Here is a 70,824-nt window from a genome sequence, read left to right on the forward strand (position 1 = left end):
GATAAGAGCAGTGTTCACCCAAGAACTCGAACCTGAGTTCTGGATCCCAGCACATACATTAGAAGCGGGGTGCGGCTGTGCACACGCCTGTAACCCCAGCACTGTTGGGAATCACTGGGGCTTGCTGGTCGCCAGCAGCCAGCCTAGCTCCAGGTTCAGTGGGAAACCATGTGAACAGAGCAAAGAGCAACAGAGCAGAACAGCTGCCATCCTGCTCTGACCTCGTACCTGCCTACGTGCACACACCATACGCACATACACCACCCAAGAGCCTATGTCAGTAAAGCGCAAGCCTTACACGTGTGAGGACATAAGCGTGATCCTTAGAATCCATGTTTAAAAAAAATATAGGTGTGAAGGTGCATCCCTGAAATCCTTAGCACTAGGCATGAACATGTGTATGTGCGCACACACACACACGAGAAATTAAAATGCACAAAAGAATGAAAGAGTTGTGCAAAGAGCAACCATACTACCTCCTGGTTCCCCGAGTGACATTTCCGTGTATCTGCTTTATCACATATCTGTGTAGCACTCATGCCTCCGGCCAGCTGCCGGCACATCTCTCTCTGAGTTCAACGGCATGCTTCGTACATCTTTCCTCAAAGCAAACACTCTCCCACAGTGATGGTGTCTTAGGCCGCCTCTTCCAATGCTCTGACTGAACGTGGCGTCTCTGGAACACCTGCAAGGAGAGCCTGCCTCACTGTAAGTCTCTAAGGAGAATATTCCAGTCGGGGTGTGCGATGGAGGCAGCGAGCGCTCAACACCATTACTGGAAAGCTGAGTTCTAAACCAACAAGAAGACAAGACATCGGTAGGTGGGGACCAAATTGCGCCTGCATGGCTGAAAAAGCTGCCAGTGCAGAACGGAGGTTCTGCCTGCAGGCAAATGGGCTTGTTAATTTCCCAGCGTGAGAAAGACGAGGCCAGTAAGCTGTTCCCTCATCAAGGGCATGGTTTGCACCTGAAGGAGCAGAACAGAATCTGTCCTTTCATTCTTTTGTGTGTTTGAAGTTTTTCATAAAGTTTGGACTTTGTTGTGGTTTGAATACAACTCCTAAATTCATGTGTTAAAACCTTGTTTCCCACTGGGCACCAGCCTGTAATTTCAGCCTTCAGGGAGGCAGAGGCAGGTGGAGCTCTGTGAGTTCGAGGCCAGCATGGTCTACAGCCAGGACAGCCAAGGCTACATGGAGAAACCCTGTCTTGAAAAACCAACCAGCCACACAAACCAAAACCTTCATTCCCACTGTAGTCTTGTTACAGCTAATGAAAAATGGTTGGGTCATGAGGGAGGAGCCTTTCAGGAATTATCCTCCTTATGTCGGGAATGAGTTAGTTATGGGAGAGTGGGCTGCTTGTAAGAGCAATATACAGCTCAGTAGTTAAGAGCTTGGACTGTTCTTGAAGAGGATCGGAAGCTGCTTTCTAGCAGTCCAGTCCAGTGGCTCACAGACACTGGTAATTCCAGCTCCAAAGTAGTCAATGTTGTCTTCAGTTTCCAAGAACACTGCATTCATGTTCATGTGGGAGAGCCTCCCATGCACACATTAAAAAATTGAATAAAATGAACAAGATCAAATCCAAGCCAAGTGTGGTGGTATATACCTGTAATCCCTCCACAGTCAGTCTGTGGCAAGGAGACTCGGAGTCCCAGCACTCAGGAGACAAAGGCGGGCAGATCTCTGTGAGTTTGAGACCAGTCTAGTCTACATGAGCAAGTTCCAGGACAATTGGGGCTACATAGAGAAAACCTGTCTTGAAAAAAACAAAACAAGGGCTGGAGAGATGGCTCAACAGTTAAGAGCACTGGCTGCTCTTCCAGAGTTCCTGAGTTCAATTCCCAGCAACCACATGGTGGCTCACAACCATCTACAATGTGATATGATGCCTTCTTCTGACATGCAGGTGTACATGAAGATAGAGTCCCCTTATACATAAAATCAATCAATAAATCACTCAATCTTAAAAGAGAGAGAGAGAGAGAAAGCAGGGCATGGTGGCACACGCCTATAATCCCAGCACTTTGGGAGGCAGAGGCAGACAGATCTCTGTGAATTCAAGGCCAGCCTGGTCTATAGAGCGAATCCAAGACAGCCAAGGCTACACAGAGAAACCCTGTCTTGAAAAACCAAAAAAAGAAAGAAAGAAAAGAAAGAAAGATAGAAAGAAAGAAAACAAGTCAAATACACTCCCTGTATTCCCTTCTGCACGTGCGTGCCCCTTCACATTCTGGTGTGTTTTCAGGAATAATGACCTTACCAGGGGCTGACACTAACCTTTGGACTTCCCAAAACTGTGAGCTAACTAAATTTCCTTCTCCCCAAGCCCCACCCCCTTCTTGAGACGAGGTCTGATGACCTCAGGTAATGCAGGCTGGCTTCAGACTCACTGTGTTACTGAGGATGGCCCGAAGATTCCCCTGCCTCCGATTCCCAAGTGTGAGGTTACAGGATTGGGCCCCCCTGCCTGGTTTATAAGGCTAAAGATCAAACCCAGGGTTTTGTACATCCTACTCACCCTTCCAACTGAGCTTCGGAAAGTGCATGAGCTAGGGAGTCAGTTTAATGTTTCTTTATGAACTACCTCGTCTATGGGATTCTGTCTATGGGGGTGGCGCGTGCTCCTGGGTGCAGTTACACATGAAAACCAGAAGAAGGTGGTGCCAGGCTCTAGGTGGCTATAATCTGCCTAATGTCAGGCCTCTGCAAGCTCATTCCCACTCCTAATGGCTGAGCCATCTCTCCGGCCCCAGCCCTCGCCTTTCTTTCAGAGTCAATCAAGTATTTAACCAAGAGGGAATTTAAACAGAGTAATAGAGAGCCTGAGAGGCCAACCAGGAACAGAAATGAAACTCAGCAATTCGAAAGAATGAAGTCACATACTTTTCCGCCTTCCAGCCCCCAGTAGTGTCTCCGGTTGTCTGAACCCTGAAGGAAGTCATCTCTGAAGGGAACTGGGGAGACTGTCCTCAAGGGTAACCCTGCCTTTCAGAGAGAACTGAATAATGATTCTGAGAGCAGCTGTTGTTATTTTGTTGTTTATTTTCCTGAAGGTTTGGGCGGAGGGGAGAATAGGCTCTAGAATTCCAAGTTTCCAGACCTCAGCCTGCCAGCGAAACCTGAGGCCTTGTGAGTGCTTTATTGATTCTTTGCAATATTATATATACATACATCCTTGGCTTCTGGTCTCTGGAAGGTAATTGCTCAGGCCTTGGCAGGCATTCACCAAGCCCTGAAGTCAGCTGTGTCTCACCCACAATTCAGGGAAAGGGAAACAAAGCAGAAGAGATTTCTCAATGGACGAGGGTAGGTTGTCTCAGCACCTGTGAGGACTCCTCTGAGCATAAATGGGTAGTGCTGAGCAGTGATGTCATACAGCAAAAAGGAGGCTCCCAGGAAGCTCAGGAATAGACTCAGAGAAGCAAGGTTGTGAAACAGTTTGTGATAGGGTCTGGGTGGAGCATGCCCAGAAACGACTTCACCCAGTTTTAAGGCCACTTCCTGGAAGACTGGGAAACATCCTCTGGTCTTTGAGATACCCCGTAAATGGGCCCTGGGGGAGTAAAGCTCTAGGAATTTCACTACCAAAAATGGGAAGAAAGTATCTAAATATTTCTCCAAAGACCCAGAGTTTAACCTTGAACCAAGGTCAGATATGTTTATTTTCAGAGATTCTTGAGGAAAAGGATTGTGGAGGGGAATGGAGCTCATTTAGTTGTTAAAACGCTTGCTGTATACAAGGCCCTGGAAAAGCAAAACGGAAAAAGTCTTTAACATTTAGGAATTTTTTTCTCGTGTATAAAACATGTTCTCCATGTACATTCTAGAAAATGCTATTCAGTAACAGGTTGGCGACGAAGTTAGGCAATACATTTGCGAGTACGGAGCGAGGTGTACTGTGGTTTTACCTCTGTCCTTGCTGTGTGGCCTTGGACAGGAGACAGTACCTCTTACTCTTAAAAAATATAACCAGGACAGCCAGGACTATACAAAGAAACTCTGATTAAGAAAGAAACAATGAAAGAAAGAAAAGAGAAAGAAATACGAATCATATGAACCTGCCTCATAGAATTGTATGGTTTAGAATAAACCTGCACGTGAAAGTATGTGGCTGCAAATCTGGTATGCAAGTAATACGGAACTGTGGTCATTCATTTTCTTATGAGGTGCATGATTTGTGTGGCACTTTGCAAAAACACTTTCCCTCATATGAGTGCGCTGGCCCACTACTGCAGGAGGCTGGTGACGGAAACATTGATTTTGCTTCTCCTGTGCATTTAGCACCCTGCCAGATGCTAAGTTACTGTTTTGTTGGTTTCACTCATTCAATAAATATTTGAGTATTTGATGCCAGGCTTTTTATGCACTGGGGATCTAGCAGTGAATAAAGTAGATTAAAAATTCCTGCCTGGGGCTGGAGCAATGGCTCCTATAGGTAAAGTCATTGCTGCCCAAACACACGGATCTGAGATTGGATCCCTAACACCTATCTCAAAGTCAAGTGTGACAACTTGTGTCTATAACCTTAACAGATGGAAAGGCTGGCCAGTGTAGCTAAACTGGAACGCTCTGGGTTCAATGAGAAGCTCCATCTCATAAAAAAATGAAGCAGAAAGCCAAATCAGGAAGACACCTGACGTGAAACTCTGCAGTCACATGCAAAGGTGAGATCGAAGCAGGCTCCAGACTTCAACACAATTGACTCCATGATGGGAGAACCATTCAGGCCATAAAACTCAGCACATAGACAGCACCACCCGCCAAAACAAAAACAAAGATCGAATCCATCAAAGTCCACGGTTCAGGGAAAGTCTCTAGATGTACTAACTTTGCTTTTTGGCTTCTGCAGTTCTGCTTCTGGCTAACTCTTCTTGTCTTCTCAGGTGGACACCCCACAGCAAGAGCACATCTGCACAAACACATGCACATACGTGCATCCACACATACACGACATCCACACATACACTACATATATACGTTCATACATACACAAACACACACACAAATAAAAAACAATGAGCAAGATGTTCGTTAGCGGCTGGAAAGATTTGGTTACAAGCACAGGCTGTCTTCCACAGCACCCACAAGGCAGCTCACAACCATCTGTAACTCCAGTTTCAGGAATCTGAGCCTTCTCTGGCGTCCACGGCTACCAGGTGCCCATGTGCACAGACATACAGTTGGGGAAACACTAATAGCCATAACATCATTTAAACATCTTTAAAAGATGTTGACCAGCTCCTGTTCAGATTACCCAGCTGCAAGTCGATTAAATTGAGGGTTTTGTTATTTTGTTTTGTTTTGTTTTTTTAATCCCAGCACTTGAGAGGCAGAGGCAGGCAGGTCTCTATGAGTTCAGTGCCAGCCTGGTCTAAAGAGTGAGTTCCTGGACAGCCAGGGTTTCACAAAGAGAAACTCTGTATTTAACAAAATAAACAAACAAACAAACAAATAAATAAATAAAAGCATAACAAACTGGGCATGGTGGTGCATGCCTATAATCCCAGCACTCAGAGACGCAGAGGCAGATGGATCTCTGTGAGTTAGAGGCCAGCCTGGTCTACAAAGTGAGTCCAGTAAGGCTACACAGAGAAACCTGTCTCAAAAAACAAACAACAACAAAAAAGCATAGCAACAGTAAATCTCTTTCTCACAGGGAGTTCTATGTGGAGAATGACGACAAGCACAGAAAGTGTGACGTCATGCAAAGCTTTACAAACATCCTTTGTACAGATGACATTTGAGACACATAAACTAACATACTCAAGAGTCCTGTGGCTAAGTTGAGCCAAATTCAAGATTTAAAACTGGATAGCACGGTTCTGAGTTCTGGATCCCAATCATTATGGTGTGTTACCTCACCAGACAAAAAAACAAAGAAAAACAAAAATGTATTATTATTATTATATTTTTTTTTTACAGTGTCTCTCTTTATAGCTCTGGAACTCACTATATAGACCAAGTTGGCCTCAAACTCACAGACACCTGCTTGACTCTGAGTGCTGGGATTGAAGACATGTGCCACCAAACCCAGCTCAATAACAATGACAATAACATTATATAGGTAGCGATAAGTCAAGGTCCCGTAAATGCTCTGAAAAAGGCAGACCAGAGGCCAGCGGGGTGGCTCTGGGGAAAAGGCACTCGCCACCAACCCTGATGATATGTTCTCTCCTGAGACCCACACAGTGGAAGAAGAAACAATTCCTGCAGTTGGGCCTCTGATGGCCGCATCTGAGCCATAGCACAGGCCCCCACACAAGATGAGCAAATAAAAATGTAGTTTAAAAATTTGAAAAGGGAGCACTCAGGAGGCAATGCAGACGGACCTCTGGGAGTTCAAGATCAGTTTGGTCTACATAAAAAGACTACCCTTCCAGGCCGGGAAAGATTGCAAGGGCTATCTGGGAACAGCAGTCCTGGCTGAGGGGAGAGGCTGGGCAAAGGCAGGAAGAAGATCTCTCCCAGCGTTCTGGGGAACCACATGGAGGCCAGCGTGGAAGGTGCCATGAGCCAGAGGCTCAAGAATGGCTCAGCCCAAACTGCAGGCAGGATGCGGGTGTTTTTTTTGCTGAGGAAGATTGTGGGAGCAAGCTTGCATGGTACAGTGAGGAGTTGGGGTAATCTATCACCTGAGTGAGAGTTACCAGCTCCAGAGGGTTTAGAGGGGTTATCGGTCAACCCCTCTAAACCCTCTGGAGTTTATTCCAAGGCATAATTCAGCTCACATAGTTGAGCATGGTGGTACACACCTGTAATCCCAGTATTTGGGAGGCAGGGAGGGGCAGAAGGATCAGAGGTTCAGGGCCAGACAGAGTTATACAATCAATGTAGAAGTCAACCAAAGACCCTGCCTCAATAAAACCAAGACAGAGTGCTTGCCTAGCATGCAGGGGGCTCTGGGTTTGATCCTTAACGCAACATCAACTGGGAATAATGCACTCCTAGCATTTGGGAAACAGAAACAGAAGGACTAGAAGTTCTATATCATCCTCAACTATTAGTGAGTTCAAAGCCAGCCTGGGCTACATGAAACACTATAGAAAGGGGGTGGAGTTCTCGGAAGATGGGTCATTGGTAAAAGTGCTTTTCATACAAGCAAGAGAACCAGAGTTCAGCACTTGTCCACTACACACACTCTCATCTCAGACTGGGCGCGCGCGCGCGCACACACACACACACACACACACACACACACACACACAAAGGCACACAGCAATCTCCAGTCTGTGGACCTTACCTTTAATGTCACGTGCACTTTCCTGTGTGGGTGCTGTGGGGGAAGGCTGGAGTTGTTCCATTCTGGCAGGTTTAGCCTCTGTCCCTAAGGAGAGTTTAAGGTGGGAGGAAAGAGGGGGAAAGGTAGTAGAGAGTAGAACAACAGAGACACTTCTAGAAGGCAGTGACACCAAAGACTTCCACAGCACAGCAAATGGCAAAGTGTTTAAATACAAGATGCAATCAAGAAACACTGGGAATGAAAGAGTTTCAGCCCCATGTACCTGGAAGATGTCCAGCAGGCCATGCTCTGTTGGAAATAGTATTACACTCTGCAGCTTTGTCTCCCAGAAGGGGCTGGGGAAATAGCTCAGTGGTGCAGTACCTGGCACACACAATGCCCTGGGTTTTATCCCCAGAAACTGCCCCCGCCAAGGTCTCCAAGGTCCACTAATAGGAAATAATAGAGTATTTAAAAGCTGGGGCCTGGGCGCATAGGTGCAGTGGCACACTCCTTTAATCCCAACACTCAGGAGGAGGAGTCAGGCAAAGCTCTGAGTTCAAGGCTAGCCTGATGTACAAAGTGAGTTCCAGGACAACAAAAGTTATACAGTGAAATACTCTTTCAAAACACACACATACACACACACACACACACACACACACACCACACCACACCAAGGGCTTGGTGGGAAGTCTTCAGATCACTGGGAACACATTCTCTGTTGCAGGATATTTGACCCCTTTGTGAGCCCCAATATTGTGAACTGTAAAACACTGTTTCTTGTTTGGTGTGGTTGAGCCATATCACTCACCTTTAATCCAAAAATTTACTGTTTATTGTAAGCAGGTGATGGCGGCGTGCTTCACCAGCCCTAGCACACACCTTTAATCCAAGAGCTTTCTGTGAACAGGATTTCATAAAGCTAATCCTAGATCAAGAGGCGGAGCAAGAAACCCGCTGACAGGGATTAAAGAGTAGGTGAGACTGAGTTGAGGGGTATTTAAGACAGAGAGAAGAAAAAGGGCCTTTTTGAGCTTGTTTTGGGGGGCTTATTGCTCAAGTCTTCGGTTTTTTGGCTTTTTCCTTCTGGGCTGTCAGCTGGGTTGGTGAGCCTTTTGGGTTTTCTTTCCATCCAGTCCTGAGCTGAGAAGGAAGGGCCCCTGGGTACCTTCTCTGCCTCTCTGAGCTAGCAGGTTTTCACCCCAGCATCTGGCTCCTGAGTCTTTATTGGCAAAATAGGAACGGTTGGGATTTTCCTTCTTTAAAAACAACAGTTCCACATTTTGCTAGTTAATATTTGATTTGCTAATACTACAACTTTGAAAGCTGTTTAGATTCGTTTTCTGTGTAGGAGCATTTTGTCTGCATGCCCATTTCATTCATGCCTGGTTCTCGGAGAAGCCAGCGTGAGCTTCAACTTCCCTGGATCGCGAGTAAGCACTGTAAGCAGCCACGTGGGTGCTGGGAGCAAACCCAGTTAGAAATCTCTGCACAAAATCAGCGTGTGCCCCTCAACCCTGATCCATCTCTCCAGCCCCCAATGAATTCTGGTTTTTACATTTAAATTTTTATTTTAATTCGCATGTTTGTCTGCACGTGTGCATGTCCACCACTCGCGTTCCCGGTGCCTGAGGGGGCTAGAAGAGGGCACTGAATCCCCCGGAACTGGAGTTACAGGTGGTTGTGAGCCACCATGGGGGTGCTCAGAACGGAACCTGGGTCCTCTGCAAGGGCAACAGTGCCCTTAACTGCTGAGTCATCTCCCCGCCCCCTTGACCTTTGTTTCCTAATTTTTTTTTCCCTTCGGATGATCTTAGGCAACTATGCAGTGTGTTTTGATTACGTTTACCCCACCCCCACCCATTACCTTCTCTAGACTTCCGCTTCCTCCCACCCACTCCCTTCTTCCGGCCTAGTCCGCACGGTCTTCAGTGTGCCTGAGTGCAGGCGGTGGTGTTTGCACTAACTTGAGCGGCAGCTTATTTGCAGAAACCTCCCGGTGGCTACCCTACGGAAGAACAATGTCTCCCCATCCCATTAGAGACAGGTTCTGAAGCCCGAGGCCCCCTCCTCTCCCATTCTTCGTTTCCTTGCCAGGCAGGAAGCGGGGTTTGCATTACCTTTAACCCCTGCCAAGATAAGCTATGTCATGTCACAGGACCGAAACTCTGGGGTCTCTCAGCTGTGGACTGGAACCTCCCAAACTGAGAGCCTCAAACAAACCTTTCTCTAAGTCTTAGGTATTTTCTTATGGTGACAGAAAACTAACAGAGATGTGAAGGCTGCAGAGGCCCAGGGTCCGACCTCAGCAAGCCTTCCACTTGCAAGGTGCCCGGCTCCGGAGACAGAGAGCATCGCCCAACCGTTACACACTTCCTCTGAACTGGAGCGTACAACTGCAGCCTCCCCGGTCACAGCACGTCGGGCCTCTGAAACGTTCCCAAACCAAAGCTCTCTGTCTTTCTCCGGTCCAAGCTTGTTTTGCCCAAGATGGGATTCCCCCTGGTGACCAAATGGGAGAAGCAGGATGAGGAAGGGCCAGAGGGTGGTGTGAACCCAGACCCAGTCCCAGTGAGGGCAGCATCGGCCCGATCCACGCGAGAGCTCTAGGGTGCAGTTTGTCATCTGGAAGAAGGATGCTGGGCTGTCACCAGGTACTCAGTGGCTGCGGGTGGAGGAAGCAAATTCCGGGCATCCGCTTTGTTTTGCTTTTCGGGGGACCGGAGCTTGCTCGCTCTACAGCCCATGCTGACCTTGAACTCTTTGATCAGACTGTCGGGAAATGTAATCTGAAACTCAAGCCTGAGATTCCTTCAGTCAAACGAAGGAATTGATGAATGACGAGCTGCGGAGGCTGCGCAGAAAGCCGCGTCGTCGTGGTGCAGGCTCGCGGAAGAGCTGAGCACCGTTTGCTCCGCTCCGCTCCGCTCCGCTCGCGGCCCCCCGCCGGAATGCTGAGTGCCGGGGAAGGCGGCGGAAATGAGCGCGCTCCACAGCCCTCCAGCCGAGTGTTTACTTAATTAGGGCCTGTATCCCGGGGCTCGTTTGTGTTTAACTGTCCGCCTAATGGCTTCGGCTGGCTCCGGGCCGGCGATGGAGCGACTTCGGGGGGCCACCCTGTCCCCTCTGGGCCAGAGGCCTTGAGCACCTAGGACATGGCAAGCTTCCCCGGAAGGAGTGCTGGACCACTAGCTGCCTTGGGCTTTCCCTGCCACCTCCCACCACAGCTGCTGGGATCGCGCGGATCGCTGAAGACTTGAGAGACGGCAGATGCCGGCTACCCGCAGCCGTGAAATTGAAGGATTCCAACACTGCTCATTCTTTTAGTTGTGGAACCGAGAGTGCTAGCCAGTTCTCCGGTTGGCGAGGCAGAGAAAGCAAATGAGCTGCATCCAAGGGAGCCCTAATACGGACGACGCTGGGCCCCTGCTCCGTGCCAGCTCCTGAGTTCAGCGTTTTTAATACTTGATCTGTTTAATCCTCAAGTACACATATTCATTTAATTGTAACACAGCCGAGTACAGTGTGTATGTGTGTGTGTGTGTGTGTGTGAGAGAGAGAGTTGCATGTCCATGTATGAGTAAAGGCCACATGCATGGCCAGAGGACAATCTCTGAGACTGGGTCTTTGTTTTGACACTGTATAAGCTAGTTAGCCTGATAGGTTCCTTACAGTCTCCTGTCCTCCCACCTCTCCATAGGAGACCCTTTACAGATGGGCCACTGCTTTCCACATTACATGGGTCCTGAGGATTTGAACATGAGACTTTTACCAAAGCACATTAGCCACTGAGCCATTTCCTCTATTCTACCCACCTGTTTTGAAACAAAGGCTCACTATGTGGTGCAGGCTGTACCTGAACTTGCAGTAATCATCTTGCCTCTACAACCTTTGTTGGGATTAAAAGCACCCCCCCAACTCCTGGATCTAGTACAGTACCGTAGAGGGTAGGGGTCAAAATAGTGGCAGTGACAGATGGACAGGTAAGGGTTCTGTCCCAGTTAGGGTACCCAAGTCTAGGGCCCATCTAGTAGAATGAGTAGAGCCAGTGATGGCCTGATTACATCACAAGTTCCACTGCTCAGCCAGAGACGTGCTGTACAAAGGACAGGTAGGTTCAGGTTAATACTTGACGGACAACAAAACCTATAAATAAACCTTGCAAGCTGAGCTAGATGGAGGAGACAACAGGGGAAAGAAGAGGCATCATCCTGGGGTTCTCTGGGGAGCAATGGAAGATGGGGAGAGCTCAGAGAATAAGGACATCCGGGGCTGAGGCTGCAGCTCTGTGGTAGAGCCCTTGCCTGGCATGTGCAGAGAGAGGCAGGGCAGGGGTGGGGGGAGCTGCCTATATAGAGGAAAGGCAGGAAAGGCATGTGGAGTAGGGCAGTTAGAGCCTAGGCCTGCCAGGGACCTGTGTGACCCTGTGTGCCTCAGGGAGGACAGCCATCTTGTCCAATACAGTTGAAAGAGCAACACAGGGGGACAAGCACCGGTCCACCAGGAGAGCCATCTTCCGAGGGATAAGCATTACACAGCAGGTAGTTTTTAGATTATGTACAGTATCTCAGGACAATAAAATTTGGGACCGGGGCTGTAGCTCAGTTGATAGACCCGCTAGCATGCACGAAGCCAAGAGTTCAACTCCCATTAACCATCTAAAGCAGGATGGAGATACAAGCCTGTAATCTTGGTACTAGGAAAGGCTGAGGCAGGAGATTCAGAAATTCAAGGCCATCCCCAGCTGTATGTTGAGTTTAGAGCCAGCCTAAGATATACGTTAGATTTAAATAATAAAAATAAAATAAAAAAGCTAGTCATTTTGTATTAAGCTGGTCATGGTGGGTCATGCCTTTAATCCCAGCAGTTAGGAGACTGAGACAGAGGGTTTGTGATGAATTCAAGGCCAGCCTGAGACGACAGTGTGGGACCCTGCCTCAAAAAAAAAAAAAAAAAAAAAAATTGAGGAGCAAAAGTGGTGGGTTAGCAGGTTAAGCACGACCCTGACGACCCGAACTCAACCCCCAGAACGCACTTAAAATTGGAACAAGAGAAACAACCTCACAAACTTGACCTGCACACGTGTGCCATGGGCCCATACACACATACACACGTAATAAGATTAAAATCTCCTGTTGTTTACATTTAACTGATATTTGGGGGAAGAACGCATTTATATCGGGGGATTCTGGGAAATAAAGGGCCTAATAACTAATAATCAGTTCCCTACCTCAAGCTCTCTGAAGTTACTATGGCTTCCAAACTCTGGGGCTTTCTCTACAGGCTTCCTTCCATTTGTGCAGCTGCAGACGGAAGTAACTGTTCTCTCAAAGGTCTATCAGATCGTATGTGCCGCGGTCCTTTGAGACCACAATGCCAGTTTCAAAACCCCAGCTCTCCCAGCGAGCTCCCGTGGGAGGTGGAGAGAGGCGAAGAGGGCAGGCCCGGCTGTAGATGGTGTGAAGACACGCCCTGCCTCCATCACAGCTTTGAACACAGCGCCTCTGGCAGCATGAATGGGGAGCCTCTGTTTTCTGTCGGGTTTCAGATGCGTCTCCACTTTTTTTTTTCTTTCCGTTGTAGCTGCCAGCAATGGAATATTTGTCTTCCCGAGCTGCAGAGGCTGAGGTGGAGTGGATTGGCGGTTTTGTTTTGCTACATTATTTTTCCATCCAAGCCAGGACCTGCGAGGGCCACGGGGTATTATCCTTCAGGAGTAGTTCCAAAAGCGCAGAGAGGACGCGGGAGGGCACCCGGGAGGACCAGCGAGCGCCTTCCAGCGGGCTGCCCTCGGCCCCACCTGCGAGGGGGCGGGGCCTCGTGACGTCGGGCCAATCAGCAGCTACCTGAGCGCACCTGGCCTCCTCCCGCGGGCTCGGTCGAGTCGCGGTGCCCAGAGCTGCGCCGGGCGCCTCGCGGAGCGCGTGCCCACCGTCGCGGCGGCCTCTCCACCTACCTCCCTGCGGTCATGGGGCCCCTCGGCGGGCCTCTCGCCTCCGTGCTCCTCCTGCTCCAGGTACTGCGGTGCTCCTAACCGGGACTGCTCCCTGGAGGGCGGGCGTCGGAGGGAACCTTAGGGCTGTGCTCCCTGGAGAGAAGGTGGTCCCGGGGGCCCACTGAGGACTCCCAAGGATGGCTGTGCGGAACCAGGCACGCCTGTGACTCAGCTTCCCTCTTCCCCCTCCTGCCCTCGGACGCAGGTTTGCTGGCTACCGAGCGTGGCCTCCGAGCCCTACCCGGAGGCTGAAGTGACCTTGGAGGTGGGAGGAACTGCCTTGGAGGCCAGCCAAGCGCTGGGGAAAGGTAAGACCCTCCCGGGGCCAGCCTGCCTGGGCATCACGGTGTGTAAGACCACACGTGGTCCGCTTTACCGCGGCCCTTCCGAGGGCGTCCGGACCGGAGCTGGGGACGCCCGGAGCCGCCCCACCTCCCGAGGAGGCTCGGAAAGCGGCTCCTGGTCTGGGTTGCGCAGCGGTGCGCCCGCGGACGTCCACCATCCCCTTGGCCCCGCAGCTGCTGCTTGTCTTGACCTCTCAGTGCCTCGCGGCTGAGCCCCTCACCCAGCCCCGACGTGGAAAACTCTCCCGCCCGGCCACAGCCGAGGAATGCGCGGTGCACATTCCTCCCGCAACCCCCGCGCAGGTGTGGGGATGAACCGCGTCCCGGGCAGCCCCCTTCGCCCCTCTCGGGCCCCCTTTGTGAACCGTGCTTTTGTGTCTCCCGACAGACAGACCGGGTCTGTTTCTCTTCTCTGGGCTGCCCTCCCCGCCCCCCTTGTTCCCGGGCAGCTGGAATGCACTCTTAACCCTGCCCTTCCCGGAGGGCCTGCGCCCCTGCTGCCTGCCTGCGAATGGCCTGGCACACCTGGGCGGAGGCCATTATGCTCGTGGGGGGGGGGACACCTAGGTCCCGCACTTAAAGCATCTTGGTACTAGGATGTTAGATCACTTGAGTCTCGAGGGCGGGTGGGGGGGGGGGACGGCACACATCTGTGCCCCAAGCCGGCGAGTGAATGAGCGATCAAAGCACATTTTGATCTTTCTGTTTCGATTTTTCCCCACTCAAGTTCAAAAACTTGAAAGTGGAGGGTCATTTTGGTGCTGAGAACCAGTGTGCTGGGGCATCTGCCAGCTGGTGGGGGGCTCTTGACTGGAGAGGACAACGGGGTTTTCTCTGTAGCTTAAACCCAAGTTGTTCAAACCAGGAATAGAGTGGAGTGGATAGAGTGGAGTTCAAGAGAACTTTTGCATGCATTTTTCTGGGGAGGGGACCTGTAGTTTTGACGACTTTCAAAACATTCAAACATTCGCCACCCAGCACCTCCTAGGGCTTCCATCGAATACTTCTCACCCTAGTACACATGTCCACAGCTTAGATACGGGGGTGTCAAAGCTGAGGCAGAGTGACTCTCCTTTGTCTCTGCAAAAGAGAAGTGAGGCCCTCGAGTCTGTAGAAAGCCTTAAGAAAACAAACAAACAAAACTCTTCTGAACTAACTCAGCGGATTGACAAAACAATTAACACCCAGGCCGGGCCAGGTTCCTTAAAGGCTAGGCTGTAGGGAGCCTGAGCCCAGGCATTAAGAGGCCATGCCTCATAAACTTTAAATTCTTGCACATGGGTTTATTACTGGCTGGCTAACTGCAACTGAGCCAGCCTGTAAAAATGTTAACCTGGGCAGGGCCCCAAATCCAATTCCGGCTCCCTAAGGAAGCTCTCTGGCTAACCAGATCTCTGCCAAGCCCACCTCCCCGCCCCCGCCCCCATTGTCACATTTTCTGCTGTATTCTGAGAGCAGGTATGGCTTTGAGCTGTGAGTGTCTTATCTTCTTACTGAAGCAAACAATCTCAGATTAGCTGTCACTTCGCTTGGCTCGAGGCTGTATGGGGAAGTGCAGCTGGAGGTTTTGATTACATGGTAGAGTTGGCCAGTGCTTCCCTGGTGATGTCACGGATTTCTAACCTTTCTGAGGAAATTCTGCCTTCTCGGATGTCTGGTTTACGGTTGTGAGAATAGTAGGTTTGTGCCAAGAACACACCTGGTTTAAAAAGCTAAGAGTGGGCTAATGTGCCTGTCGGGGCCTGAGTTGGCCCTGCAAACTCTACTCTTGGGTGCATTTTTCCCTGGAAAGGGGAAGTCACTTAGGTAAAAGCCCAGGAGTCTGCCTCTTAACCCGTCGTGGTGGCACACGCCTTTAATCCTCGCACCTGGGAGGCAGAGGCAGGCGGATATCGGTGAGGCTGGTCTACGAAGACTATCCAGGACAGCCAGAGCTGTGACAAGGAGAAACCCTGTCTCGAAAAACCAAAAAGAGATAAGTAAATAAATAGAATACAATACATGGCTCAGTGGCAAAATGAGGCCTTGGGTTGATACTTAGCAATGTAAAACTAAATTTTAATTTTTTTAAATAAATGAAACTCCCCTGACAACAACAGAAATATGCAGGTCTCATTCCTCAGTATATTTCCTCAGTTGCTGCTAAATGTCTTACTTCCGACCCTAGCTCCCCATTCTTGAAACAAGGCCCTGGATGGGACAAGGTTGAAAGGGTTATCTTGCGGGTACATACAAAGCCTCAAGTTCGCCCGAACAACCAGCACTTTCCATGTTACAGTCCTCCCTCCTTGCCTCTGGTTATGAATATTACAAGCGGCTGTGATGTTGAGCTCAAAGACATGATCTGGTATAATTAATGCTTTGTTTGTGTGCGTGCCTTCCTCTTCAAAGCCCTTCTACAACTCTGAGCTTGCTCTGCCCTCCTAGCATTCCCTTGAAGCAGGTAAGGTGGATGTTAAACACTTTGGGGTTTTAATCTAGAGTTGGAACATAAGAAACCCGATAGCAACACCCTGCCCAAAGTTTTCGACATGGAGAAGCAGAGGCTCAGCTTCCTGGTTTTAATTTGCTCAGCAGCTCATAAGCATCTTCAAGGCACCCAGACAGAACAGAACTTTTACTTCCCCTGGCCTGCCCAAGGCCCTGTAAGCCCATTGGAAAAAAGCAAGGCTCCTTTGTGAGATTGGGTCTCATCCTGTGACCCTGGCTAGCCTGGAACTATCAGGCTGGCCTTAAACTCACAAGAAGTCTGCCTGCCTCTGCCTCTCATACCCAGCTGGTCAACCCATTTTACAAAAGAAACTCCAGTGGCTGTGGTTTTATCACAGTCATCGTTGCAGAGCCCAGCTAGGATTTGAATGAACGTATGGAAGAAAGGATCAGAATTCTGGGTTTTGACTCTCACAGCCACCAGTCACAATCCCTACTCCTGTGGGCACTTAGTCTTGGTTGGTTGGTTGGTTGGTTGGTTGGAGACTTTCTCACTGTGTAACCCTGGCTGCCCTAGAATTCACTATTTAGATCAAGCTGCCCTTGAACTCGCAGAGATCCACCTGCTAAGGTTAAAGGTGTGCACTACCATGCTCAGTTAGTCAGATATTTTTATTGTAGGATTTTCCACAGGAAAACCATCTCTAAGAGTCCTAGTATTAGGAGCTTTAGCAGAGAAGTTAGTCTGGAAGGAAGGGAACAGACCTGTTCCTATTCTAGACCCTCCCGATGGGGGATCCCTCGTCCTTCACGTGTGATCTGAGAGCAGAGACAGAGGTGAGAGGTGGGAATTTGTAGGGTATGAGTGCAGTGGTCAGAAGTAATGGACCACAGCCACCTTATCCATCCTTGATATCCGAGCAATTGAGAGAAACAGTTTGATGACATGGGTCACAGGCACTCAGGACTTCATTGTGACCCAACCCCCTCAGCTGTCTCCAGCGCTTAGGAAGCCTTTGGGTAAGATTGAAAGCTAAAATCATAGGAGGCTTCAAGGTTCACTAGTGAGCTTGACTGAGCCTGACTTGGTTTCCAGATGACCGTGTTTAGCTCAGCTTTTGGTATAAAAGCCACCCTTTAGAGTTGCTTCATTCCCTCAGTAAACATGTAAATGGTAGCTGTGAGTTTCAGGGTCTGTTCTAGAACCGTACCTAAAGCAGTGAGTGAAACGGAGCCCCTGTCTTTGAAAGCTTCCAGGCTGGGGTAAACTGTATTTCAGTGCTACGGCTGCCAACAAAGCAGGTGTTGGTACCTTCCCCTTAGACATAAAATGGACTAACTGAGGCGGTCAGCAGTAAGTCCGGGATATAAACTCTGATTGGCTGCCTCCATAGCCCAAGGGGATTCCATAGCCCCATAAATCTGCCTCAGAGGAATGAATGGTAGGGACCTGGGGTTTGGAGCCCAGCCAGCTGCCTTCCTCGCTCGGTAGAGGGGAGGGCTTGTTGCTGAAGACTCTGCCCGGGATCAACCATCCATTGTGTCAGGGGAGCAGGTCTCAAACCTCTAGTCACCTCCTCTCCCAGCACTCTGTTCCTAGGTTACCCAGGAGGGTGTTCTCACCTCCCATACTGCATCAGGAAGGCATCTTAGAATGGACACCGAGTAGCTAGGGCCAGAAGCTAAAGTTTTTTTTGGAACATTTGGAGGATGGTTGGGATAGGAGCAGGAAAAAGCCTCCCCTGCCAAGATGAGTGAGGTTTCTGTTCAGACTTGCTGTTGAAGAATAACACACATTGAGGGCTGGCAAGATGGCAGCGGTTAAGGGTCTCGGTGATGAGACCAGTGACCTCAGTTTGGTCCCTGAGACCCACATGATGGAAGAGTTTAACCATTCCTGCGGGTTGTCCTCTGCCCTCCATATGCATACCGGGTCACGTGCCTTTCCCTCTTCCCCCTGCCATAACTAACTAGATAAAAGTGATTTTAAGAAAAGAATATGTTGCGCTAAGTACCAAAGTAACTATTGACACCACCAGCACAAGCTGCCTGTTTACCAGCACACAGACCAAGATGGCATCACCAGTAACTCAGATGCCCCTTGCCTTCCAACACCCTTCTCTTAAGATAACTACTGTTGTGGCTTCTTACACCGTAGGTTAATTTACCTGCATTAGAACTTTATATATGAGTCCTAGTCAGGCGTGCTTTACTCTCCCTGTAACCTCAGTACTCAGGAACTAATAGATCTATATGATCTTGTCTCAAAAGACAAATAGGCCAATGAGATGGCCCAGCAGATAAAGACATCTACTGCCAAACTTGAGTTCAGTTCCTGGAACACACGTGGTAGGAAGCAAGACTTTACAACTGCAAGTTGTCCTATGACCTGAATGTGTGTGCACATGCTGTAATGCTCACACGCGCACACACATGAACTAAATAAGTAATGTAATAATAAGAAACAGAGAGGAAAGTTCATTTAACCTGGGAGTGGTGATGTGTGGCTGTAATTCCAGCACCGAAGGCAAAAGCAAAGGAGAATCCTGAGTTCAAGGCCAGCATGAACTGCATAGTGAGACCTTGCATTAAAGAAGGTATCAGATATTTGCTCTTGTGTCTGGCGTCTTTCCTTGCCCATACCAAGATCCTTTCTATGATTCTGGGTGTGAGGGCAGTTGAGTCTCACCGTTGTACTCCATTACGTGGACATGTGGTTCTGCAAGTCTCTCGATGAGCCCTTAAGCGGTTTCTGTCCGTTCCTTGGCAGTTAGGAGTAGTATTCTGTACCGCCTTTCTCCCTTCCCTCTTCCCCCCGCCTCTTTGCTCTTACTGGGATGATCAGAGTCTTGTGTGTGCTAGGCAGATTCTTTGCCACTAAGCTGCGACTCCCTATTCCCTCATGAACATTTTTTCAAGACAGGGTCTCATAATGTATCCCTGGCTGGCCTGAAACTCAGTACAGACTGGGCTGACCTTGAACTCATAGAGCTCTAACTGCCTCTGCCTCCCAAGTGCTGGGATTAAAGTCGTGAGCCACTGTGCCTGGCCCGTGAATGTTCTCGTCCTCTGCTGAATTCATTTGCTGGGTTGACCCGGGGTCACCTGTGCACCCCAGTACCGTGTGGTCGTGAATCAAGCTGATGTTGTCCTCTGTCCTTCAGTAGGTGTCTTCTGGATGCTCCTGCCCTCCCAGACTGGTTTCTCATCTGGCCTAGTGGTAAAGAGGCAGCAGATTTTTAGTATGTATTTGGCCTGTGCCTTGGAAGAGACTCTCTTGCTACTGTTTGCTGTTAAGCTAAAGGTTGCTCCCTTTCCTCCAAAGTAGGAAGGAAGGCTGTCTTAGTCGCTGTTCTGTTGCTGTAAAGAGAGACCATGGCCGAGGCAGCTTCTAAAAGACAGCATTTAATTGCTTATAGTCCCAGAGGTTAGTCCGTGACCATCATGGTAGGGAGTGTGAGGTCAGGCAGCAGGCATGGTGCTGTAACAGTAGCTGAGAGCTTATATCTGACCCATAAACAAGAGGCAGAGAGAGAGACTGGGCCTGGTGTGTGCTTTTGAAACCTCAAAGCCCATTCCCAGTGGCTCATGTCCTCCAACAAGACCACACCTTGTAAACCTTTCCAAACAGTTCCATCAACTGGGAACCAGACATTTAAATATGAGCCTATGGGAATCGTTCTCATTCAAACCATCACTAAGCCTGAGGGGAGCCAGGCATTGTGGCAAATGCCTGTAATCCCAGCACTCTGGGAGGTAGAGGTAGGTGGATTGCGGTGAGTTCAAGTCCAGCCTGGTCTACAAAGCAAATTCAGGACAGCCAAGGCTACACAGAGAAATCCTGTCTTTAAAAAAACAAATACAAACAAGCAAACAAAAAAACTTGACAAGGGCTGTGGCTTTTTAGGGAGAGATTTTTTTTTTTATCCTGGCCAGAGGCAAAGGAGGGCAGCAGCTTTCTCATTTTGCCCCATGGTCAAATCAAGTTTACCGTCCCTCACTACAGAAGCAGCTGAGTGTCTGAGATCTAAAGCCAACCTGAAATGGTCATTCGGCCCACAAATGCCTGGGCATGTTCTTAGTGTGAGGTATTCAGAGGCAAGGAAGACTTAGAGCTTCTTGTGAGCGCAGCTGGTCAATCGCCAGCCGGGTGTAATTGCTGATCATCATCAACTCCTACCCCCGTGTCCCACCCCATGTTAGACAGGCTTTCACCGTGTAGCCGAGGCTAGTCCTGAGTCTCTTAACTTCCTTAGTGCTGGGATTACAGGTGTGTGCCAGGTACTGTTTTGGTCTTGGAATACATTAGTGAACAAATGTACAAAATGCTAGACAGGCAGAATAAGGATTGGAGTGGGATAGGAACTGAGACTTGAAGAGAATACTGTGGAGTCACTAGGAAGGGGACCCATGGGAAGTGATGTCTTAGCTAGAGGATAGGAAAGAACTGGGCTAGAGTATTGGACACGAGAGATGACAGGGCATGTTCCTGCAGGTAATGGCTTGGGTTCCAGGACTTTAAATGCATTTTTTAAAATAATGTACTTATGTACATTGGTGTTTTGCCTGCATGTATGTCTGTAAGGGCATCAGATTCCCCTGGAACTGGAATTACAGACAGTTGTGGGCTGCTGTATGGGTGCTAGGAGTTGAACCTGGGTCCTTTGGAAGACCAGCCAGTGCTCTTAACCGCAGAGCCACCTCTCCAGCCCCTAAATACATCTCATATGTCTGGTGAGTGTGAGGCGGGGAGGACAGTGAGAGCTGTCTAGGACTGTCTGAGCCGCAGCAAAGGCGGCCATACCCTCCTTGCTGTCTTCCTTTAAGGCAAGATACTGACCCTAATCCAGTGCCGCTGTCCCCCCTACACACACACGCACACACGCTTTGCTCTGCCCCACCCCCTTCTCCCTGGCTTTTCTCAGACCAGAAGACATTTTTTTGCATTAACCTTCACCCCTCACTTCATTGATTTGGGCAGAGGAACTGCCAAGAAAAGGTTCAAAATCCACCAGCCTAAATACCATCTCTTATTTTTATTACATGTATTTGTTTGTTGGGTGTTCATATGTGTACCTGGGCACATGAGTGGAGGTCAGAGGGCAACTTTTGAGTGCCAGGTCTCACCTTCCCTGGGATGCAGGGATCAAACTTGGTTTGCCAGGCGTGGTGGCAAGCACTTCCATCCACTGACTCGCTTGGCTCTGAGTGCCCCTTCTTGAGAGCTACTGCATTCCAGAATCACACTTTGTACTGATGTAATAAGCCCCATTAATCCTCCTTTAAAAAGCTCCGGGGCGGGTGGAATTGGCCCCATTTAGCTGGACTGGAAACCTACGCTGGTAACTTTGTAACTCGCCGAAGGTGGTCTACTGGAAAGTTGTACAATCAGGCTCTGAACACCCGGAAATAGAACCACGTGGGAATCCAAGTGGTAAGGGAAAGCGATTCCGAAGTCCCCTGGCCCCAGACGAGCTAGGGGAAGATTGGAAATAGTTAACTTCTGAATCAAGAGCCTTGAATTCCTGTTCCCTCCCCTGGCTTGTGTTAATCACCAGGAACTGGACTGGTGGGGGCGAACACTTGTATCCGACAGCTCTGGCGTCTCCTTTAGGAATGGGGGGTGGGGTTCAGATACCAGGCCTGACAGGGGTCAAGCTGACGTTCTTAGCAGCTGTGGCCACTGGCTGCTGTTCATCTTCTGCTTCTCTCCTCCTTGGCCCTGGGTAGTAGAGCTTGAAGCCCCTCCTCCTTTTCTCCTCCACTACACAATTCTAGAACTCATGGTTTTGGGTTCCTGGGAGCATCAACATCAGTGGCCCTACAAATTACCGTAGCTGCCCAGTGTGCCAGCTGCAGCTAGCCTGGTCCTGCCGAGCTGCTCAGAAATACAGTATCCCAGGAAAACAAGCCCAGCAAACAGCTTTCGTTCTCTTTGACCAGTTCTCTAAACTCACAGCTTTGTCTTTGTCCCTGACTAGCATCAAAGGAGAAGGCTCAGGGCCACACAGCCAGTTAGTGGGAGAACCTGACTCAGTGAGGAGAGACAGTGGGTTGCTACCCCTCAGGGCTTGAATGGAGAGCTCGAGACTGAGGAGGTGTAATTGAAGGCCTTCCTTTCCCTCTTTAGCCTCCGGATCCCATCTTTGCTCATTTGAGAGTGCTTACGGTCCAGGCATTGTGGCACATGCCAGGGAGCCTGGAAGCTAGGCATGATGGTTCATGCCTGTAATTGTAGTACTCAAGAGTCTGAGGCAGGAAGATTGTGGGGCAGAGCGGCCTGCTCTACATAGCAAGACATAAATAGACATAAATACATAAATAGACTGCCTCAGAGGTCTGGCTAGCTCAGTGGTAGAGTGCATGATTAGCAAGTCTTTGATCCCCTAGAATTATGCCTATAGGGGTACATGTACATATTTCTAAAAAGACTCTCTTAATTCTTGAGGCAGAGTATTGCTTTGTAACACAGGCTAGCCTGGTACTGGAGGCCTTCCTACCTTTGCCTCCTGGTTGGTAGAATTACATGCATGTCCTACCAAGCCTGGCTTCCTTTCTCAAACATGAGGACCACAGCACCTTGCCTGATCTATCTTCTGTTGTTACTGTTACATGTTACATGTGTGAGCGTGCACGTGTGCCATAGCAAGTACTTAGAGGTCAAGGGACAGTTTGCAGGAGCTGATTCTGCATGTAGGTCCTGGGTATTAAACTTGGGCTATCAGGCTTTGTGGCAGGCGCTCACCCATCTCACTGTATTTGGTCATCTTGCAGAGAAATAAGAAATGTCATCTAAATTGAGCCTGAAGCACAGGTCTGTCATCCTGGTGCTTGAAGCTGAGGTGGGAGGATCACGAGTTAATACCAACCTGGACTGTATGACAAGATCATGTTCCCCGTGTCCCCAAATTCCTTTAGATTCTTGTGAAGCTGGTCTAGAGGGACAGACCTGTGGTACACAACCTGGACACTTAAGGGAAAACAGGACACTCACCCCAAACTGTGATCTGAGGCAAGTTCCTCTTAAGGCTCAGCTTCAGACCTGGAGGTTGAGAATGCCTAGGCCACGAGGACATAAGACTCTGCTTACATAATTAGAGAGACGGTTGGAGGGTCTGCTGAAGGCTCCGTGCCCCCGGCACATCCTGAGTAGCCTGCTTCAGTCTGGCTGCGGGCTGAGCTGCCTTTACAGGACAAGCCCTATCTTGTACCTTCATCCATGGGGTAAATACCTGCTTGTGGGATCCCCACAGACAAGCCAGAACAGGACGCCAGGTCCACACCCTTCCCCTCTCCCTATGGAGTCCCTCAGCCCAGTTTCCCAACAGACTCCCAACCCCTTGTTTTTTATGGTCTTTGCCCCATTCCAGAATTTTCTTGCAGTCCCCAGCTTGGTCTTAACCCTACTCCCACTGTTTCATCCCTGCCTTTGGCCTCTGTGCCAATCATTTGCATGTTTGGCTGATAATCAAAATTCCCTGGGGAGTCTTTAATGTGTTAATCACCTGCCCCCATTTATGTTGTTTTATATTTATATAAGACTGGGTGGTTTTGTTTTTTAAGATTTATTTTATTTACAATCACGTATATGTTTTTGTGTCTGTGTGTGGGTATGTGCCGGAGCCTTTAGATCCTGTGGAGCTGGAGTTACGGGCAGTTGTGAGCCTCCTGATGTGGGTGCTGGAAGCCAGACTCAGATTTTTGGGAAGAGCTCTTCACTGCTACTGTCTCTCCAACCCCTGAGATTTTTAATTAATCCACATGCATATGTTCCTTGTAGATTCAAACATCTTTATAGGAAAAAGTGCAGCACTTTCTACGTGACAGGCGTGGCTCTAAGCGCTTGGTATGTACTAGCTCATTAAAGTCTCAAACACTGAGGCAACAGAACTGAAGTCGATTAAGTGACACATACTCTCACACACACCCTGCCCCAGGTCATGCTTGATCTTAGTAGACACAGAGTTTGGGCTTAGCAGCCATGACTCCCTGTCAGTAGCAGCAAATCATAAATAAATTCAGGGTGGTTCTCTTTCCTGGCTACTACTTGCTATGGGCAAGCACAGTTAGTGGGTTAATACAGTCCTGTTTTGTAGACCTTTTTAATTTTTTTTTAAGACCTTTTCTTTGTGTGTGTGGACAACGTGCTGGAGTCAGGTTTTCGAAATCTTTGCAGTGTGGGCACCGGGGATTGAGCCTGGGTCGTCAGTCTTGGCAGCAAGCTCATTTCCTGGCTAAGCCATCTCCATGGCCCCGTTGTAGATCTTTTTCTGTACAAAGACGTGAGCACACATAGAGGAATTTTTGAACAACTGGACTATGTCATGCGTACACGTTACTGTACAGCTTGCTTTGTTAGCTCAGAGATGCAGGCATCTTTCCAGATTGAGAAACACACATCTATCTTGATTTAACCACTCTGGAGTCTTCCAGTGGTGGATGGGACATGATTTATTTGAGCCAGCCCTCTGTTTTTATCTCTTACAGATGTGGTGGTAGGAAGGAGTTAGCACGAAAATTGTGAAGTGTTTAGATTTTAAAAAAGCTATCAGGAGTCGCCTTATTAGGAAAGACAGCAGCCGAAAGATGACAGAGTGAACTGTGCGTCTTAACCCCAGCCAGACAAACAGCTTTTTACGGCCAGACTCTGCTGCGAGTTTTCACAGTAAACTTTTTTTTTAATGACTCAATTATATGGATGTTTCAAAAGCGTCCAAAATCGCCAAAAATCAAGATAGTTTAAAATTGTGTGACTGAGAAGTAAACTGCCAAGTGTATTCATGCCGGCATCATCTCCCGAGACTTCTCAGAGCTTGAGAGTGTGGTTCAAACAGAGCAAGAAAGAAAATGTATTCTCCTCCCCCCCCCCCCAATTTTTTCTTTAGGCTCCTGCCTTTTGCTCAGTAAAAGTTGGTTTCCGTTCTTAAGGCAAACACTCACTTCTGGTCTTATTTTTCCCTTGAAAGAGATTTATATATTCTTTCTTAATCCTAGATAGTGCTGAGGTAGACAGTCTCTCGCAGGCCACTGAGGTAAAGGGTGCATTCCAGAAAGCCTCAAATAATTCAGAACACCCATGATTTGAGACGCATGTTTCCATATGAGCAAATGTGAACTGTGTGCATGGCTCGGGGCAGCTGGAAGCTTTACAGCCCCGCAGTCTCTGCAGCTTAGCAATTGTGTGACTGAAAAGAAATTTGGGATTTGTAGGTTTTGTTTTGTTTTTTTAAGATTTATTTTCTGTGTTTTTTAGGAAAACCAAAAGAGAGCATCAGATCCCTAAGAACTAGAGTTACAGATGGTTGTGAACCACCATGTGGGTGCTTGGGAACCAGACCCAGATCCTCTGCAAGAGCAGCAAGGACTCTTTCCCCTCTGAGCCATCACTCTAGTCTTCTCACACAAGGAATTTGTCTGTCTTTAAACTTTGCACACAAGTGGGAACTTTGTGGAATCGTTTCAAATTTCTATAATTGAGGTTTACGTAAAGTATGTCAGTAGTATGACATGTAATCCCAGCATCGCTGGACCTGAGTTGAATCTGTTTGTTCACTTACTAGCTGTGGCTCTTTGGTCAGAGTGCTTAACTAGTTTCTGCACCTTAGCTTCTTATTTGTAAAATAGAGGTATCAGGGACCAGAGAGATGGCCCGGCCATTAAGAGCACTGACCGTTCTTGTAGAAAATGCAGGTTCAATTTCTAGTACCTACATGATGGGGTTCACAGTCATTCTTAAGGAGCTCCAGTGCCCCTTCTGATCTCCATGGGCACCAGACACAGTGTTAAGGCTGCAGACAAGTTAGATAGTGTCCTTTCCAGAGGACCCTGAGGTTTACTCTTCCCAGGCAGCTCCGCTTGCCTACGAGTGGGTCTTTGCAGCTGGGCTCTGCTTACTCCGGCAGGGAGGGCCCTAATGAATCTAGTCAGCTTCAGGAACTTCCTGAAGGTAACTTGAGTTGTTTACCTTCCTGCTCAAGGAGCTCCCCTGAAGGATGGAATGTTTTGATCCAGGAGACTGTTACACAAATGGATGCCTCTGTGAGTCTATGTGTGTATCACTTGCGTGTGAGTGCTGGTGGAAGCCAGGTGAAGGCGTTAGAATCCGAAAACCAGAGTTACAGGAATGTGAGTGCTCTGTAACTGATGACCTGGAACTTCTGATCCCCATCTCCACCTCCTAAGTTCTGGGTTATAGGGGCACACCACCCTTGTCCAGCGAGATTTTTAGTTTTTCACCCTAAAATCAGTGGCACATGATTTGACGGAGTTTCAAACCAGAAGAGGATGTCATTTCGTTTTCTCAAACACTGTTGCATTTTTTAAGAAGGCTCCTTTTTGTTTGTTTTTGTCGTTGTTGTTTTTTTGTTTTGTTTTGTTTTTTCACCTGTTCTCCCAAATTCATCTCCCTTTATTTCCGTCCAAGTCTTTCTTGAGGTGTGGCACATCAGGTGCAGTGCCCAAGGCCAACTTTCCCAGTTTCCCAGTACTTTTAGACTACGAAGCTGGAGTGTGGCTCCAGGCTTAGGGCTTCAAGTGACTTCAGGCTTTCTGCAAGGTCAGGTTAGGGCAAATTGTGCAGAAATGAGGGCATTCTGCTGCCTAGGCTCACTCTAGCGTAGATCCTGCAGGAGCTCATCGCCTTTGTTTATAAAGCCACTGCTGGGAGGGCGTGCCTTCCTCTGCAGCTCCAGCCTTGGCACACGACCCCTTCAGGTGTCCAGAAGACAGCGTCAGGTACACCTCCAGCACCTCGCGCTGGACGTCCGTCCTGTCCACTATGGAAGCTCTGGAAAAGAAGCACACCCCAAAAGTGTGCTGGAGACTAACTTCAGAGAAGCAAGTGTGGGGATGGAGCTCCCAGCATGCCCTAGGGCAGCTTCTGGATCAATCAAGAGCACTGGGGTTCCCAGCCGCCTGCGTACTGGCCTGCATTCCCAGCATGCTTTTCTGTCCTTCCCCATTAGACTGCTCAGTTCCAGTCTTGCTCATCGTTCTTTTCACTGCCATCTTTTTGTTTTTGTTTTTTTAATTCTCCTCTTGTCTTCAGGGTTAGTATATAGAAGCATGTGCCACCACAACCAGCCATCGTGGTATTTCTTTGTTTGGAAGATGCCTAATGGTTAGGGTTCAAAGCCAGGGAACCTTCTTGGTTCCGGGGCTTGACTCCATCTCTCATTATTTGTGCAGTGTGAAACTATTAATATTGTATAATTGTTGGACGGGTACTATAAATGGCTCTTTGTGACCTTTTCTCTTCTTTGTAGAGCACTGTTTTCCCTTGGGGGGGTTTCTTTTATAGTATTTGAGGCTATAGTTTAGACACTTCAGTGCCTGTAATGCAGCCTAATTAAGCATTTCATTAAAAGGTTATTGAGCCCTTCAATTTTCTCCTATTCGGGCAACAGACTTGAGTATCCTCGAAAGTCTGGGTTTTTTGTTGTTTTTTTGCTTTGGTGGTGGTTTGGTTCGCTTCGGTTTGGTTTGGTTTTGCTGCCGCATGTGCTATGATTTCTGGCACCATACCTGGCTTACTTATGGATTTTTTTTAATTGATAGAAAAGTGCCAGTTCCCATTCTCCCTTGTCCCAGCAGTGTATAGCAGTGCCTGGCTCTCCGGTAGTAGTCCCTAACACTTGGCCTTTTAATTAGTATTTCTGTGTGTGTTCGTGCGCGCGCGTGTGTGCGTGTGCGCGTGTGTGCGTGTGCGAGTGTGCAGCTTTACTTAGGAAAATCCCAGGGTCTTTCCAGCCAGTTCCACGTGCTTTCCGCTGAGCTCCCTTATCCTGTCTCATTCAGAAGATTGTTTGCTTTATGAGGCAGATACAAGACACACTGGAACAGAGGCTTTGAAGGCACTCTCTCCTGCCCCTCTCATGGCTGCCTCTCATGGCTGCCCCGTGGCCATGCCCTGATCAAGCAGGGAAACTGGCGAGGAGTGATCTTTGGGTCTTTGGTCCTCAGAGAGATGAGTCTAACATAACTGAAGCTATGTACCACCTTCCTGTTAGGGCTGAGAAGTCAAATCCCCCTTTCAGCGGTGTTTCCTTGGGGCTGGGAGGGAAGGGGGTCTGGGCCTTTCTGATCTAAGGAGAAGCAGACATCTATCAGTTTGCATAAATCTATTTAGAAAGCGTCCTTTCTTCCACAGATCTAGTTCCCCAGAGACCAGACTCTTCTTGCCCAAGTTTTATAGTGGTGTCAGTTTTAAGATCTGAGGCCAGGCTTCACAAAATGGCTTTTAAAAAGGAGTTTTGAACCTAAGCCAGGGACCTCAGGTTCCATTGAGTGTCTCCTATCAAGAGTAGAAACTCGGGCTTCGATCTTTTTGGTTCTGCTGAAAGTTGTCAGTTTCCCTGGGTCCAGTGGGCAAGGCTTCCTCAAGTTCATTCCCCTTGTCCAAATCCCTGTGGGAAAAACAGGCTGCAAGCAGTCAGATGACCGAGGCCTCAGGTGGGTGTGGAAGCCAGGACTATGTTTAGGCCTTTGTTCTCCAGTCTTAGAGTTTGAACCATTATGTCATGTGTCCATTGGTGCTCATCAACTCACTACAGAAAGAGTGTGACACAAGCCCATTCATGCCACCGGGGTGTCAGCTAAAGTGTGTGGCCTCGCAAAGCTACCACAGCCAGGAACAGGCATCTTCTCTCTCTGAGGAAGGTGAGGCCAAAGTAGGATGAGACCTGCTTTTGGGATGAGCTTTCTCCTGAGATGGTGGCACAAAGCCACAGGTTCCAGGAAGCGCTGGGAAGGAAGTTGTAATGATCTGCCCTCCGGGCTTAACCTCTCAGCGGTTTCTCCATGATGCCTGACTGGCAAAGAAAATGACTCATGTTCTCACAGAACTCGTGTTCTCCCAGCATGTCTGTGAAATGTCCGTCTTCCGCCTCCCACAGCGAGCCGGAGCCCCCCCACCCCCCAAACAGCCCTTTCCAGAGGCAGACTGAGCCGGTTTTTTCTGTGTTCTTGGGCACTGGGCAGCTGCCTCTCCCTTCTGTACTTGTTCAGTCGCAGCTAGCGCTTTTAGATCGGGAGGTGTATTATTTTCTGTGGTTTAGCAAAGATTAGCTCTGGAGAGGGTGAGTACTGGAGAGATGTTCCAGGGGTTATGAGCGCCGGCTGCTCTTACAGAGGACTCAGGTTCAGTTCTGGGCAGCCATGTGACTGTTCACAACTGTCACTAGCTGCAGTTTCAGAGCATCGAGTGCCCTCTTCCGGCCTCTGCTGGCACTTTGTGCACTTGTGCGTTCAGGCAAAACACTCCTCCACATAGAAAATTTAAATCTTTTTAAAAATAAAAATTCCAGCTGGGTATGGTGGCATACACCTGTTGTCCGAGTACATGAAGGCCGAGGTAGGAAAATTACGAGTTTAAGTCCAGCCTAGCCTACGTAGTGAGTTCATGGGCAGCCTGAGCTCCATAGCAAACCTTATCTCAAAAAAGAAAGAGGGGACCAGAGAGATGGCTTGGTGGATAAGAGTGCTTGTTCTGCAAGCATGAACACCTGAGTTTTGAACCCCCACATAAAAGTGTGTGTGGCGTGGTTGTGTGTGCCTGTAACCTAACCAGCATTGAGGGTGGAGACCGGCTGATCCTGAGGGCTTGATGTCAGCCTGTTCAGTAAAAGACTCTGTTTTCAAGGCAATAAGGTAGAGAGCGAAAAGGCACCTGATTATTGATAGTCACATGCATGCTTATGAGCACACCCACGCTTTCACCTGTATGGACCATGCACATACACATATACAACACATGGGTTGGGGGATAGAAACCAGGACAGATAGAGACACCTTGGCTAGTTGTGCATACTGTTGACGGCTTCTCCTGGACCAGGCACGCGTTATTGTTCCCGGCTTTCTAGATCAGTAAACTGACCATCCGCACGCTCACACCGTCTGCCTAGGCATGCGGTTGATAAGCAGCGTGTGTAGAATAGTCTTTATCACACACCGCCTTCAAGATTTGAAATCTGTTCTGATGCCTTCTAGTGGTTGGGGCTCTCTCTCTCTCTCTCTGAAGCTGTTTCCTGGGGGCAGATCAGGGAACCTCCCATCCCCGAACCCCTACAACTTCTTGTTTATTACCGAATCGTTGGGTTGGGAGCTGTCATGCATATCTTGCAGGTGATATACTTCCCAGGACTGGGGAGGAAAACGCTTAGCTGAGTGTCTCCATCACAGTGGGCGTTTGAAGCATGTCCCTGCCTGACTGGATTCCTGCCCCTGGGTTGTGTTCTGCTTCCTGCTGAAAGTGGGTTGGAGCTGAGGCGCCTTGAATATGTAGTCTGCAGGGTAGGCCAAGACATCATCATAGTGCATGACGGCTGGCTGCTTGATGGTGGCACTGTCCCCTCTGAGCATAGGTGGACGGCCTGGACACTGAGATGCTAGGGCCCAGCGCCATGTACCAGAGCAGAAATGCCAAGGCTGAGCAGCAGGGTGTGCTGTATGCTCCTTGGGGGTAGAGATAATAAATTTTGGTTTTGTTATTTTTTTCTCCTTTCCCCCCCCCTCCCTTTTACTCACTCCTTGTGTCCTTGTGGGTATGGCTGATTTCAGAGTTTGGGGGGCTGAAGACTTCTGAGTATTGAGGGAGTCATTAGTTCCCGCCGGGTAACTGGAGGAGTGAGACAACTGCTGGAGAGAAAGAAATCACTGGCACACCTGCGCCAGCCGGAGGCTGTCTTTTGGTTCAGGGACAGGGAGAGGAAAGTGACAGTTAAGTTTTTGTGTTTGTTGTTGTTCTGAGATAAGAACAACCTTATCTCAGGGATAAGGGATGCCTTCAACCCACATTGACAAGACACTGAACTCCTGCCTGCCCTGCTTCCACCTCCCACATGCTGGGGTTGCAGGCATGATACCGTGCCTGGCAAATATTGTCAGCGTTCTGAATAACTGACACAGTCAGCACCGTGGGAATCCAGAAGCGTCTGTGATAAAAAAAAGTCTTATCTTTGTCACAGCTGCAGGGTTCTCTGCCCAGAAGCCTATTTCTTTTCTTGAGTTGCTTTTCAGAGAATTTTTTTTTCAATTTTTTATTGTTGTTTTTCCATTTTATTTGGGAGGGGGGTGCCCACAGAGGCCAGAAGAGGCTATCAAGTCCCTTGGAGCTGGAGTTAGAGATGTTTGTGAGCCGCCTGAATAGATAGATGCTGGCATCTGAACTCCACTTCTTCTAATTGGTTGGCTTGTAACCACTGGGCTATTTTTCCAGCCCTCGAATAGAGTTTTCATAGTGCATATCTGGCCAGGAGGTAGGAAGTGCACGCCTTTACACCAACACTCAGAGACAGAGGCAGGTGGATCTCTGAGTTTGAGGCTGACTAGCCTGGGCTATCGAGTGAGTTTCCGGGGAAACCAAAGGTACACAGGGAAACCCTGTCTTGATACCCCCCCCCCAAAAAAAAGGTGCTTATCTGGACTAGGTAGGGGTATAGCTCAGTGACAGAGTTTTTGCCTAACATATATGAGGTCCTGGTCAATCCCTATTGCCACCAAAAGGAAAAGAAAAAAGAAAGAAAAAGAAAGTCAAAATAAGTGCTCAAGTACAAATGTGAACATTGTAGCGGGGAAGCACATCGCTCTAACGTGTGTTAACAATCTATCCTAGGCTCTTTTCATGTAGCCTACACAATGAGAACACCCATCTCTGAGAGCTTGTTTGTTTTTTGAGAGCTGGGCAATCAAATCCAAGGTCTCTTGTGCTAGGCATGTGCTTTTTTACCACGGAGCTAGGTTCCCTGCCTTTCTCGCAGCCTTCTGTAGTGTCTGGTTTGTCCTTTGCTGTTTTGTTTTGTTTTTTTTCTGTCCGAAGTTGCCTTTGCCCTACATGTCATTTCAAATTCTGCTTCCTTTGTTTCGTAGCATAAGAATGTCCCTGTATAACTTTAAAACTCTAAAAGTATCACTTTGCTCAACTGAATACACAGCCCAGGGAGTGTGTCTCTGTTTAAGGTGATTTAGTCTTTGTATCAGTCATTTCTGGTCTTTCTAGGGCTAAGGCAAAGCAGATTTTCTCAGGTGAGCCTGCAAAAGTGTACAACAGAATAAAAGACAGGGCCCTCCATGGATCTCAGGGCTCCGGGGATCCTCTGGAACGGAATCAAGCCCAGGCCCCTTTCTTCCCTTCCTCCTCCGAGCAGAGTGTGTCAGTCCAGGACTCCTCAGAGAGAAAGTCGTCAAGGAGGCAGGGCAGGGCCATTTCCAAGCAATCTCCACTCTACCCCCGCCCCCATCCCAGCCTTCCAGGGGGATCTGCCTGGATGCGTGCGCCCTGGGGCTCCCGAAAGCTGGCACTGGATGCCTGTGGGCTGCAGGTGGCTCATTATGGTTGTTAAGCCCTGCTGCCCCTTCCGCTGACTTCATCCGCCTCCGTAGGCTCTGCCGGTTTTCCAGCTTCACACCGTGGAATCATACTACAGGAAACCAAAATGTGTTGCCCTGGAAAATGCCTTGTGGATACAAATGTTTTTTTGGCTTTTTGTTGTTTGTTTGTTTTAGCAAAAGGCATTTAAGAAGCACCAAAAGAACCAGACATGGTGGTGCACACTTTTAATCTCAGTGCTTTCCCAGACTTGCTGAGTTCAAGGCCAGCCTGGTCTACAAGGCTATATGAGGAGACCTGGCCTTTTTTAAAAAACAAAACAAAAAGTGAAGGGATATATACCCAGCATGTGCAAGACCTGGATTTGATATTAGCATTGAAAATAAAGATGGGTGGGTGCAAGCATACAGAGACGGGAAAAGGCTCTTTTTACCCTCCCAGACAGTCCTCCTAAGTCAGGCAATAAATAACCTCTCCTTTCTGGAGACCAGGTCTTACAAAGTAAAGAAAGCTCACTGCAGTAGTTTGCTCCCTGGATTTCCGTCGCAACCTCCTGCCCCTGTATCTGCTTCCTTTGTCTTTCACGTCTCTGAACCGCACTGTTCATTGTGGAAGAAGGCCCAGCGTTCTTAACCTCTGATTTCTCCACGCTGTCCACAGAGGCTTCGCCTGTGTGTCACATGCTGAATGTGTTAATAAGCTTGTTTTTCTCCTTTTACTCTGTCTTTCATTACAGGGTCTGTCTGGACCACAAGCTCTTGTGTGTGTGTGGGGGGGGGGGTCTCTTCCCCAGAAAGCATGCATCCTGCCCTGTAACTGGCTTTGCTTCTCAGCTGCTGCTTCTTGAATCCACGCCTTGTTGCATGTGTCATTGCAAATGGGACGATGCCACAGTGTCTCCGTGTGGCTTTCGTGGTCTGCTGCTTTCGTGAACACCTGCCATTCCCAGTTGTAGCAACGACGAGTGGCAGCTGTGAACATCTTAACGTGCGCCTCTTTTTATTTATTTATTTATTTATTTATTTATTTATTTTTGTGGTGGGAATTGAGCGCAGGGCCTTGTGTATGTTAGACAGCACTCTACCGCTGAGCTACGTGCCCGGCCTTGTGAATACACTTTAACTTTTCTTCGGCTTTTATTTATTATTTAATGCGTACGGGTGTTTTGTCTGCACGAATGTCTGTGCACCACATGCGAACTTGTTCATGGAGACCAGAAGAGCGTGTGAGAGCTGCTTTTTCTAGAGTCATGTCGTGCGGGTGCTGGGAATTGAACCCAGATCCTCTGAAAGAGTAGCCAGCACACTTACAGCTGACCATCTCTCCGGCTGATTACTTGCTTTCGAGTTCCCAACAGCCTGGCATGAGCCATCTAGCTTCTCCATAGCCTCCCTCTAGGAGTGTGACTCCATACCAAAGGAATAGTATAGCATTTGCAAAGCCATGAGCTTGACCCCAGCGACACAGAGGAAAAGGGGTTGGGCTATGCCGGTGACCTGTAGTCGGTAACTACAGCTGCTGGAGAGGTGGCTCAGTGGTGAAGAGCCCTGGCTCTTCTCGGCATCCACGCGGCAGCCCACAAGCACCTGCAGTCTCAGTACCGGGGGGATCCAGTGCCCTCTCCTGGCCTTTTGGGCACTGCATGCATGTGGTGCACAGACAGACGCGCAAGCAAAGTGCCCCTACATGTAAAATGAAACTAAAGCAGTCGGGCTGGAGAGATAGTTCAGTGGCTTAGAGTGCACTGTTCTTGCAGGAGACCTGGGTTCAGTTCCCAACACTCTTTTGGACCAGGCAGTTTACGATCACTTGTAACCACAGCCCTGGGGCATCCGACTCCCTCTTCTGGCCTTCACAGGCACCTGCATTCATGTGGCGTGCACGTGCAAATGGGAAAAAGAAGTTTTAAATAATGGTAATAATGACTACAGTAGAAGTGCTGTCTGAGACTTGTACTCGGTAGTCCTTAATCCCGTCAAGGGACGGCTCTCTAATTCCCTCTTTCTCTTTTCCTCACAGTAGCATTGGCTGAATACCCTGGACATGAGCTGCATGGCTCTGACAACGGAGAAATCACTATTCTGAATAGTGGGACAGTCCAGGTGAAACGCCATGTCTGTCTTCAGGACAAAGGGGAGGAGGTACTGCCTTGAGGCTGCTGCTGCCCAGAGCCCTTCCTGAACTCCAGCCAACCAGCGCTGAGCACTGCTTATCCGAGCAGAGAAATGACTGGAGCTGACCAGTAGGGGGCGCAAGAGAGGCAGCCCGTGGGGCAGGGAAGAGGGGTGGGGCTGCCATCACCCAGCTCACCAGGCTTTAGTTCCTCCAGCACCTTACTTCCAGTTCGGTCCAGCTACAGACCATTTCAGCACAGGATTGCTGATCTTATGGACCTCTAGGATTTTTTTTTTTCCTTCTCTATGAAGCTCTGGCTATCCTGGAACTTGCTGTACAGACCAGGCTGGCCTCAAACTCACGAAGATCCGCCTGCTTCTGCCTTCTGAGTACTGGGATTAAAGGCCCTCACACCCAGCTTCCTGGTGTCTTTTAATTTTTGTATAGTCAAATGTTCAAAACTTTAAAATATTTGAAGCCATGTGTCAGGCAGTCTCTTGGTCTCCATCTGCTGGTAGCCCACTCACCCCTTTTGAGAAGAGAAGGGCAACCACTGTAAGCAGATTCTCTTCCTTCATAGTTTCCTTCCATACGTCATACACGTTTAGATAAATTATTCTCTGTGTATGTACAAACAACAACAAAGGCTTTTTTCCTCTTCTCTTTCCTTTTCCTTTATTGTTAGTATTGTATTACAATTGTTGCCAGGTATGGTGGATCTGTGGGTTCCAGACCAGCCTGGTCTACAAAGAGTTCCAGGACAGACAGGACTATCCCACAGAGAAACCCTGTCTGTAAAAACATAACAACAAAATTAAATAAAAATTGTTTGTTATTAGAGCCCGGTGTAGTGGCACATGCCTGTGATTCCCAGCATTCTGGGGAGGCAGAGGCAGGTGGATCTCTGTGAGTTCAAGGCCAGCGTGGTCTACAGAGCAAGTCCAGGACAGCCAACACTACACAGAGAAACCCTGTCTCTAGAAAGACAAAAAAACGAACAAAAAAAAAAATGTTATTACTGTTCTTTTGAGACAGGGTCTCATGTGGTTTAGGCTGGCCTCAGATTGCTATGTAGCCAAGGCTGACTTGAATTCCTGATCCTTCTGCGTGCTGGGATTATGGATGTGTGTCTCCACACCTGACTCCTTTGACCTTCCACGCAAAAGCTAACAGCATATCACATCTTTCCTTGGCAGAGAGGGAAGGCTGCAATGAGCTCCCCACCCAAACGCCTCTTACGGAGACGAAAAAGAGAGTGGGTGATGCCACCATTATCAGTCCCTGAGAATGGCAAGGGTCCTTTCCCTCAGAGGCTGAATCAGGTATGACAGTGCCTTCTGCCTGGGCAACCCTAGTGTGTTGTTGTCCAGAGGTCTAAGACTGAAGCTTCTTGCTGCTGGCGTGGGGTGGGGTCTAGGAGGCTGCTGCAGAAGGCTTCTTGCCACCAAGTGAGGCAGCTGTCATTTTATCTTGTTTCCAGCTCAAATCTAATAAGGACAGAGGCACCAAGCTCTTCTACAGCATCACTGGGCCTGGGGCAGACAGTCCCCCTGAGGGCGTCTTCACCATAGAGAAGGAGACAGGCTGGTTGCTCTTGACCATGCCACTGGACAGGGAGAAGATCGTCAAGTATGAAGTGAGTAACCTTTAGTACCCATTGTAGATGTGTTTTCCGAGGTAGGCCCGAGCCGAGGCCTGGCGAGCAGGGGACACCAGCTGACCCCAGACCTCTGTGCCCACAGCTTTTTGGCCATGCGGTATCCGAGAACGGTGCCTCTGTGGAGGAGCCCATGAACATCTCCATCATCGTGACAGACCAGAATGACAACAAGCCCAAGTTCACTCAAGATATCTTCAGAGGGAGTGTTTTTGAGGGGGTGACGCCTGGTGAGAAGATTGGGAAGGGGCTATTCTGGATCAGCCGGGTCCGGACCTAGTCGGGGATTAATTCCTAGAACTCATCCCATACACACACACACACACACTCTCTCTCTCTCTCTCTCTCTCTCTCTCTCTCTCTCTCTCTCATACTCATCCACCCCATGAGCCCTGAGCAAGCTTGGCCTGTTGCAAAGCTCCGGCATTCCCATTAGAAACCTTCCCAAAAGCTCTGGGCTCGGCCAGACTTGGGAGCTGCAAAGCTCAGGCTTGCATCCGGACTTTGTCATTTACTGGCCGTGACGTCAGGTGTGTTTCATGACCTCTGAGCCTCAATCCAAATGTGCATATCGACCTTGAAATATTATGAAGATTAGAAATAATGCATGCCGCTGAGGGCATAGCTCAGGGGCGGAGCACACGCCAGGTGCATGGTCACGCTTTGGGCACCAGCAGCACAGGAGAAAGAAAGCACACACATTGTGTGTAAGCTCCTGCTCCCATGGAGCTTGCGGCCCGAGGTTCTGCCACCACAGGGCAAGCAGCTGGAGCTGAGGGGTATGATTTACAGAAAGCAAAAGTAAGTTGCCATTGTTAGGGAAGAGAGGACTAGAAGATGAGGAGATAATACCATGCCTAGCTTTTTATTTATTTTTTTATTAAATTTTTATTTTTTATATTAATTACAGTTTGTTTACTTTGTATCCCAGCTGTATCCCCCTCCCTCAATCCCTTCCAATCCCATCCTCCCTCATCTCCTCCCTGCCCTTCTCTAAGTCCACTGATAGGGGAGGTCCTCCTCCCCTTCCATCTGATCCTAATTTATCAGGTCTCTTTAGGACTGGCTGCAGTGTCCTTCTCTGTGGTCTAGCAAGGCTGCTCCTCCCCCGGGGTGGGGAGGTCAAAAAGCCAGCCACTGAGTTCATGTCAGAGACAATCCCTGTGTGACTAGCTTTTTTTTCTGTGTGGTGATTTGTTTGAAACATCTAACTGTGTTGGCCTTAGTTAGCCTGGATTTGCTATGTAGACCAGGCTGGCCTTAACAGTTTTAACAAGATGGAAAAAAAAAATTGTTTCCCTTTCCTTATTCTCTGAAAGCCCTAGGGGCAGTTGATCCGGGTGGCAGTGGGGCTTCAGCTAAAGGGCAGGATCCTGCCTTGTTCTACCGTTTTGGCCTCTGTTCCCATGGTTAGCTCTTGCTTGTGGCTGCTGGAGCCATTACATTACTGGGTAGCTGAAGAATAACACCTTTATTTGTTGTTTGTTTTTGTTTGTTTGTTTGAGACAGAGTCTCCCTATTCCATAGTCAAGGCAAGACTTGAACTCATGGGCAGTCCTCCCGCCTCAGCTTCCCAAAATTCTGAGATTACAAGCTTGAGTCACCAGCCTCAAGTACATCCTTTAAAAAATAAACAACAACAAAAACCCTTCCTCCAAGTGTTTATGTGTTCGTTTATCAGAAGTCACTGCCATGGTCAACTGAGGATCTGATTTCCTCAAAAAGAAGGGCATGACAGATAGCGAGCGGGTTCTAGGAAGCTGGCTGCCACCGAGCAGGGGAGAGGTCCTTCTGCTGTGTGGGGCAGAACTTCATAGGAAGGTTCCAGAGTAGGCAAGGCTGACGCTGGGCAGAGAGGGAAAGGGGCTCAGTGGTCCCCTCTCCCCTGCAGGCACTTCTGTGATGCAGGTGACAGCGACAGATGAGGATGATGCCATCAACACTTACAACGGCGTGGTGGCTTACTCCATCCATAGCCAAGAACCGAAGGAGCCACATGACCTCATGTTCACCATCCACAAGAGCACGGGGACCATTAGCGTCATCTCCAGCGGCCTGGACCGGGAGGTGAGTACCTGCCAAGACCCTGCCCAGAGTAGAAGCTCCTGTGGCTGCCTCAGGGTCTGGGCAGGACAGTGGAGACCCAGTCAGGATTGCCTTGGCTGCTGCTGCATTTACTGCTGCGGCCCACGGCTCCCTTGAGCTAGTGTCCTGCTGCCCAGCCTGCCGGCTGGATCCCCTAAGCGTGAGGAGGCAGCTGTAAAATGCAGGCTTTTGAGCTTTTCTCATTTCCTGTCCGAACGGCTCATTTAGTTTGCATGTTGCCCGGATTTGTCCCCTGTGAGCCACAAAGTAGAACCGGCTCCGTGGATATTGGAATTACCTTCTGTTTCCTAATGAATATCTTTGCCTAGATCGTTTCTCCAAGTTCCTGTGTGGGGCAGCTGAGGGTTGGGCAGTGCCTGGGTTTCCCTAAGATAGCCCAGGAGAGCTGTTGGGAGATGAGACCCCCCCGCCCAACCCTGCTGCTCCCCACCCCCGCCCTCACCACCACATACACACACAATCATGCAAAACTTGTCTGCTCACTGGAAGTGGCTGAGGGGTAGGCCAAGGAACAGGGAAACAGTGAAAGGGGGGACTGCCTTTTGCCTCCATACCCCAAGGCAGTTTGCTATTGCCCAGGTAAGTGTCCTCTCACACTGGGCTCATGGTGGGCTTTCTCTTTGCTCCTTCCTCCCTAGAAAGTTCCTGAGTACACACTGACCATCCAGGCCACGGACATGGATGGAGAGGGCTCTACCACCACGGCAAAGGCCATAGTGGAAATCCTGGATGCCAATGATAATGCTCCCGAGTTTGAGCCACAGAAGGTAACTCCCATCCTTCTTGCACTTCTCATCTGGTAAAGGACTGAGGCCGGCTGCTTCTCCCAGACCAACCCACGCTTCTACAACCAAGTCCCAGTTCTGTCGCTTACTGGCCGTGTAACCTTAGGCAAACTGCCTAGCCTCTCTGTGCCCAGTTTCTTAAGCTGTGAAGTGGAGATAATGATAGATACCTGAGTTTTTGATGAAATGGTCTGTGTACAGTTCTTTCCAGTCTGCGGGGTTTAAACTTCTCTACCTCGTATCTGTAACCTGACCAGGAACCCAAATGACCTGAGTGTGATTCCCTAGGACCTATATGGTGGAAGGAGAGAGCTGACCTGTCCTTTGACTCCCACAGGCTCACCACAGCACATACACCCACCACACTCCCTCATGTGCTTACAAATCTAGCTTTGGGATGGCTTAGGCCTCACTAAAAATTTGCCCTGGAGAGATGGCTCAGTTTATAAAAAGTGTTTGCTGTGCAGGCGTGGAGACCTGAGTCAAAGGCCAGTTACACTTGTAACTCCATTGTTGGGGAGGTGGAAGTCAGAATTCCTGGGGCTGCCTGGCTTGTCTCAGGAAACACTGTGGACAGCTCCTGAGGAATGGTACCTGATGTTGACCTCTCACCCCTGCGAACATAGTAGTATGCACATACACAAACACACAAAAAAAGTTGTCCTGAAGGCTTACTGGGGTATCCCGTACCTGTACTTAACAGTGTTTGGGAGGTAAAGGCAGGAGGATGAAGGGCCATCTTCTACTCCACATCAGATTCAAGTCTAGTCTGGGCTACGAGAGAACTGTCTAAAAAAACCCAAAAACTTTAAAAAAAAAAAAAAAAAAAAAAAAAAAAGCCGACTGCCCAGGCTTTGTTACCTGCCCCCGAACTTCCTGGCCAGTCCCCAGCCCAGTGAGGCGCCTGTCCTTGTTGCCATCTTTCCTGGAGCCTCTGCTCTCTGCCAGGTGGGTGGCTATGCGCACAGTAGGGGCTTGGGTACTACCCAAGCTGTGGAGAGCCCTGAGCTCCCCATGGAGAAGGAAAGTGGGTCCGGAATGTGTGGCCTCGTCCCCAGAGCTGTGCTGAGGCTTCCTAGCCGCTGGTGGCCTGTCGGACGGCTCCTCTCTCGGCTCTGAGTGCAGTGTGTCCCCTCCCTCTCCCCCACAGTATGAGGCCTGGGTGCCTGAGAACGCAGTGGGCCGGGAGGTGCAGAGACTGACAGTGACTGATCTGGATGCCCCCAACTCATCGGCATGGCGTGCCACCTACCACATCGTGGGAGGTGACGATGGGGGTCATTTTACTGTCACCACTCACCCGGAGACCAACCAAGGCATCCTGACAACCAAGAAGGTAGGTCTGTTGGGCCTCTAGGACAAAGGGACCCCTCCTGCCTCAGGCCACTTCCCTTGGGCCATTCAGTGGTGACTACACCAAGACAGTGGCTCTGGGTACTTGTCTCTCTGCTCCTGAGCTGAGAATCCATTCTTTGAGCTATTGAAACAGGGTCTTATTGTGGGTTTTGTTCTGAGGGGTCCTGCGGGTTGGGAGAGTATGGTGGTATAGGGGATCAAGCTCAGGGCCTTTTTCTTTAATGGTCTTGTGTTCATCGGGATAAAGGGCAAGACTGGTCCAAAAGTCTTCAGGAGCAGGGGGCATGGTGGTTCACACCTGTATCTCACTCTCGGGAGATGGAAGCAGGAAGGTCAGGAGTTCAAGTTCATTCCCAGCTCTGTAGCCAGAGACCAGCCTGAGCTTTAAAAAGAAAACTAAATAAGTAAACACTTGAACAAAATAGATTCTTTAAGAGGCTAGTTCAACAAGAAAAAAAAAATAACAATAATTGAAGGTTCAAGAATATGGCTCTGTTTAAAAGGTCTCTGGTTTGATCCCAGGTTAGCACCAAAAAGAATGTGGGCCTAATTTGGGCATGGTGACACCCTTTTACCAGCACTCAGAAGGCAGAGGCAGGAAGATTTAGAGTTTGAGGCCAGCTTGGGTACACAGCAAGACCTTCTCCCTAAGGAAACAGGAAAAGGGGGCTGGCCTGTCTTTTTTTGTCTTTCTAAGCTCACAACAGAGAAGGACTTAGTGTAAGAAGTAGTTCTTAAAACTGTCTCAGCCAGGTATGTTAGCGCTTGCCTCTAATCCCATAACCCCAGCTCTGGGAAGGCAGAGGCAGGAGCATTACTGCAGGTTTGTGGCCAACCTGATCTAAAGACCATTCCAGCCTTGCCTTAAAACAAACAAAATAGATAAATAGAGGAATAAAGACTTTGAAGATGTGCTCTTTTGAGACAAATTCATTGTAATGTGTCTTATGTTGTGAAAAAAAAGTTCATATATAACACAACTTAGCTAACTCATACTTTCTAGAAAAAACGTGGCTCAGTGGTAGGTCACTTGCCTCATCTGTGCGAAAGCCTCCGTTTGATCCCTAGCAGGACCACAAAAAACTGAAAACTTAAAGCTAGGTGGCACGTGCCTTTAACCGAAGACAGAGGTAGATGGATCTCTGAATTCAAAGGCAGCCTGGTCTATATATTGAGTTCCAGGCCAAGCCTTTAATCTCAGCACTTGAGAGGCAGAGGCTCTGAATTCAAGACCAGACCTGTCTACAAAGAGGATAGTTCTAGGATAGCAATGGCTACACACAGAAACCCAGTCTCAAAAAACAAAAATACAACAACAGCAAAAACCCCAAGAAACAAACAATTAAAAAGAGAATTCCAGGCCGGCCAGGACTATATAGTAAGACCCTGTCTAAATAAGTAGAGCCACACGTGGTAGTGCAGAGACCAGAGGATCTCTGTAGTTCAAGGCCAGCCTGGTCTGCAAAGGGAGTTCCAGGATAGCCAGGACTATTATACAGAGAAATCCTGTCTCAAAAACTAAAAAAGAAAAGAAATAGATATGTAGGTGGGTAGGTGAGTGGATGGATGGGAAAATATTATGTATACATTATAAACATTTTTAAAATATAATTTTAAAATATAATTGAATAGAGAGAGAGAGAGTTATAAAATAGAAGGAAAGGCTTCTAAATGTTTTGATAGATGAACTATGTTTGAGAACAGCTACACTAGAAATCACAGTGCAGGGGTCAGATATTTGCATTTATTTGTAGAACCTTCCAAGTGCAGTAGATCCCGTGGGCCAGCCTGGTGATGCGTTACCGCCACTGCTACTCAGAACAATAAAGAAACAACTGAAAACATCCTGAACAAATTAAATTACAAGGCGCTTTCAGAAGTTGCATTCCTCGGGAACTCAGTCTATATTAAAAGCACACCAATGCTTGTTTTATGTATTAAACATGTTCTTGGCTCTAATTATAAACAGGTTCTCACTCCAGTGAGTGTCTGCGTGGCCCTGGGGACATTGGAGAGTCACAAGGGATACAGAGGTGGTCCTTTGTCCTTAGCATTGATGTAGCATCCCACCCAGAGGCACCCTAGTCACACTAACCTGCCCCACAGGCGCTCAAGCCCCTCCTCTGGGACATCACTACCCTATTGGGAACTAATCTTGTTTGGCCTCACAAAGGCTTTGGGCTTGTCTGAGAGACCCCAGTAGATGTCCTCTTAGGAAGCACGGAGTTTGGGGGGATAGGGAATGGGACCGGGCAGCTGCCAGAGCCTTGGTCCCTTTACCTTGACCCTCCTGGTGCCCACGGGCCACCTCACAAAATGCTGCCTCAGGTTCCTCTTCTCTCCTAGGGTTTGGATTTTGAGGCTCAGAACCAGCACACTCTGTATGTAGACGTAACCAACGAGGATCCCTTTGCCGTGAAGCTCCCAACTGCCACCGCTACCATCGTGGTCCATGTGGAAGACGTCAACGAGGCCCCTGTGTTCGTCCCACCTTACAACATCATCGAGGCCCAGGAGGGTGTCTCTGTTGGGGAGCTGGTCTGCATCTATACCGCACAGGACCCAGACAAGGAGGAGCAGAAGATCAGGTACCTGGGGACTGGGCACCAGGTCAGCCAGACACATAGCTACACTGGGCGGCTTGTTCCATTCACCATGAAAGTCTGTACGGTGCCCTTACCACCACACTTGCACCAGACCCCTCCATCCTGCCCTGCTCAAGGCGGAAGGCTCTGTGGTTGGCCTGAGGAGGCTCTAGGTGATAACAGAACTCTATGCCAGCTGCGACCCTTCTCAATCCCTCTGCAGCTACGAAATCCTGAAAGACCCAGCCGGCTGGCTAGCCATGGACCCGGACAGTGGCCACGTCACAGCTGTGGGCATCTTAGATCGTGAGGATGAGCGGTTTGTGAAGAACAACACGTACGAAGTCGTGGTCTGGGCCACAGACAATGGTGAGAGCTTTCACCCGGGCCTTCCATGGCAGGCCTGTGGTGGTGCCCAGGGCAAGGGTACTCCCTCCTTAGCAGGGAATGGTGGTAGAGATTGGATTGGCACACCAGTCTGAATTTAAAGGCCTGGCTGCTATGATGCTAATTTTTCTAAATCCCAAGAGCTAGGGAAGGTAGCACCGAGGACTCCCTTTTCAACTTGTTTTTAGTTCACTGAACTCCAAACTGCCCTGTCAGTGTCTACTGATGATTGACTGACAAGGACTACTGGGAATACCACACGTGATTCAGTTGTTATGCCGTAATTGGAGGGATTGTAAGGTTATACCATCTGCTTGGTATTTAGTGAACTGGTGCCTTGAGGCAGGTTTGTCTGATATTTTGCATTCCCGGAAGCTGATCAGTAGACAACTATACCAGCTTGAGCCAGCCAGTAGGTTTTACTCTGTGATTGATTATAACGGCTGAGGGTAGTAGCTGCAGCTGCCCTGTGATTTGTTAGTCATGTCTGCTGTGGTCACAAATTAGAACAAGAGTGTGATTGGCCATGTGTTTGCCATTGCCAGTTTGACCTACAGTGAAGTTGGTGGGTGAAGGGACTTAAGAGAGGATGGCTGGGTGGTAGCCAGGAGCCATGTGGAAGCTGGTTGGGTAGCCTTAACTTGATTCCTTCACCAACCATGAGCAAAAGCTGAAAAGAGATCATTTGTGTAATTGCAAACAGGAAACCCTCCCGCCACCGGCACTGGGACCCTCCTGCTAACGCTCACCGACATCAATGACCATGGCCCAGTCCCGGAACCCCGTCATATCACCATCTGTAACCAAAGCCCGGTGCCTCAAGTGCTGAACATCACGGACAAGGACCTGTCCCCCAACTCCTTCCCTTTCCAGGCCCAGCTGACACATGATTCGGACATCTACTGGGTGGCAGAAGTCGGCGAGAAAGGTAACCCTGGCGGTGGCGGGAGGCTGCCAGTTCAGCTGGGTGGGTGTTGGCCCCATCTGTGGGTCACAGAATTAATGGTCTCAAAAATGACCATCAAGTGGTCCTCCTAAAAAATGTCTTCAATAACAAAACAAACAGGGTGAGGCATGATTGCACGTGATCCCAGCACTCAGGAAAACACACCACACACACATGCACACACACACATACAGATTTCTGTGGCTTCAGGGCCAACCTGATCTACCCAGTGAGTTCTAGGGCTATGTCATGAGACCCTGTCTCCAGAGAACAAGCAAACAGCATCATCCACAATAAAAACATAAACAAAATGTAGGTAACCAGGGCTGGAGAGATGGCTCAGTGCTGAAGAGCACTGGCTGTCCTTCCAGAGGACCTTGGTTCAATTCTAGCACTCCCCTGGCAATCACAACCACCTGCAATTCCAGTTCCAGGGGATCAGGTATTCTCTTCTGTAGTCCTCAGTACTAGGTAAACACGTGATGCACAGACATACATGCAGGCAAAACCCCTGTACACATTAAATAAAATTTTAAAATTAGAAAAAAAGCAAAACAAAAAACCCACATGCTGCTCCTGTAGAGGACGCAGGTTCAGTTCCCAGCACCCATATGGTAGCTCACCACCATTTGTAACCATTTGTAGTGTCGAGGGATCCAACATCCTTTTCTGACCTCTGGGGGCACCAGACAAACAACTGTGCACATACATATGTGCAGAAGAAAACCACTCACACACATATAATAAAATAGATATTTGTTTAAAGCTACTTCTTAGAATAATGTCTTTTTTTTTTTTTTTTTACGGTTTTTGGTTTTTTGAAACAAGGTTTCTCTGTGTAGGAATTGCCCTGGTTACTTGCTTCATAAACCAGGCTGACTTCAAACTCTCAGAGATCTACCTGCCTCTGCCTCACAAGTGCTGGGATCCTAGGCGTGTGCCCCCACGCCTGCCATTATAATGTGTTTTGTTTTTCTTCTTTTTTTGTGGGGGAGGGGGATGTTGTTTGTTTTGAGACAGGGTTTCTCTGTTTTAACCCTGGCTGGCCTGGAATTCACTATGTAGACCAAGCTGGCCTGGAATTTACAGAGATCCTCCTGCCTCTGCCTCCTGAGTGCTGGGATTAAAGGTGTGTGCCATCACTGCCTGGTTTATAATATATTCTTTTGAGGCAAAAAATAGTCTAGCAGCTGATGACCCAAGAATATTGGTCCAATATCGCTTGGCTTATAGAACGTCACATTTAACTCTCATTGCTCTCTTGTTTGTTTTGTTTTTTTAATTTTTTGTTACTTTTATTTATTTTTTAACTTATTTATGTTTGCCTGAATGTGTGTCTGTGTGAGGGTGTTGGATCCCATGGAACTGGAGTTACAGACAGTTCTAAGCTGCCATGTGGGTGCTGGGATTTGAACCCAGGACGTCTGGAAGAGCAGACAGTGCTCTTACTGCTGAGGCCATCTCTCCAGCCCCTGTCTGTTTCTTTTTAATAAGATGACAGCCAAGGGTGGTGGCTCACACCCATAATTCCAGCACTCAGAAGACTGAGGCAAGTGAATTGCCATGAGTTTAACACCAACCCAGACTACAGAGTAAAACTCTCAAAAAAAAAAAAATTTGACTAATTAACTTAAAAATGAGCACTTGCTGCTCTTCCAATGGACCAGGTTCAGTCCCCAGCATCCACATAGTGCGTTTTTTTGTTTGTTTGTTTTTGTTTTTAAGAAAGAGTTGAATTGATTTTTTTGTGAGCTAGCAAGATTTTTCATTGGGTGAAAGTACAGCACAGCTTGATGGACGTAAGTTTGGCTCCCAGAACCCAGAGGTGGAAGGAGGAAACTGACTCCCAAAAGACTTGTCTTCTGATCTTCACACATGCATCGTAGCACACACATGCCCACATTCATACCTGTAGGTTCACACACACACAGACAGAGGCAGCAACAAAAACAACAATAATAAGATGGTACCATTGGAAAAGATATTAGGGTTTGGAGAGATGGCTCAGAGGTTAAGAGTGCTGGCTGGGGCTGGAGAGATGGCTCAGCGGTTAAGAACACTGCCTGCTCTTCCAGAGGTCCTGAGTTCAATTCCCAGCAACTATATGGTGGCTCACAACCATCTGTGATGAGAGCTGGTTTCTTCTACTGGTGTGTATGTATACATGCAGTACAGAGTACTGTATAACTAATAAATAAATAAATCTTTAAAATGAAGGAAAAAAGCGCTGGCTGTTCTTCCAGAGGTCCTGAGTTCAATTCCCAGCAACCACATGGTGGTTCATAACTAATTATAATGAGATCTGGTGCCCTCTTCTGGCCTGCAGGTATACATGCATACAGAACATTGTATACATAATTAATAAATAAATCTTTTTTTTTTTTTTTAAAGGGTAGAGGGAGATTCTAAAGAATGAATTAATTTTTGTAACCCAGGAATCCCTCTCACAGTGGTAAAATTTGGCTTTAGCAAGGGTTTTAGAGACTTTTGTTCGTTGGCTTTGCTCTCCTGTTCTGGGGATGGAACCCAGAGCTTCATGGATGCTAGGCAGGTTCCATCCTTACAGTGCTACACTTAAACAAAAGCTGCCTTTTGTTCTTAGGGTGCTAAGGCTGTTCTCAAACTTCGATCGTCTTGTATTCAGTGCCCAACACAGAGGAGATCCGCAAGCTCATAAACTCTCTCTCTCCAGGAGACACCGTGGCCTTGTCCCTGAAGAAGTTCCTGAAGCAGGACATATATGACTTGCACCTTTCTCTCTCCGACCATGGCAACAGGGAACAGCTCACCATGATCAGGGCCACTGTGTGCGACTGCCGTGGCCACGTGGAGTTCTGCCCCAAGCCCTGGAAGGGTGGTTTCATCCTCCCCATCCTGGGTGCCGTCCTGGCTCTGCTGAGTGAGTACCACATGCTTCCTTCCGTGCTGAGTCGTGTAGTCAAGAGACCTGCCTTTTCTCAGCTCCTGACACTAAGCCAATACTGTTCACCCATTTCTCTTCTCTCCTTTAGCTTTATGTGTGTGGGTGTCTTGTCTGCATGTACGTATGTGCACTGGTTCTGTGCCTGTGCCTGTGCCTGTGCAAGCCATCACAGGGGGTCAGATGGCCTGGAACTGGAGTCACAGACAGCTCTAGCTTTCGTGCGGATGCTGGGAATCAAACCCGGTCCTCTGCAAGAGCAGCCAGTGCTCCTAACTGCTGCGCTGTCTGTCTCCTCCTTCCCCTCACCCACTTCTTACACTCTGAATTCTAGGAGCATCATTTAGTCAGTAAGATGTTTCTAGAACTACCAGAATGTGCCAGCCTAATGTCTCCCTGTCGTGTCACTGTGTGGTTCTGAGTAGTGCAGGAATTTGTTGGGAAGGCAGACTCCAGGTTTAGGCAGTCCCTTGCAGTGAGCTGAGGAAGCCTGCTTTTTAAAGAACAGGCAGTTTCTCAGCTATGCCATCCTGCAGACCTGCTGATCCAGAGACCTAGTGACCTGTGTTTTAACAAACCCTCAAGGGCTTTTAAAACACGCCACAATGTAAGAACCACTGGAGCACTGGTAGAAGTAGTTAGTTCAAAACAAATTTCTTTCATGGCATTTTGAGGAAAATGGATAGCGCTGGAAGTCATTGCACTGAGTGAAGTAAGCCGGGAAGACACTACCGCATGTTTCTCTCACATGTGGTACCCAGATCTAGAACTATATGTGTAAATACATTCGTGTGTGTGTGTGTGTGTGTGTGTGTGTGTGTGTGTGTGTGTGTTTGCAGGTCATGAGACTAGAGTGGAATTACAAGGGGAGGAAGTAGAAAAGAGGTAATGGATTGCATGTAGTAGGAGAGCAGGGAGGCCTCCTGTGTGGGGAACAAAAGGAGACAGGCACAGGCAGGCAGTGGGCACAGGAAAAATGAGAACAGAGTACAGTAACACATGTACGAAGATCACATGATCAACCCCTTACTCTGTGTGCTGAATTAGTAATAAAAATAATAACTACAACGGCTGGGCACAGTGGCGCAGGCCTGCAATCCCAGCACTTAGGGAGGCAGAGGCAAACAGATCTCTAGGAATTCAAGGCTAGCCTGGTCTACAAAGTGAGTCTAAGACAGCCAGGGCTCTTACACAGAGAAACTCTGACTCAAAAAGTAAAATAATAATAATAACAACCATAAATAAACATTTCTTAGAGCTGAACGTGGTGGTATGTATGTGTAAGCCCAGCACTCAGGGAGCAGAAACGGGAGTTTTGCCACAAGTTCAGGGCCAGCCTGGGCCACATAGTAAAACCCTGTCTCCAAAACAATAATAATGCAAATCTGAGCTGGGTATGGTCTCATATACCTAGAATCCTGCCACTAGGGAGACCAAGGCAGGAGGATTACAGATTTCAGCCAGGACTCACAACAAAGTGTAAAGCCTTGTCTCAGAAAACACACGCACACACATCCAAGCCCCATATTTCTCTGCTGTAAAGATAGACGTATCACAGGCACTTTGTCTGGCTTCTTGACTCGGTCTTCACACAGTGCTCATAGCAGCCAGAAAGGTGTGAGACAAGGATGAGTCTTCCCCAACCAGTGCTCGGGCACCAAGAGGTAGGGGTAAGAGTCTGGGGGTTCAACACAGAACATGGCTGGCAGGGGCTGCCTTGGCAGAATGGCCGCTGCAGCACAGAAATAAAGACCTGAAAAAGGAAAGAAAAGCAGCCATGCTTGTGTCCAGAACAGCAAATGCCCTGGGGCCGGACTGTGCTCAGAGTCTGGAAAATGCAATGGCTGTGTTGGGGGAAAGTGGGGAGTGAAGTCAGAGGACGATTGGTAGGTGCATGGTCCTTGCGGTGGATCTTGGAGACTGCTCAAAAGACCCTGGGTAACTGGGACGTCACTCGGAGATTGGGAGCATTAGCGTGCTGTGAGATGACATAAATCCTAGATGACATTCCTGCCGAAAAGCCTATGCAGGGCCGTGTTGGAGGCAGGGCCCTGGGAGGAAACTCCATCAAAGTCCTTGGTGCTGCTTTGTGGTCTGTAGACTGTTGGATGTTTTTTCATAGTTTTTAGTTTTATTTTCTGTTGCTGTGATAAAATATCCTGTCAGACGCTGGGCAGTGATGGTACACACCTTCAATCACGGCTCTCCGGCAGCAGGAACAGGTAGATCTCTTGAGTTCAAGGCCATCCTGAAGCAAGATCCAGGACAGCCAGGGCTATGCAGAAAAACCCTGTCTTATAAAAAACTGACAGCTGGGTAAGGTGGTGCACACCCATAATCCTAGCAGGAGTAGGCAGATCTCTTGTGAGTTTGAGGACAGTCAAGGCTACACAAAGAAACTGTGTTTGGGGGGAAGAAAAGAGGGGAGAAGAAGAGGAGGAGGAGGAGAGAGGAAGGGAGGGAGAGGGGAAATAAATTTGAACTGTGGTAGAGAGTTGGGGGAAGAAGATAAGGAAATACAGTTTCCTTTTGCCAGTTTGTGTGGGGAAAGAGATGCCCAGCCATGCCAAATGGAGAAGTGAGTAGGCATATAATAAGCCTTCGGCACAGGTGTGAAATCCAGCTTGCCTTTAGTCTTCCCCCAGAACCACTGGGGAAGAAAGGAGAAGAAAAGTCGCATCTGCTCCATATCTACATTTGCATCCATAGAAACCATGACCTCCCAAAGAGAGTTAGGTCTGTTGTGCCTAGCCAAAGAGAGAGTGGTCCTGTCAATTGCCAGTACTAATAACAACCCCATGACAGTTGGGGAAAACAGCCTGGCCTTAGTTGACCAGTTCTTCCCAGGCACATGCTTTGCCAGTCTTCCCAGCTGTCACTGGAAGCCAGTCCTTCCCTTAAAATTCCAGTTTAGCATAAGACTGTGGCTAACTTAGAGGACATCGAATGACCAAGAGTCTCGGGGAAGGTAACAGCGACTGGGGGGGAGAGGGTTCCCTCCTCTCCCCTCAATGCTGTCAGCATGGAAAGTCTGATGTAGTAAATGCTATAGGGTTGGAGGTGGGAATGGAGTCATCCTGTTTCCAGGAAGAGGTGACGTTAAGTGGCGACGTAAATCTGTGAATGTGCATAAAAGACAAGAGACTGCAGGTCTCAAAATCTAAATGCAGCTGGATATGATAGTGTATTTTGGAAGGTCTTGGAGGCAGAATGCATTAGGGTTCTCTAGAGGAACAGAATTTATACAACGAGGATTATATATATGGAATTATTAGAATGACTTACAGGATGTGGTCCAGCTAGTCCAACGCTCACTGTCTACCAACAGAAGGTCTAAGAATCCAGTAGATGGCCCTCCTATATACAAAAGACAAGAGGGCTGAGAAAAAAGTTAGGAAAACTACACCCTTCACAATAACCACTAACAGCAGAAAGTACCGTGATGTGACTCTGACAAAGCAAGTGAAAGACCTATTTGAAAAAAAAAACTTCAAGTCTCTGAAGAAAGAAAATTGAAGATATCAGAAGATCTGGAAGGATCTCCCATGCTCATGGATCAGTAGGATTAACATAGTGAAAATGGCCATCCTACCAAAAGTAATCTACAGATTCAATGCAATTCCCATCAAAATACCAACACAATTCTTTACAGAACGTGAAAGAAAAATTCTCAGCTTCATATAGAAAAATAAAAAACCCCAAATTGCTAAAACAATCCTGTACAACAACAGATCATCTGGAGGTATCTCTATCCCTGATCTCAAGCTGTTCTACAGAGCAATAGTAACAAAACTGCATGGCACTGGCATAGAAACAAAATGGTGGATCAATGGAATCAATTAGAAGACCCAGAAATAAACCCACACACCAACAGGTACTTGATTTTTGACAAAGATGCCAAAACCATACAGTGGAAAAAAGATAGCATCTTCAACAAATGGTGCTGGTCTAACTGGATGTCTACATGTAGAAAAATGCAAATAGATCCATACTTATCACCCTGCACAAACCTAAAGTCCAAGTGGATCAAAGACCTCAACATAAAACTAAACACACTAAATCTGTTAGAAGAAAAAGTAGGGAAGAGCCTTTAATAACTCATTGGCACAGGAGACAACTTCCTGAACAGAACACCAACAGCACAGGCTCTAAGATCAACAATCAATAAATGGGACCTCATGAAACTGAAAAGTCTTCTGTAAAGCAAAGGACACTGTCATCAGAACAAAATGACAGCCTACAGACTGGGAAAGGATCTTCACCAACCCTATATCTGACAGAGGGCTAATATCCAGATGGATAAAGAACTCAAGAAGTTAAAAAGCAACAAATCAAGTAATCCAATTAAAAAATGGGGAACAGAGCTAAACAGATGTCTCAGTAGAGGAATATCAAATGGCAGAAAAACACTTAAATAAATGCTCAATGTCCTTAGTCATCAGGGAAATGCAAATTAAAACCACTCTGAGATTTCACCTTATACTCCATCAGAACGGCTAAGATAAAAAACTCAAGGGACAACACATGCTGGAGAGGATGTAGAGGAAGGGGAACATTCCTCCATTGCTGGTGGGAATATAAACTTGTACAACCACTTTGGAAATCAATCTGGCACTTTCTCAGAAGATTAGGAATAGTGCTACCTCAAGACCCAGCTATACCACTGCTAGGCAGAGTACAAGGAATCTTATGAAATAAGGGGGAGCTAGAAAGACCTGGAGGGGACAGGAGCTCCACAAGGAGAGCAACAGAACCAAAATATCTGTGCACAGGAGTCTTTTCTGAGACTGATACTCCAACTGTGGTCCATTTGTTGAGATAACCTAGAACCACTGCATAGATGTAGCCCATGGCAACTCAGTGTCCAAGTGGGTTCCCTGGGAGTAAGGGGAACAGGGACTGTCTCTGACATGAACTCAGTGGCTGTCTCTTTGATCACCTCCCCATGAGAGGGGAACAGCCTTACCAGTCCACAGAGGTAGACAATGCAGCCAGCCCTGATGAGACCTGATAGGCTAGGGTTAGATGGAAAGGGAGGAGGACCTCCCCTATCAGTGGACTTGGGGAGGGGCATGGGGGGAGAAGAGAGAGGGTAGGATTGGAAGGGGATGAGGGAGGGGGCTACGGCTGGGATACAAAGTGAATAAATTGTAATTAATTAAAAAAAAAAAAAACAGTAGATGTTGGGCACTGTGGCGCATGCCTGTAATCCCAGCACTCAGGGAGGCAGAGGCAGTTGGATCTACAAGTTGAGTCCAGGATAGCCAAGGCTACACAGAGAAACCCTGTCTTGGAAAAAGAAAAAAGAAAGAATCCAGTAGTTGTTCAGTCCATGAGGATGGATGCGTCAGCTTGTTTTCAGTTTTTGCTGGGATCCTGAAGAAGCAGGCTCTAATGCCAGTGGAGGGGTGTACTTGCCAGCCACAGTGAGAGCAAGCAGGCAGAGAGAGCAGGCTTCTTCCATGTCCTTTATACAGGCTGTCACCAAAAGGCATGGCCCAGATTAGAGGTGGATCTTCCCACCTCAAAAGAATAGACTAAAAGTGGGTCTTCCCACTTGAAATGATTTTTCAGTTAAGACAGAATTTCTCACAGGCGTACCCAGCTGCTTAAGTTTTAATTCCAGGTGTGGTATAGTGACAACTAAAAACAGCCCATCACACAGGGAGATCAGGAGTTCAGGACTAGCCTCAGCTAGACAGACTAATCTGGGCTACATGAGCCCTCTCTGGGAAAAAAAAAATCCATAAATAAAATGAGTGCACTATGGTCCGAGGGCCTGGGGTCATGACTGGCCTCATGGTTGAGGGAGTTCTTACATCTCTCCACTTTTTCAGCCCTTCTGTTGGCACTCCTCTTGCTGGTGAGAAAGAAGAGAAAGGTCAAAGAGCCCCTTCTGCTCCCAGAGGACGACACTCGTGACAACGTCTTCTATTATGGTGAAGAGGGTGGTGGCGAAGAGGACCAGGTGGGTCACTGGAGGGGTTGGGTGGTAGGTAGGTGTGGGTGTCCCCAAGGCCCGTGATGGAGATAGCTGGGTCGTACAACCTCAGTTATGTTGACTAGCCCTGGCAGAAGCATCAGTCTTCTTGCAGCACTGGTCACCAGTTCCCTCTCCTGGGAAGGGTGTCTAATGCCATAGTCTCTTTGTCCTGGCTAAGTGGCTCTCAACTGTCCCCTTAATTTGGAAGAAGAGGGGACAATAGGATTGAGGGACTTCCGGGGTCTCTGGCCTCCTCCAGAGCCTCAGAAAGATGACATGTGACTGCTGGAAAGCCGTGCACATCCTTGACCCATGTTCCCTTTTGTTTTCATAAAGGACTATGATATCACCCAACTCCACCGGGGGCTGGAGGCCAGGCCTGAGGTGGTTCTCCGCAATGATGTGGCACCAACCTTCATCCCCACACCCATGTACCGTCCCCGGCCAGCCAACCCAGATGAAATTGGCAACTTCATCATTGAGGTGAGACGTGACAGGTTAACCCAGAGCAGATCTGAGTCGTAGCATGGGAGAACGAGCAGGAGGAAGTGGCTTGCTGTGCGAGCCTGGCAATAGTTTATTCCTGGAATCCACTGTGGTAGGGGAGATCAGACTCCCTAATGTTGTCTTCTGATCTTCACACACACACACCACTGCTGCCATCATCATCACCATCTTTAACTTCAAAATTGATTTGCTGGTCAGCTGGCATGGAGTCAGGCCTCAGCCCCGACTTCCACCCTCTGTTCCTGTCTTCTGCAGAGATGGAAACAGGACTGCTTGCTTCTCTTGCCTGTTGGAATTAGTCCAAGCAGCGAGCTTTCTCTGGCTTTGTTTGGAAGGGTGCTGCTCAGAACACAGGTGCTCACATCTGGAGACATTGCCCAGGAGAGCCGATTCAGAAAAGATGGTTTGGGCCTCTTTGTTACATGCAAATTCTCTCTTAATTAATCCTGTCTTTGCAAATATGGAAACAATGTCCAACCATCTGTCAGGTACTAACCTTCGATAGTTTTGTATGTGTTGGGTTTCAGAGAAAGCCACATAAACCTCTCAGTCACCAATCTCAGTCAGCTATGGATGGTTTATTGAACACACACCCGAGACTGATCATGATCAGGGACGCAGCCCAGACTCAGGCTGAACTGTGATACTGAGTGCTTCTCAGAGTTAGCTTACAAAGGCAAAAACCGCAATTAGCTCATACAGGGCCCAGACGGTGGAACAAGCGGTTCAAAGTCATGCTCCTTGCTCACTGGCTTGGGATGCCCTGAGCCACTACGCTAAATACTTCCTATGCATTATTTAATTTCAACTTTCAAAGCCTTGGGAGCAGAGGCCAGGCAGGCTTTCCCGGAGGTGGAAGCAGGGGTCTGGGTACACAGGCTAAGCAGCAGAGGCAGTGGTTTTGCCAGAATGCAGGCAGCTGGCAAGGGTCAGCAAGGGTCACCATCCTGCCATGCTAACTGCTGGTCTCTGCTGCCCTAGAACCTGAAGGCTGCCAATACGGACCCAACTGCCCCACCCTACGACTCCCTGCTGGTGTTTGACTATGAGGGCAGCGGCTCTGATGCCGCCTCCCTGAGCTCCCTCACCTCCTCAGCCTCCGACCAGGACCAGGACTACAACTACCTTAACGAGTGGGGAAGTAGATTCAAGAAACTGGCCGACATGTACGGTGGCGGGGAGGATGAGTAGGCGCCCTGCCAAGCTATCCAGGCAGAAATGAAAGATCGGGTCACAGCAGCATCTCACGGAGCCTCCTCTACAGCGAGGACTTAGAGCTTCTCAGGAAGCGGCCTGCTTAGTATACTGAGCCTGACAGGAAGGCTGGACCGGAAGCCTTTCAGATGAAAGGATGTGACACAGACTCCAACACTGATCCCTCAGCCAAGGCTGGGCCCCTCTCAGAGGCAGAATTCCTAGAGGTCTCTCACACGATGCTCAACCCTGCCCTCCTCAGGGCTGACTTGCTCTGCTGCCCTTGCTGACTTTCCCCTCTCCTTAGAAAGAGGCCTCTTAACTGCAGCCATTTTTTTTTTAATGCAGTGTTCGAAAAGAGGCTGGGGGAGGGGCACCTGTGTCCCCTCAGACCCTCCAAAAGAGAATCGTGCAGGGCTTGTTGTTGTTTTGTTTTGTTTTGTTTTTAACTGAGTATGTCTAAGTTGTCTTGTATTTTTTATTTTCCCCGTTGCGTGCCGTAGATGGAGAGTGATGACAATCGTGTAAATGTACCAGAATTTTTTTTATTAAATGAACTTTTCCCAGAGGTGTTAGGGGAGTGGAGTTAAAACAAAGACTCATCTTAATTCTCACAGCATGCATTATATGAAGCCTTCAGTTTGGTGGTTTTAGACTTTTTGCAAATGCCCTCACTTCTCCCCCAACTTCCCCCTTGTGGTAGGTATGTTCAGAATTTGCTTACATGCGCTTCGGGCTCAGCCAGTCTCAGGGCCGGAAGGTAGATGTGGTGCAAGGTGCAGAAACAGGCCAGAGATGGGATAAGGACCTCCCCTACCCTGCAGTTTCAGAGCCAAGAGGGAACCACACTCAACTTCCTTCCTTGGAACTCAGTGGCACAAGCCTATAATTACAGCACTTGGGAGGTGAGATCAGGAGGCCAGTGTCTAGGAGGATTGTGGAGGGAAAAGAAGGATCATGGGAGCTGGGTGTCACACACCTGTAATCTCAGCACTCAGGCAGTAGCAGGTGGATCTCTGTGAGGCCAGCCTGGTCTACAAAGTGAGTCCAGGACAGCCAAGGCTACACAGAGAAACCCTTCTCAAAAAAAAAGGAAAGAAAAAGATCTTGGGTGGTATATGTCTATAGTCCAAGCACTTGGGAGACTGAAGCACATTTCAAAATGTAGGTTTGGAAATCAGCCTGGGTTATCAAGACTCTGTCTCAGAAAACAAAAGTGCTTTCCAGGACAGGCGGAGCTTTGTGGTGAGACTATGTCACAAACAAACAAATGGCTTTTATGGTTGAAAGAACTCATAACCTGCCCCATGGTGAATGCTTTCCAAGCCCTCCAACACTTTTTTAGCTTGGCCTTACAGACATCCTCTGAGGGGACTTTCCTGCATTAAAGAGTGACTTCTTTGTGGGATTTTTTTTTTCCTTAAATTATATGTCAGAATGAAGTAAAACAGGAAATTTCAGAATTCATTCAGGGTGTTGGTCTTATTAGAATAAACTAGAATTTTCCCAACACTACTGGGGCAAGAAAGCAGAAGTCAGAATGCTGTTTTTAAAGTGAAATCCAAAATTGTTCTTTTTTTGTTAAGTCTCTACCTCATGTATGCCTGGTGCCCCCTTTGCCCAGGGAGGCACCAGAAGGAAGTGTTGGATCCCTTGGAATAAGGGCTTGGGGCAAGGGACTTCTAAAGGCAAAAACCATATCCTGAGCTGTTGTTTGGCAGCTGCAGGGGAGGTTTTTCAAAAGCAGGCAGTTTAACAGAAGCCAAGATAAATTAGCCAGTGTATCTTAGAGTTGGGTGGTTTTCCGTGGGATTCTCCATGAAGGAGGTTAAATTGTAGTCGAATCTAAAATGGACTTCTCAAAAATAGGAGCTGGAGGAACCTCTGTATTGTCTTGTCCTGTCACACTGGGACCTGAACACTGGTGCTCTTAATTGCCAGGACCATCGCTCCAGCTCCAGGAGTTCCTGGACCTGGACGCTCCAGCTCTCACCTGATGACCAGCATGCTGGGTGGGGAGCCTCCCCTGAGTTACGAAGACCCCAGTGACTGGGGTGCATGCACAGGTTTGACATCAAGGCTGACAACTCATGTCACCGGATGAAGAAATGAAATGGGAATTGAGGGGTTAGTGAGATGGCTCAGAAGGTGAAGGTGCTTACCACCAGGTCTGACAAGCTGACTAATCACAGGTGGAGTCTCCTAAGTTGTCCTGTGAAACTTCTCACACATGCACACCAGCTAATAAAAACATAATAAAAAGTAGTTAAGGAAATTAGGCTTCTCACCTGTCCTTGATCTGTTTGTAACAGCCCTCAGACCCAGGCTGTTCCTACTTTTGAACCCCTTTGCTGACCATCACCCTGATTCTCTCGTTGATAAGAGGGTGTGGAAGGATAGGGTGTCTCAGCCACTCACACCTGCTGCCCCTTATCTAGAACTCCCCTCTCAGGGGCTGAATGAAGCAGGGAAATCCTACCTGCAGCTTCAGCTAGCCACAAAACTAAAGCCACTGTTCGGCCCGGCTTCTCCCCATGGGACTATTGGAGGGTATCAGAGGAGTGGCTTTCACAGCCAAGTCTGGCTTCTGTGAATGAATCTAGGCTCCTTTGGCGATGGAGAAACAGTCACAGGCCTGAGTAGCCGGGAAGAGCAGGCCATGACGTGACTAGGTGGTTAGGGTGTGTGCCATACTGTTTTGCTGTGACTACGCTTCCCATCTGCAAAATGAAATCGAGGACCTGGGGTCATTAGGCTCCATAACAGGAAACCAGAGGCTGATGACCTGCTCACAGGTCAAGGTGCTTCCTCCAAGCCTGATGACCCAAATTCTCTAATCTCTGGGACCCAGAGAAATGACTTCCTAAAGTTGATCCCAGACCCACACACATGAACATACAAGCTTAAAAAAAAAGCAATGTCTTAAAAATATTTTCAGAACTAAGTCGCCATCTCTATTCCTGGTGAGTAGTAATCACATACACCTGGTGAGCCATTAGCCGTGCTAATGAGGGCTGCCTGGGCGTTTTGCTACTCGTTCACATTTTGCAGTTCGGTCCACTCTGTGTGTCCTCCAGTGTTTACCCGTGTGTTGCACCCACATTTTGTGTCACAATTTCGAGTAACAGCTTGGGGGCCACTTTGTTGTCTCCATCACATCCAATTTAATACTGATTTGCTCTTCCCCACCATCTGTGAATGGAAATTCTAGGGGTTTGTTTTGTTTCTAACAACAATGTCAAACAGTCCAGGGCATCCATGTCTCTGGAGGCTCCAGAGCCACCTTCAGTCTGGTGATGAGAGCTGGGGATGCAATCCTGGCATCAGGGCTCAACCTGGGATAACTAGACTGAAAAGACCTCTGGGGTCCGTTCTGTTCTCCTCATGTATCAGATCTCTCCCCAGACTTCTAAGAAGCCCAAGAGGGGAGAAAAAGTGAAACTTTAAGGATGGATGTGATGGCACAGACCAAAGATCCTAGTACCAGGGAAGGCAAGGCTGGAGGGGTGAGAGTTCAGAGCCACCCTGAGGCTTCATGGGGAGACCCTCTCCAACAAAACAAAACCCGGGAGCTTTCCTGTTAGAAAGGTCTTGGGTTCCCTTGGAGACCTGCCGCCTCAGCATCCTCCTCCCAGTCCTACAAACTCCCCTCACCCCAAGTGAGTGCAACAGCCTTTCACCTTGTGGCTGACCTAAGCAATGTTTTGCCTTACTTTTCCCCCTCCATTGGGTACAGGTAATTCTGCATGCCCAGTCACTGCATGGCCTGAGAAGGGTTTTAAGACCCAAGTAGAGAACTATGGCCAGATAGCCAGCCAAGTCAGGGACTGTCCGTGAGGTCAGCTGGGTGGCAGTCGCCCTTGAAAGCCCCATGAGTGGCAACAGTCCATTTGTGTCTAGTTTGGTTCTCACTAGGGAGCTCTATGGGCCAGTTCCCCACAAACCAAAAGCTCCCTTCCCACCTCCCATCCAACGTTTCTTTCTTCCTTAAAAAAATACATTTTTATGTAGATGAGTGATCTGTCTTCACACACACCAGAAGAGGGCATCAGCTCCCACTTCAGATGGTTGTGAGCCACCATGTGGTTGCTGGGAATTGAACTCAGCCTCTGGAAGAGCAGCCAGTGCTCTTAACCATTGAGCCATCTCTCCAGTCTCCCTCCCCTTTTTTAAATGGTTTTTCAAGGCAGGGTTTCTCTCTTTTAGCCTTGGCAGTCCTGGAATACGCTCAGACTGCTAGAGACATCCCCCAGTTGCTGTGGCTATCCCAAAGGACAGTTCTCTTTCCTCCCAGCAGAGGGTGCCATTCTCCCAAACCACAGCTGTAGCGCACGTTTGCAGCCCGGCTTGGCGGGGCCCATAGAAAGGCACATGGCTGCGGCATACCTAATATGGAAGTCTGCTTGTGAAGACAGCTCTGCCTGCACAGAGCACACGCTCGGTAAATACTAGTTGAATCAGTGAACGAACAGGCTCTCTGATGGAGGAGGCACTGTCCTCAGATGGGGATGGCGGCTGTCCATATTTATTGGGCTATGATTGGCTTTAACCTTTACCAGAGTCAGTTACATCCCCACAAACCTGTCAGGCAGGCAGAGAGAGCTTTTTATGGTTTCCTTTTTAAAAGGAAATTGAAGACCAGAGAGATGGCTCAGTGGTTAAGAGCACAGCACGAAGGTATTGCTCCTGCAGAAGATCCAAGTTCAATTTCAAGCAACCAGGAGGTAATTTACGACTGTCGGGCTTCAGACCTGGACAAACAGCTCAAGTGCCTTTTCAACCAAGGCAGACCTGACCTCCAGGTTCTCCCAGCATCCCTGGGTCTGAACTCCTCAGCCCAGGAGCCAGGCTTCACCCCCGCAGAGACTCTGCACTATACAATCCAGACATTTTGGCCCCCTCTTCTCCAACTCCACCTCCTCCTCCTCTTCCTCCTTTTCTGTATGTCCTCTTCCCTCTCCTCTCTCTTCGTGCACCTTTCTCTGCCCCTCCCCCTGCATGTCGGCGGAGAGCTGCTTTCAATAAGCCTGCGCTCACATACTTTAACTTGTCTTGCATTAGCTTATATTGCCGACCAGTAAGGTTTATCAACAACCATTCGAGACTCAAGTTCCAGGGGGATTCAAAGCCCTCTTCTGAGTTCCATGGGCACCGCGTGCCCAGGGTGCACAAACACACATGCCAGCAGAACATTTGTACACATAAAATAATAAAAGGAATAAATGTAAAACAAAAGAAAACAAAAAAAAAAAAAAAGGAAATCGAGAGTTAGAACATGGAGAGTTAGGACAAGTTCTGGGCTGGGCATGGTGGCATACCTGTAATCCCAGCACTTGAGAGAAAAACTGAGCCAGGAATTCCAAGTTCCAGATCAGCCTGATCTGTACAGAACGACATGGGAAGAGCGACAGTGGAGACAGTTTCAGATCCAGTTCTCCTGGATCCCCAGAGATGGGCTTTCTACGTTTCCTTAAAGGACGGTGTCTCATGCATCCCAGGCTTGTCCAGAATTCAAATTTGAACTCAGAATGTACCTTTCAACCCCTGTTCTCCTGTCTCTGCCTCCCAAATGCCAAGATAACAGGAATGTGCCACCATACCTAGTTTATGAAGCGCTGTAACTGAACCTAAACATTCTTGAGTGCCAGGGTAGCATTCTACCAACTAAGGTAACTCCCTAGCCCTCTTTTTATCAGTAAGAATGAAACCTCTCAGCCAGGCGTGGTGGCACATGCCTGTAATCCCAGCACTCAGAGAGGCAGAGGCAAAAGGATGGCTGTGAGTTCCAGGCCAGCCTGGTTCTCAGAGTGAGTTCCAGGCCAGCCAAGGCTACACAGAGAAACTCTGCCTTGGGGAAAAACAAACAAACTCTGTCAGGCATGATGGCAAATATACTTAACCCCAGCACCCCAGGAGGCAGAGACAGGCAGATCTCTGTGAGTTTTAGAACAGCCTGGTCTAAATAGCAAGTTCTGGGACATCCAGAACTACAGAGAGACTGTCTCAAAAAATCATTACCACCTGGTGGTAGTGGTGGTGGCGCACATCTTTTGATCTCGGCACTTGGCAAAGGCAGGCAGATCTCCGTGAGTTCGAGGCCAGCCTGGTCTACAGAGTGAGTTCCAGCCAGGGCTAAAACCCTGTCTTGAAAAACCAAAACCAACCAACCAACCAACCAACCAAATCAAGGTTGTGGTTCCTGAAGAACAACATCCAGCTGAGGTGCCTCCTGGCCTACACTCAAAGGTAGAACACTTGCTCAGTATGCAGAGGGTCACACCAAGGCCACCCACCTGCCGGAGGTTACAGCTAGGGCCAAAGGGCAGGCGTGAGGGACATGCATGGCCCCCAGATGTCACGGTGGTCCTCTGCCACTAAGAGCTGCCCACCTGGCTGTGGGACTCCATGCCCTACATCGGCCTCCATCCTCTCCTGGGGTCCCTTTGAGTGTGTTGGATATTATGCCAGGGCTTCTGTATTGATCACACTTCTGTATTGATCACACTTGTTCTATGCCAGGTGCCATTGATGGTGATGGAGAAAGGGAAGAAAAAAAAAATCAGTAAGCAGCTAAAAGTCCAAACTCTGACACGACAGGGAGCCCTGGGCAAAAATATGTGTAGAGGGGTTTGATTCAGTGTTTACGCTGGTACTTTGATAGTGGACTGGACGGAGGAGGATCAGGTGTTCAAGGCCAGCCTTGGCTACATACTATAGAGAGAGTTTGTGGCTAGCCTGGGCTGCATGAGCCTGTGTCTCATAAAAATGAAGTGTGCCGGGCTTACTGTACAGCAGAAGGCAAGCCTGAGGAGGAGAGAGAGTTGAGATAGGGCAAAGGGGAAAGGGGCTGGAGTGAGGAGTCAGTTCTAGCTCCAGAGAAGGCCCTGCTGAGTGTGTGAGCGAAGGGATGGAGCTCAGTGTGAGGAACAGAAAGTGAAAGCTCCATTCAGAAGAGATTAGCGGGGTTCAGTGGGGTTCAGAGGGGCAGGCCAGCGTGTCTGTAGCACAAGAGCCAGAGTGGTAGGAAGTGAAGGAAGGAAAAGGATCCAGGACACCCAGTTCGGACATCTTCCTCCATGGCTGGGCTACGGGCTGAGAGAAGGGCCCGGGCTGAGCCCTGGAAACCAGAGGGAAAGCCCTGACTCAGCTCTGCTCTGGAGCCAGTAAAACCTGATTCTTTCACTGAGCCATTCCCAGTCACCAACGGGGAGGCCAGGGCCAGCCCGGGCCTGTGGCAGCTGCAGACCTGGCAGACAGGAACAACAAGATTCTTCTCTCAGGCCCCCAGGGCAGGCTAAGAGCCTGTGAGAAAGCAGAGCGCTGGTTAGAAGTGTAGCCCCTTGTGGTGGCAGGTGTGTGCGTGTGCGTGCGTGCGTGCGTGCGTGCGTGGAACAGCCTGACTTCTCCCAAAGGGCCCAAGGGAGCCAGGCTTATGAGGTGGTGTTTGAGGAACACCCAGTGTCGGCCTGGCCTGACCTGAAGGTTCTATAAGAGGTACCTGCTGATAGTATTGCTCTTATCTGTTCCTCCAAGTTCAAGGTGGGCCAGGAGCCCTGCCCATTCCTTCAACATCACCATCTTCTCTACCCAGCAAGCTTGGGGGGGGGGGGGGGGGGGAAATCTAAAAGGAAATGGGTGGGTCAGGAATGTTAGAGTCTGGCCCTGCCATTCCCGTCCCCACGGCCCTCTTAGTAAGACAGGCTCAGTGGCCATCAGGGCAGGAAAGACCTGTGTGCTATGCTGACTATCACAGCACTCCTGGAGGACAGTGCTGACTCACAGGACCTACAAACACTTGAGGTTCGTGACTGAAACACCCACCATCACAGGATGCTGCGGTAAAGATTCTCTCCCTGCAAACCAAACCTACCTCACTCAGGGCCTCTTCATCGCATGCCAGCCCCCTCCCTTCCTCAGGCACCACCCAATGTCAGCTTGTCAAGGTTGCCATCCTTGGATAACCCTCTGTGTTCTTCTTTATTTGTGTGTGTGTGTACATGTGTGTGCTGGGGATGTGGAGGCCACAGGTTGATGTTGGGTGTCTTCCTCAATTGTTCTTTATTTTATTGTCATCACTATTACTATCTTTTAGTGTGTGTGTGTGTGTGTGTGTGTGTGTGTGTGTGTGTGTTTTGATACAGGGTTTCTTTGTGTAGCCCTGGCTGTCCTGGAACTCACTCTATAGATCAGGCTTGGCCTCAAACTCAGAGATCCACCCGCCTCTGCCTTCCAAGTGCTGGGATCAAAGGTGTGTGCCAACTTCACCAGTCACTCTCTGCCCCCCTTTGGAGAGAGGGTCTCACCTTTTAGCCTTGATTCATCTAGAACCTGCTATATAGATGAGTCTGGCTTTAACTCGCAGAGATTGCCTGCCTCTCTTCCCAAGTGCTGGGATAAACAGCTAGGTGCCAACACGTCTGGTGTGCTAGTTAATTTTTTGTTAACTACAGTCACCTGGAAAGACCGAACAGCAATTGAAGTATAACCGCCATCAGGTAGGCTAGTAGGCATTCTGTGGGACATTTTTTCCCTCCTTTAAATATATATATATTATTTTATTTGTATGAGTGTTTTGTCTGCATGTATGGATGAAGATCAGAAGAGGATATCAGATTCCCTAAAACTGGTGTTGCAGACCGTTGTAAGCTGCCATGTGGGTGCTGGGAATTGAACCCTGGTCATCTGCAAGAGCATCAGTCACTTTTAACTGGTAAGCCAGCTCTCCAGCTCTCTCTTTCTCTTTCTTTTTTCTCACTTCTCCCCTTCTGCCCCCAAGTCTGGGTCTCACTATGCAGCCCTGGCTGTCCTGGAACTCACTCTGTAGACCAGACTAGCCTTGAACTCAAGAGTTCTACCTACCTCTGCCTCCCCAGTGCTGGGACTAAAGGTATGTGCTATTATGCAAAATGTAGGACATCTGCATTTTCTAGATTAATGATTGGTGTGGGAGGGGCCATGCCTGAGCAGGCGGTCCTGGATTATATAAGAAAACAAGCTGAGCGAGCCATGAGGAGGGAGTCAGTGTTTCTGCTTGGCCTCTACTTGAGCTCCTGCCTCACATCCCTTCATGCTGGACTCTAACATGGTCAAATGACCATCCCCAAGGTGCTGTTGGGTATGGTGTTTACCGCAGCAACAGAAAGCACGCTAAAACGCCCACTTCCCATATTTTTTGAGACCAGGCTTTTATTGAACCTGAAGGTCACCATTCTGCCAGATTGGCTGGCTGGTAAGCCCCATGGCTCTGCCTGTTCCCGCTCCCCAGTGCTGGGATTTCAGGTATACATTGCTGTGCGCTCTACCTGGCTTTTTACAGTGGCGATCGGATCTGAACTTGGGTCCTTAGTTTCATAACAAGAACCATACCATTGAGCCATCTCTCAAGCCCCCTTATTATTATTAGCTGTTAACAGAGCCTCATGTGTCACTCAGACTGGCCTTGAACTCCAGGGCAGTTGAGGCTAAAGGTTGTGCCACCACCTGACCAGGCTGAATTGCATCTTGAAATCTGAGATCCTGGCCCTCCTCGGTGCTTTTTCCCCCTGTAGTATTTATTTTTACCACACTGGATACAGCTTGTCATAATCTGAGGCTTGTCTTCTTCCCCACTACCTGGACACATGCTCCCTGAAGGCAGGGACTTTTGTCCGTTTCTTTACTATTCTAACCCTAACCTGGCATATGTTAGGTACTCAACAAACATCTGTGGGGTTTTGTTGTTTGTTTGTTTGTTTGTTTGTTTGTTTGTTTTGAGACAGGGTTTCTCTATGTAGCCCTGGCTTTGTAGACCAGGCTAGCTTCGAACTCACAGAGATCCTCTGCCTCCCCAAGTGCTGGGATTATAGGTGTGTACCACCGCACCCAGCTTTCTTTTTCTTTATTATTATTATTATTATTATTATTATTATTATTATTATTATTATTTTGAGACAAGGTGATATGTATTCCAGGCCAGCCTCCAGCTTGGTGTATATACCTTGAACTCCTTATTTTTTCCTGCCTCTGTATCCTGGGATTATAGGCCTGTGGCACCTGTCTCACGCTCGGCACATGTGTTCATTTAAATTAGCTGTTTGTTTGTTTGTTGGTTGGTTGGTTGGTTTGTTTTTTCCAGACAGGATTTCTGTGTGTAGCCCTGGCTGTCCTGAAACTCAAACTCACAGAGGTCTACCCTCCTCTGCCTCCCTAGTGCTGGGATTAAAGGCATGTACCACCACTGCCTGGCTAAGGGCTGGCTAGTTTTTATTGTTCACTTGACACAACCAAAGTCACTTAAAAAGAGGGAGCCTCAGTCGGGCAGGTGGTGCACAGCCTGTGATCCCAGCACTCAGGGAAGCAGAGGCAGGTGGTCTCTGTGAGTTTGAGGCCAGCATGGTCTACCAAGTGAGTCCAGGACAGCCAAGGCTACACAGAAAGAAACCTTGTCTCAAAAAACAAACAAACAAACAAAAGAGGAAGCCTCAACCGAAGGATCGCCCTGATCAGGTTAGCCTGTGGCCGAGTCTGTGGGCTCAGCCTATAGTGGATGGCACCATCAGTAGGCAGGTGGGTCTGGGACCAGTATGAGCAGGCTAACTGTACAGGAGCCAGAGAACAAGGCAGTAAGCAGTGTTCCTCCATGTTTTTTTGTTCAGTCCTTACCCTGACTTCCCCCAGTGATAAACTGTAACCTGGAACTGTAAGTTTAGAAGCCCTTTCCTTCCTCAGGCTGCTATGTTCAGTGTTTAATTGTAGCAGTAGAGCAACACAGAAATGAAGCCTAGGGTAGACACAGAGATCTATAAACTAAGCACTCAGGAGGATGAGGCAGGAGGATGTATCTTTTGAGGCCAGACTGACCTACATAGCAAGACTCTGTCTTGAACATAATAAGGGTCTTGTTTTGATATGAAAAGGGGATGCGCTATGGATTTAGGTCAATTGGCAAAGCAACATGCATCAAACCTGGCTTTGATCCCCAGTATGTAAAAGCCGGGGCGGGGTGACACATAAAGTAAAAATTCCTGTCCTCAGTACCAGATGTAGCTCGTACCTCAATTTGTTTTTCGTGTAAGTACAGAATGTTTCAGTCATTGCAGAAGCACTCTGTTGGACAGCATTGTTTTAGAGTTTTTCTGCATATTGAAGTAAAACACAACAAAACAATTTTGTACTGTCTTGCCTTCTTCATTTCTCCTCCAGAGGCATTGCCCTTTAAACACAGTTCTCTGTTTTCCTGTGTCAGCTGGTTCCCTCGGACCTTTCCACATCAGCACACTGCAAGCTTCCTCTTTATTTCAGTGGCAGAGCGTTCCACAGTAAATGGGGCACGTTATTTAAGCAGACCCCACTCGTGGATCAAAGGTCACTAGCTATCTTTTGCTTATACAGGCAGCACAGTGGTGGAATGAATGTCCTTTGTTCATCTGTCATCTTGCATAAGTGTACATGTCCATCAAAGACGGCCAGAGGAATCAATTCTAGAGCACCAATCAGATCGTGCTTCTGTCCCTGCCGAGCACACACTGCTCCTGCTGTCCCCTGGAAAATTCCTACCCAGCTCTCCATTTGGGCTCAGTTTGGGCTTCCCCTCCCTGGAATCACTCTTCAGTCCTCAGGCTGGAACGCTGTGAGGAAGGCATGAGGAATTTTATCTCCTTCTTACCTCCTCTCTTATGGGTTCCTTCATATAATTTATCTCACTCCAGGGAGTGAGGGAGTCTTTGTCAAGGATCAGGAGTCTAGAGCACAGCGCAGGGGAGAGTGGGCCTGAGGTAGGAAAAGCAGGGAAATCACACTGGTGATCCCAGCAGGGCTAATGGTGAATAGAGGGCTGGAGGGGAAGGAACAGAAATGGATTCCGAGCTACTTGGGAGGAGTCCATGGCTTATCAGACATCAGCAGAAAATGAGAGCAAAGTCAAAGGCAACTAGGCTGATGAAGTTGCCATCCTCAGACTGGAGAAGGGCAATCTTGGATCTATGTTCATGTTTATGTACTGTTATTGCTCTTTTTTAGGTTATTAAGTACTTATTTATGTATGTTTTCTATACATAAATCATTGTACTTTCTGTATATTTATATGTATATGTAGGTATTTATGTATATATTTCTTACATATACATATTATATGTGTGTTCTGTTCTTCTTTGGGTTTTTAATTCCTCACATTTATAGTGTATGTGAATTTTATTAGTTTTTTTGTTTGTTTTGTTTTAAGACAGGATATCATAAAGCAACCCTGGCTGTCCTGGAACTCCCTGTGTAGACCAGGCTGGCCTTGAAGTCACAGAGATGTGCCTGCCTCTGCTGGAATTAAAGGCACCTGCCCTCAGGCCCAGCCAGTTTTTTTCCTTTTGTTTTATTTAACTTTCCATTTTTATTTTATTTCATGTGTGTAGATATTTTGACTGCATGAATATCTATGAGCCACGTATGTACGATGGCTGCAGAGACCAAAAGAGGGCATTGGCTCCTTTGGAACTGGAGGCACAAAAGGTTGTGAGCTACCATGTGGGAATTAGCAATCAAACCCAGGACCTCTAGAAGAGCAGCCAGTGTTCTTACCTGCCGAGCCAAGCCATCTCTCCAGGCCCCAAATTTTGATTGGTTTGAGACAGTCTAACCCAGGCTGGTCTCAAATTCATGGCCGTCCTTCAATTCTCCTGCCACTGCCTCTTCAGTCCTGCATCTACAGGTCTACGTCATTACACAGAGCCCGAAATCACTCCTGAACATTGCGTTTGAGGAGTCCAGGGGGCAGGTATGTGGCTATGTTCACTTAGGTGCTGGAGAGGGTTCGGCGTTGCCCGACAGCCAGGACACCCAGAAAGGAGAGGCACTGTAGATGCTATCTTCCCACAGACTCTGCCCTACTTCCCGCTGGAGATGGGAAGGAGAAGTAAATAAATTACCACCAGCCACAGAGGAAGGAAGGGGATGAGGAGGGAGAAGTGGTGATGCCGTAGCGGAAAGGGAGCTCACCTCTTTCAGTTTGGTTTTCTCATCTCCTCCCCACAATGGTTTCCAGGAAAGAGAAGTAAAAGCTGAGGGGAGAAACCAGAGCCTACAGCACAGACCAACCCTGACACGAGAGGATGCAGGGGTGCCCAGTGCCAACTGGAGGGTGCCAGGCAGTGGGGGGGGGGGAGCAGGCAGATGGCACTGGGTCAACTTAGGCTGGGGAGCTAAGAAACTGTGTCCCAGGTGCCAGGTGTCCAGGGTCACACAGCCAGGAGGTCTAAAGGACAGGGAGTTGTGACAAGCTGCCGGTCTGTGTTTCAAACACAAATAACCGCCTGTAAGCTTTTAGCAGTGATACTAGTCATGGTGATGATCATAGGATAGCCCTTGGCTGAAGAGCCTTCTCTCTCTCTCTCTTTCTTCCTTTTTTTTTAAAAAAAAAATTTTTTTTTCAAGACACAGTTTGTCTGTATAGCCTTGGATGTCCTGGACTCACTTTGTAGACCAGGCTGGCCTCAAACTCATAGAGCTCCACCTACCTCTGCCTCCCTGAGTGCTAGGATTATAGTCCTGATCTGGATCCTTCTCATTCTCTGGCTTGTTCTGTCTTTGTAAAACCTGTCTCCATAAAACCCTCCCAGGAAAACTGCCTCCTCTCAGTGTGGTGCATGCCTTTAATCCCATCTGGGGATGACCTTGAACTTTTGCTTCTCCTTTATCAAGCCACTTCCCAACTGCAGAGATTACAGGAGCATGCTATCACACCCAGCTTGATAAACTCTTCAGATGATTGTCTTCTTTATATCTTGTTCCCATTAAGGAAAAACAATAGGATTAAGTCACTTTGTTTTTTTTTTTTAAGATTTATTCATATGGATAAATGCACGTATGTATGGTGCATATGCCTATGTGTGCGTGTGTGCAGGGCCAGAAGAGGATATGGCATCCCTCTAGGCTGAAGGTACAGGCATCTGAGGATTGCTAGGATCTGAACTCCAGTCTGACTGAGCAGCAAGCACTCAACCAATCAGCCATCATTCCAGGCCTTTCTTCCATGTATTTCCTAAAGATTTATTTGTTTTGAACTCAAGACCTCCAGAAGAGCAAACAGTGTCCTTAACTGCTCATCTATCTCTCCAGCTCCTGATTTAATGTTTTTTTCATTTTGTTTCATTTTTAAAAGAGGGTTTATTTTTGGCTCTGAGTTCAAGCGGACAAGCTATAATGGCGGGGAGGAGGGGGTGGCAGGAGCTTGGGACAGTTGTCGCATCATAGCCGCAGTCTGAAAGCAGGGGATGAATGTAAGTCATTTCACTTTAATAACGGCCCTGTTTTCCCCTCTGCTAACTCAGTGGCTCCCAACATGGGTTCCCCAGTCACGGCCAACAAGATCTCAGGTTGCCGTTGCCAGTGTCGGGAGCCTTTATTATCTTAGGGATATTAGACATCTCCCTCAGGAGCCACCAGGGAATAATGTCAGGGCTTGGATTTCAGGTCGGCTGGCGAGCACTGTGCCCTTCCTGTGCCCACTTCCTCTGGCCCAGGCCAGACCATGGACTCCCCATCAAGGGACTTGCAGGAGCCTGTGCTCCCTAGACCAGTCTCTTAGAACACAGCCCTCCTCCCTGTATGCCAAAACACTTCATGGCGTTCCTGTGACTCCTTCAGTGAGATACAAGTAGCATGTTTAAAATTCTTTCATTCCTGGCCCTGGTTCAAAAAAGTCCCAGCTCCTGCTGACCTGTCCCACTTCCAAGTACGGGCCCCACAGCCACAGGAGACAAACTCTGTCATTCCTGGGGTATTGGCTTTGCCACTGCGACCCTTTCTCAGGGCCCCCACCTCGGCTATCTTTCCTTTCACACCTGCTAATAGTTTTTGTTTGTTAGACAGAGGCTCACCCTAGTCCAGGTTAGCCTGGACCAGGACTCCCTAGATAGCCTAAACTGGCCCCCAACTCAGGACAATCTTACCTCAGCTCTGTGACTGCTGCCTGCTGGGGTCGCAGCATGAGCCCCCAGGCCTGGCTTCTCTTGGTTAACTTTTGTTTTGTTTTGTTTTGAGACAGGTTTTTCTCTGTGTATTGGCTGTCCTGGACTCACTTTGTAGACCAGGCTGGCCTCAAACTCCTAGAGATCCACCTGCCTCCAGAGATCTACCTGAGGGCTGGGATTAAAGGCGTGCACCGCCACGCTAGGTGATTTGTGTTTTATTAGACTTATTGTATGTGTGGTCCAAGTGCCACAGTGTGTATGTGGAGGTCAAAGAACGCCTTGTGGGAGTTGTTTGTCTCTCCTTCAGCCATGTGAGTTCTGGGAATCTAACTCAGGTCACTGGGCTTGGCAACCGTGATGAGCCATTTCATTTACCCAGAGTCTGCTTGCTATACCTCTCGAGCTATACGTCTATACATCTCCCCCGTGGGTCTCAAGCTGATGTCTTATCCTAGCGCTGAGCACAGTCCCGTACCCCGGACTCCTGTGACTGCTGAGTTGAAATCTGAGAAGAACCTCCGACTCTCATAGCTGCTTTTCCAATAATGGAATCTAATGGTCTCTCTCAGAGCCGCTCTGCCTCTGTATTAACCTCCAAGTGTCTTGAGACTTGATTCCTGTCTAGATGCCCCTCATTCCAGAAAGCCTTCTGGGTTTATCATCCCTCGGTGACAGGATTTCTAGGTACCTGCATCAGTGTATCAGAGCACCTGCGTCATATTGAGCCACACAATAAAAGAGTGATAATTTGAGCCCCGCTATCACCTACACAATGTGAACGGGCCCATGTACACCCCCCTACACACTCATTCACAAGTCCCCCAGGTACACACACACCATGAGGTAAGATAATAATAAACAACAGTGGCAGCATGCTATTGATGATGTATACTCACTAAGTGAGGGGAATTGGGGGCCCCAGGACTAAATGGCCTGGGTGAGCCCTGGACCCCAGATCTCATCTTCCCCATAGGAGGCAGAGTTCCACACTGCCCAAGAGCAAAGCCAAAGTGTCCTAAGAAAGCGC

At 48.5% G+C, this 70,824-nt stretch overlaps 1 protein-coding gene across 1 annotated transcript; it reads left to right on the forward strand.

Annotated features, from left to right (window-relative positions):
• Window positions 1-13,149: 13,149 nt before the first annotated feature.
• On the forward strand, window positions 13,150-55,422 carry Cdh3 (cadherin 3). The gene is made up of 16 exons (XM_055621232.1): window positions 13,150-13,243; window positions 13,428-13,530; window positions 34,340-34,422; window positions 35,632-35,757; window positions 35,916-36,071; window positions 36,178-36,322; window positions 37,984-38,159; window positions 38,837-38,965; window positions 40,134-40,319; window positions 42,686-42,927; window positions 43,148-43,293; window positions 44,015-44,239; window positions 46,950-47,156; window positions 53,015-53,145; window positions 53,497-53,643; window positions 54,649-55,422. The coding sequence occupies exons 1-16, from the start codon at window positions 13,196-13,198 to the stop codon at window positions 54,856-54,858; spliced, it is 2,460 nt and encodes an 819-aa protein (XP_055477207.1). The 5' UTR covers window positions 13,150-13,195; the 3' UTR covers window positions 54,859-55,422.
• Window positions 55,423-70,824: the final 15,402 nt, after the last annotated feature.

This window comes from Psammomys obesus, unplaced genomic scaffold, assembly GCF_907164565.1.
Source record: "Psammomys obesus unplaced genomic scaffold, mPsaObe1.curated_primary_1811, whole genome shotgun sequence".
NCBI lineage: Eukaryota > Metazoa > Chordata > Mammalia > Rodentia > Muridae > Psammomys > Psammomys obesus.

What these genes read in the sequence shown, in the direction of transcription:
- Cdh3 (XM_055621232.1), top strand. Translation starts at nt 13,196, where the DNA reads ATGGGGCCCCTCGGCGGGCCTCTCGCCTCCGTGCTCCTCCTGCTCCAG. An exon ending in CAGCCAAGCGCTGGGGAAAG is followed by an intron (nt 13,531 to 34,339) that starts GTAAGACCCTCC and finishes TTTTCCTCACAG; the next exon opens with TAGCATTGGCTGAATACCCT. An exon ending in TTTTGAGGGGGTGACGCCTG is followed by an intron (nt 36,323 to 37,983) that starts GTGAGAAGATTG and finishes TCTCCCCTGCAG; the next exon opens with GCACTTCTGTGATGCAGGTG.